Source organism: Bos taurus, chromosome 15 (genome assembly GCF_002263795.3).
Source record: "Bos taurus isolate L1 Dominette 01449 registration number 42190680 breed Hereford chromosome 15, ARS-UCD2.0, whole genome shotgun sequence".
Taxonomy (NCBI): Eukaryota; Metazoa; Chordata; class Mammalia; order Artiodactyla; family Bovidae; genus Bos; species Bos taurus.
The window spans coordinates 79007520-79079608 of NC_037342.1; the positions used below are offsets into that span (position 1 = coordinate 79007520).

The 72089-nt window shown below is 37.0% G+C and overlaps 3 protein-coding genes and 3 pseudogenes across 3 annotated transcripts; 5 read left to right on the forward strand and 1 right to left on the reverse strand.

The window, feature by feature from the left end:
• Positions 1-5791: 5791 nt before the first annotated feature.
• On the forward strand, positions 5792-6730 carry OR5BE5 (olfactory receptor family 5 subfamily BE member 5). Its single transcript, XM_002693734.2, has one exon. The coding sequence runs from the start codon at positions 5792-5794 to the stop codon at positions 6728-6730; it is 939 nt and encodes a 312-aa protein (XP_002693780.2).
• Positions 6731-16688: 9958 nt separating this feature from the next.
• On the forward strand, positions 16689-17618 carry OR8I2 (olfactory receptor family 8 subfamily I member 2). Its single transcript, NM_001390686.1, has one exon. It carries the CDS (start codon positions 16689-16691, stop codon positions 17616-17618), a length of 930 nt encoding a protein of 309 aa, NP_001377615.1.
• Positions 23609-24542, forward strand: OR8H17P (olfactory receptor family 8 subfamily H member 17, pseudogene; annotated as a pseudogene).
• OR8H4P (olfactory receptor family 8 subfamily H member 4, pseudogene) lies at positions 35574-36521 on the forward strand (annotated as a pseudogene).
• Positions 49117-50368, forward strand: OR8H13 (olfactory receptor family 8 subfamily H member 13). Its single transcript, XM_010812898.3, has 2 exons — positions 49117-50043; positions 50348-50368. The coding sequence occupies exons 1-2, from the start codon at positions 49117-49119 to the stop codon at positions 50366-50368; spliced, it is 948 nt and encodes a 315-aa protein (XP_010811200.1).
• Positions 59840-60765, reverse strand: OR5T22P (olfactory receptor family 5 subfamily T member 22, pseudogene; annotated as a pseudogene).

Sequence of the window (72089 nt, forward strand, 5' to 3'; positions counted from 1 at the left end):
GACCTGACATTCCAGGTTCCTATGCCATATTGCTCTTTACAGCATCAGACCTTGCTTCTATCACCAGTCACATCCACAACTTGGTATTGTTTTTGCTTTGGCTCCAGCCCTTCATTCTTTCTGGAGTTATTTCTCCACTGATCTCCAGTAGCATATTGGGCACCTACTGACCTGGGGAGTTCCTCTTTCAGTGTCCTATCTTTTTACCTTTTCATACTGTTCGTGGGGTTCTCAAAGCAAGAATATTGAAGTGGTTTGTCATTCCCTTCTCCAGTGAAGAGCTACTATATTATACTATAAAAAGAAACTGGCTGCTTAAGGGAGGAAAATAAATCTCTGTCTTAGAATTCTCAGACAAATGGCGAGTCTGTCGCAGATTTGTAGTTCATATTATTAGATTGAAAAATTAGGAACATAACAAAAATTAGTAACAAACTAAATATATATATATATATATATATATATTAGTGTATATCCTGAAAGTAAATAAACCGAGTTAAGCACATTCTAAATGTCTTTAAATGACAAATACAATTAGTCAATGAGAAATCAATGAGCACTTCACCAATGAAATATCTGTTAGTACTCTATCAATTGTCATGTAAAATATCAGGAAAAAAATTGAGAATGAGCACTTGTAGCTCTAAACCCTGCACTTCATACATAAAACTGATTACTGTTTAATATCCATATTGAAAGAAATCACAGCTCAGATGATGTTTATATCACATAATTCCCTCTCAGCACTCAGAGAACCTCTATCAAATATGTGCTAATTTTATTTCATATGTGTAAACATAGAGTCTGCAATTTGGAAATGGTCCAAATCATTACAAAAATAAGTTCCTGGCAGCATCTGGACTAGCCATGGCAAACTGGCATTGTGGTCATCTTTGATAGTAGGAGACCCTCAAGTCAGTGCAATCAATTTGTGTTCCTAAGATTTGAGGTTTCTTTGGCCTTCCCAGGTGGTGGTAGTGTGAAGAACTTGCCTGCCAATGCAGGAGATGTAAGAGACATGGGTTCAATTCCTGGGTCATGAAGATCCCGTGGAAGAGGGCATGGCAACCCACTCTCATATTCTTGCTTGGTTTATCCCATGAACAGAGGGGGCTGGAGGGATACAATCAATAGGGTTGCAAAGAGTTGGACACAACTGAAGTGACTTGGCATGCACACAAGCATAGTACCACTATGGCTCTTTTTCTGGTGGCTCAGAGGTCAAGAATCCACCTGCAATGCAGGAGACATGTGTTCACTGGATCAGGAAGATCCCTCAGAAAAGTAAATGACAATCCACTCCAGTATTCTTGCCTAGGAAATCCCATGGAGGGCTACAGTCCATGGGGCCACAAAGAGTCGCACATGGCTAGTGGCTGAACAACAACTACCACAACAGAAACACGTGGTCATCAAAAAACGGAACTTAGCATGCTTTAAAACACACACACACACACACACACACACACATATAATTAGGCCATGTAAATCATAATTATAAACACCATGGAGTTCATTTTTAATAATTTGGTTTTCCCTCCTTGTTGTTGTTTAGTTATTAAGTCATGTCCAACTCTTTTGTGACCCCATGGACTGTAGCCCACCAGGCTCCTCTGTCTGTGAGATTTCTCAGGCAAGAATACTGGAGTGGGCTGCCATTTCCTTCCCCAGAAGATCTTCCTGACCCAAGGATCGAACCCACTTCTCCTGTATTGCAGGCAGATTTTTTTTCCACTGAATCACCAGGGAAGCACTTTCCCATGTAGAGCCTCCTATTAGTTAGAACATATACATATATGTTCTATATATATGTATATAGAACATATACAACATATACAACATATACAAGAACATATACAACAATTTTCCCTTAGAAAAAAGCCAAATCCATGAACTGCTGTAATTTGGAAACATAGTGCTGAGACCTTACTTCTCCCATGCCTCTTGTTAGCCGTTTTGATGAAACTCAGTATTGACAGAATCCCCGGTGATCACATCCTCCAAAGGCCCAGAGCCAAATATAAACACAGGTCAGGAAACTAAGAGAGAGGAACAGACTTCCTTTTGGCACCAGGTAGGTGTTGCATTTATGTGTTCTAACAAAGGAATTATAAATGCCTTTCCACGTATCAAAAACACCAACTCTCAGTACATGCTGTGAATGGAAGGGGAAGAAAAATCACCTGCCTCAAATCTATTCTCATCATTGGAAATAGAACTGTCTCAATACAAGTCAACTAACTCTCTTGAAAGAATCAGTGGGCTTAGTCCATATTTCCTCAAGTAGCTGTGCTTAAAATTTCACATAACTATATAAATTAAAACAAATAATATATTCAAAGAAATTCTTTAAGAACTAAAACGAATTCTTGCAAACTGTTGAATTTTGTTAAATCTGAGGGAAAGAACAGTCATTTATTACCAAAGCTAATCTTGAAACTCAAAGATTAATTTATTTTATATACCTGAATTTATAGCAAAAGAAAAGTGCTGTTATGAGGCAGTATAGAGGAAAATTGCTATTTGTTAAGTGATCCTTGGTGACTCAGACAGTAAAGAACTTGCCTGTAATGTGGGAGACTTGTGTTTGATCTGTGGGTCAGAAAGATTGCCTGCAGAAGGGGATTCCACTCCAGTACTGTTGTCTGGAGAATTTCATGGACAGAAGAACCTGGCGGTCTATAGTCCATGGGGTTGGAAAGAGTCAGACATGACTGAGAAATTGACACTCAAGCAAAAAAGAAATATGAAATCAATGAAATAAGAAACTCATCATTAAAGAAAGTTAGTCAATGCAAAGTTAACAAAACGAAACCCAAAACAGCAAAGATCCAAAAAGTGACTTTAGCCAAAAGCTGTTTGTCCTGTGTATCAACAGATAGTCTTATCTCTATTTTCCCTATTAGTTTTACTTTGAATATAAAGCAACCTTTAAGAGGTACCTATGGTATACAACATGGCTTTCACATGTTTTCTTATTTAATTCCCATAACTACATCTGAGGAAGGGCTTTATGTGAAGCTAAGAGACATGAAACCACAGCTTAAGGTGGTAAAAAGTGTCTAGTCATTCTTTTTTACATCTTGTGCTTTGGTAACATGGACATAATCAAAGGTATTTTGTAACATGGTTTGCAGTATTTGAATTGTTATTAATAGCTTACATCAGATCAGATCAGATCAGATCAGTCACTCAGTCATGTCCGACTCTTTGGACCCCATGAATCGCAGCATACCAGGCCTCCCTGTCCATCCCCAACTCCCAGAGTTCACTCAGACTCACATCCATCGAGTCAGTGATGCCATCCAGCCATCTCATCCTCCATTGTCCCCTTCTCCTCCTGCCCCCAATCCCTCCCAGCATCAGAGTCTTTTCCAATGAGTCAACTCTTCGCATGAGGTGGCCAAAGTACTGGAGTTTCAGCTTTAGCATCATTCCTTCCAAAGAAATGCCAGGGCTGATCTCCTTCAGAATGGACTGGTTGGAATCTCAATAATTTTATTAAATAGCTTACTTTACACCACATTGATAATAAGGCATAGAGATCCAAACTCATTCATTCTTCATTCAATACCAGGAAGTATTATTTCCAAAGCATGGATTTTTGGAACATAATATTCATTAATTTTTAGTGAAAATATATTCAACTGTTAATTGGATGTGAAACACGTTCAACATGTTCTATATTTATTTATTTTTTGGCACTCACAAAACATAGTCATATACTATGCACTACTAAAAGTTCTGCAGTAAAGAAAACCTTCCTTAAAAATTGTTTAATCAAGTATTTCCCCAATATATTAAATATCAAAACCTTGATTTTTAAAATTTATTTATTTTTAATTAAAGGATAATTGCTTTACAAGAACCTTGACTTTTATGTACTTTGAGTTATATGATAAAAACCTAAAAGAACATAATGATCTAACTATTCCTGGATAATTATACCTGAGTGAAAATTCACTCCAGTGTTCTTGCCTGGAGAATCCCAGGGACTGCAGAGCCTGGTGGGCTGCCATCTATGGGGTCACACAGAGTCGGACATGACTGAAGTGACTTAGCAGCAGCAGCAAAAATTCAGATATGGGATGAAATATGACAAAAGCATATGCATTATACTTGAAATTAGATTTGAGACTTTTTGACTGCCAGGATTAAAAAATATTGAAAGTTTTCTATCTTAATTTAAAAATCTGATATGGACTAATTCAAGCCATTGGATAATAAAATGGGAAATCAGGATGAAATAATAAATATCTATTGAAGGAGCAAAGAATGACTTCCTGCAGTGAGTGAGTTTTAACAATTAAGGTATGTTAGGATAGACAGTTTTTATATTTGTTACTTTCTATATTCTAGATGCCCATAATTGTCATTTTCCATTTTTATGGATAATCATTAATTTTATTAGGTGATATTATATACATGCATATATATATATGCATATATATTCTATTCATTTGTTATTTTTATTGCTCAACATATGTTTTTTGTCTAAGTGGAAAAGTTGTTATAGAGAATAATTTTGCTAGATGTCCCAATAATTTATCTGTTAAATACTGATTTTTTTTTTTTTTTTTGCTCTTTGTTAACAAATGTACTTTCTTTAAATATGAGATTCTTGTCTATGTCTGGAATTTGGACTATACTGTTATCCAGGATCTATCTCCTGAATTTTCTTTTTTAAATATAGGTCTCTTCATGAGGAATTTAATTTCTCTAGCGGTTCTTGTATGGTGGATAATGCCAGGTTACATGCACTGGTGACACACTGTACCAAATAAAGTTTTATATCTGGTAAACTTTTCATACTAAAAAGAATTAGATTATTATACATTCAGATCAGATCAGATCAGTTGCTCAGTCGTGTCCGACTCTTTGGACCCCATGAATTGCAGCATGCCAGGCCTCCCTGTCGATCACCAACTCCTGGAGTTCACTCAGACTCATGTCCATCGAGTCAGTGATGCTATCCAGCCATCTCATCCTCTGTTGTCCCCTTCTCCTCCTGCCCCCAATCCCTCCCAGCATCAGAGTCTTTTCCAATGAGTCAACTCTTCGCATAGGTGGCCAAAGTACTGGAGTTTCAGCTTTAGCATTATTCCTTCCAAAGAAATCCCAGGGCTGATCTTTAGAATGGACTGGTTGGCTCTCCTTGCAGTCCAAGGGACTCTCAAGAGTCTTCTCCAACACCACAGTTCAAAAGCATCAATTCTTCGGCACTCAGCCTTCTTCACAGTCCAACTCTCACATCCATGCATGACCACAGGAAAAACCATAGCCTTGACTAGACGAACCTTTGTTGGCAAAGTAACGCCTCTGCTTTTGAATATGCTATCTAGGTTGGTCATAACTTTCCTTCCAAGGAGTAAGCGTCTTTTAATTTCATGGCTGCAGTCAACATCTGCAGTTATACATTACTATTATTATTATTAAGGCTTCCCTGGTTGCTCAGGCAGTAAATAATCTGCCTACAATGCAGGAGACCCAGGTCCCATCCCTGGGTCAGGAGGATCCTCTGGAGAAAGCAGTGTCAACACAGTCCAGTATTGCTGCTTGCAGAACTCCCTGAACAGAGGAGCCTGGCAGGTTTACAGTTCATGGGTCCACAAAGAGCTGAACAAGACTGACTACCTAGCACTTCACTTTCACTTTCAGCTTATTATTATTAACTAAAACCATGCAGTTTTCTAAAGCTACTAGCAGATGGAATTCATATATTCAAGTTATTCTTTGCTTATTTTCTTTCTTCTCTTACCCTCTGCAGATCCGTCTTAGAGGAGTCACATACATGGCTGACAGCAATGTCAGTGGGATAACTGAATTCATCCTCCTGGGGCTGACTGATAACCCGGAACTGAATACAGTCCTATTTGTGGTGTTTCTCTTAATCTATCTCATTACTGTCCTGGGCAATGTCTGGATCATCACCATCACCCTGGTTAGTGATCAGCTCCACTCTCCCAAGTACTTTTTCCTTATCCAGTTGGCTTTCCTGGATTTCTGCTATTCCTCAGTCTTCATTCCTAAGCTGTTGGTGAACTACGTAGTAGGACAGAAAGTTATCTCCTACAGTGGTTGCCTCCTGCAATACTCCTTTGTCAGCTTGTTCCTGACCACGGAATGCTTCCTCTTGGCTGCCATGGCCTATGATCGGTACCTTGCCATCTGCCGCCCTCTTCACTATAAAGGTCTCATGACACCCACCTTCTGCATCCACCTGGTCACTGCCTCCTATCTACTTGGCTGTGCCAACTCACTCACCCACCTGTCTGGTTTGCTCAGTCTGTCCTTCTGTGGACACAATGTCATTAACCACTATTTCTGTGATATCCCACTGCTTTTCCAACTTGCCTGTTCTGACACCCATTACAGTGAGGCTTTATTTACCATCCTCTCTGGAGCCACATCAGTGGCTACCTTTCTGATGGTGGTTAGTTCTTATCTGGGAATCCTTCTCACAGTCCTGAAGACACGGTCTTTGAGAAGCAGATACAAAGCCTTCTCCACATGTGCCTCCCACCTAACGATAGTGAGTGTCTTCTATGGAACAATGATTTTTACTTATTTGGGGACCAGCTCTAGCTACCCAGACGAGAAAGCCAAAATCTTGTCTGTGTTCTATACCCTTTTGCTGCCAATACTAAATCTTCTGATATACAGCATAAGGAACACAGAAGCCAAAGAAGCAATGAAAAGAATTATCATGAGAAAAATATTTGCTCAGTGACTATGATTTTCAAGCAGCAACTTTTAACAATAGTAGTTGATGCTACATATGGATACATTATTAAATATGTGAGAGAATTTTGGAGAAAAGAAGGATGATATTTTAAATTTAGCATATGCACAAAGATACTTTTCATTGGCGTTTGGAAATAGATGCCCAAACATTATATCACATTTTATGTGTGTGCATATACATTCATACATATGCAATACTTTCTGTCACGAAGGAAGAAACCTTTTCTTTTACTTTCTTAGGTTTATTAATTAAAGGACTGTGGATTAAATTGACAAAAGGTAGATTAATGGGAGAATAGATGAAGTTTATTCATATGAACATCAGGAAGTTCATGGTTCACATATTGCTGAAGCCTGGCTTGAAGAATTTTGAGCATTACTTTACTAGCGTGTGAGATGAGTGCAATTGTGCGGTAGTTTGAGCATTCTTTAGCATTGCCTTTCTTTGGGGTTGGAATGAAAACTGACCTTTTCCAGTCCTGTGGCCACTGCTGAATTTTCCAAATTTGCTGGCATTTGAGTGCAGCACTTTCACAGCATCAATAATTCAATAATGTGACAATATAGGAAAGGAAGAGTGAGAAATGGCTTCTGTGAGAAAAACAAATGGGCTTATAAGGGAAGAGATGGGAGATAAGAAATCTTGGGGCATCATTTATTTAAGATAGAGGCAGGTGGCCTTCTCTGTCTTTTCCTGGAAGACAAAGAAGCCCCAAAGAGAGGTGGTTTATGGCAGCCTCACTCTCAGAAGTTCTGCCTTCAGTCAGATAAAGGAATCTCTGAGAAGTCTCTCTACATTGAATCCAAAGTATCTCCAGTATACAATAATTTTATACCACTGTACACTTTGGATTCCTTCAATTCCAAAATTATTATTTTGAATCTCTTCTAACTTCTTATGTAAGAAACTGACACCATCTTCTACAGGTTGTTTAGTTATAAAATATGATTTTCAGTTTTGATTGAATAATAATGAACCAGATGATAATAACACAAACACCCACACATACATGCTTCTATACAAAGCACTTCCCCCCCAAAATCAGTTACAGACAGTGGTCTCAATTTTCCTTCTTTTTTAAACTCTATAGGAACTAATCCATTTTGTAGTTGAGGAAACAAAGGATCAATGGAGTTAAAAGCTTGATAAATAGAGAACACAGGTATACCTGTGGCGGATTCATTTCGATATTTGGCAAAACTAATACAATATTATAAAGTTTAAAAATAAAATAAAATTTAAAAAAAAATGAACTATCATCTGAGGATCCAAATGTTAAAACCCCTAGTTACTGTTTCTAAGTTAACTGGAACAAATAAACAAGAAGGAAAGATTAAAAAAAAAAAAGCTTGATCAAGATCAAAAAAATCAAGATTTCAGAAGTAGAATTCAAGCACGCATATGTTCATATATTAGAATATAGTCCTCCTACCATTTTACATAAACAAATAGAATTCCCTATATGTATTTTGTAATTCCATATCAACCTACAGAAGACACCAACACAACATTGTACATCAATTATACTCCAATAAAATTTTTTTAAAATGTATAAAAATAAACAACAAAAAATCGTGATTAGTGTGAAAGTCAAACCGTAGAGAAAACAGTTCAATAAATGTGGATGTGTGGTTGTAATAGATTATTACAAAGCATTTATATTAAGGACATGAGATACTGACTGAATGTGTGCTTAGTCATTCAGTCATGTCTGACTCTTTGCAACCCAATGGACTGTAGACCACCATACTCCTCTGTCCTTGGGGATTCTCCAGGCAAGAATACTGGAGTAGGCTTGCTCCATGCAAGATCCAGGGGATCTTCCCAACCCAGGGATGAAACTCAAGTCGTCCACATTGCAGGCAGATTCTTTACCATCTGAGCCACCAGGGAACTGATTGAATATATCAAAATCCACTAAGGTATCTATTGAATACCTGGTAAAATCTTAATACCATGTAGCATATTTTATAATTTAATTTAATTTTCACAAACGTGTAAGGTGGGTACTACTGTCACTTTGCAGACAAGGACACTGTGAATCAACGTGATAAGAAATGCTTACATGGCCATAAAGCTAGCAAATGGTTTTTCTGAACACAAACTCAGAATTATGTTTCCCAGTTCTAAACATCTTCAACTAAAGCATAGAGTCTTCATTTATAAAATTATGATTAGAAAGACTTGAAACTTAAAAACATTAAAAATGTTAAAAACTTTTATATATTCTTAAGGGAAAAATATAAATGCACGCACGAAAATGAAATGCAAGTGAAAATAAAATATCCTGGATTCCAAACACCCTACTCTCATAAAAGATAATGCGTCCTTGGAAAAGCGGTTGTTTCCCCAGGAAAATTTAAAATAAACCTGGAGTACCTTGCGCTTCCAGGGTGTAGGAAGTAAAAATAAAACAAAGAGAAATGACAAGCATGTACAAACAACAGTGCACAGAGGAACAGTGATGTCCCCACTAACAAAGCTAGAACAATTTGAACAACAAAGTAAGTGATGACAGTGTTGGATAATAACCTCAAAGGACAAAGCACTTATAAACAAGTACGTACTGGTATAAATAAATGCATAAGAACCACTCTCCCTTAGAGGACATTTTCAATTAAAATACATTGAAAGAATATGGGAAATGGAAATTTACTATGAAAGCACCACTGTGATATTCATTAGATGTAGCTTATTGATGGATTCCAAAAAGTATCAATGAAATAACCTTACATAGTCTGTTTTCTTACATATATATGAAATTGTATAAAAGACATAGTAAATGATATCAATTTAAGTAAGAATGTTCATACTGCATATATATGTAATTATATATTCATATTAATTTATGTAAATTACATAATAAGGAATCATATTTTTACAGTAAAGAATTCAGGCAGACACTACCTTAACTAAGTGACCAAGTTTAATATTACTAGAAATATTGATCAATGTAATGTATCCTCTGATAATATGAAAAAGGCATATATATGGGCCTTTGGTACTTTTTCCCATAATGAATAATTTCAAGTTAGTCATGAGAAAAAACCAGGCTAACTTAAATTGAGAGACATTTTTCAAAATACTTGACCAATTTCTTTAAAATACATCAAGATCATGAAGGAAAAGGAAAGGAAAAGAGGCAATCACTGATAACAGAAAACTAAAGAGATAAGACATTAACTGTGTTGCCAAAAAAATGACCTCTCTTTGCTAATATTGAAAAGAAATATGGAGACAGAGTTTTGGAGGTGTAGAAAGGAGTAGCTATATTACTTTGCCAGTCAAAGGGGAACCACAGCAAACTAATACTTCCAAGACTGCACCCCCTTCCTCAGAAGTTGGAAGAAGTCTTATAGTCTCAGGATGGAAAGTGGGGCTGAAGACAAAGATCAGGGTTGATGTGGTCTTGTATTCTTCTCCTCCTGGAGGCATTGAGATCTTTAGGGTGATTCCAGGACCTCAGGTGATTCTAGGACAGGTTCTGATGTTTCTTGAGATCATCATCCTGTAATACTCTTTCTGGAATGAAGAATGCCCTCAGAGGAAAGGACTGTTAAGAGAGTGTTGTCTTGGAGGGGTGTAGCTAGAGGGTAAACATTTTCAGAGTGCAATTAAGCAAGAAAGAGAGGAAGAACAAACATCTGTAGGTTAAATGGGTGGAGAAAACAAGAGCTGAAGAAAGGCTAACATAATGGGGTGCCTCAACAGTGTCTGCGAGAGCAACTGCTGCATGCTATGCTGACTCAGATCTTGGAACAGGAAAAAAGAAATTAGTGTAAACACTGGTAAAATTAAGTAAACTCTTTAATTTATTTCTTCTTTATGCTAATAATTATGCTATAATCATGTAAGCTGTTAGCGTTCCTGAGCAAGGTAAGGTGCATCTGTAAGTCTGAAAATATCTAATAAAAAGTAAAAATATAGCTGATTAACAGCCAGAACCCAAAGTGGGTTTATTTTCTTGTTATTGTTGTTTACTGGCTAAATCACATCTGACTCTTTGCAACCCCATGGCCTGCAGCATACCAAGCTCCTGTCATTCACTATTGCTCAAATTCACGTCCGTTGAGTCAGTAATGCTCTCAACCATCTCATCCTCTGCCACTCACTTCTGTTGCCTTCAATCTTTCCCAGCATCAGGGTCTTTTCTTCACATCAGGTCTTCTTGTCTTCACATCAGGTGGCCAAAGTTTGGAGCTTCAGCATTAGTCCTTCCAATGAATATTCAGGGTTGATTTCCTTTAGAATTGACTGGTTGGATCTCCTTGCAGTCCAAGGCACTCTTAAGAGTCTTCTCCAGCATCACAATTCGAAAGCATCAGTTCTTTAGCACTCAGCCTTCTTTGTGGTCTAAGTCTCACATGGTGTAACTCACGGTCTAACTCAGTCCCTACATGGCTAATGGAAAAGCCACAGCTCTGATTTTATGGATCTTTGTCAGCAAAGTGACATCTCTGCTTTCTAATACACTGTCTAGGTTTGTCACAGCTTTTCTTCCAAGGAGCAAGAATTTTTCAGTTTCATAGCTGCAGTCACTTCCTGCAGTGATTTTGGAGCCCAAGAAAATAAAATCTGTCAATAAAATCTTCCACTATTTCCCCTTCTATTTTCCATGAAGTGATGGGACTAGATGTCATGATCTTCATTTGTTTGTTTGTTTTAATGTTGAGTTTCAAGGCAGTTTTTTTCACTCTCTTATAAATGGGTTTATAAGATATATGAACTGAATTGAGCAAGCATTTATTACATAGTAAAGAACCCTCCTGCTAAGGCAGCAGACATGAGCCGTGGGTTCCATCCTGGGTTGGGAAGATCCCCTGGAGGAGGGCCCAGGAACCCACTCCAGTATTCTTGCCTGGAGAATCCCCATGGACAGAGGAGCCTGGTGAGCTGCAGTCCATGGGTTGCAAAGGGCTGGACATGACTGAAGTGACTTAGCATGCACGCACACACTTACTCTATAGCACAGCCAAACAAAGTCCCTAAACCAATTAAGCAATGGCAGCCACGATAACTTTAGCTTATCAAACATCAGAATTTTGAAGAACTGAGACAAATTATGAAACTTGAAGGAGGCAACCGACTCTAAGGGATGCAAAAGTAGAGATGATTTTATTCTCATCTTTGTTTTCCCACATAAAGCACAGTTGCTGCTAAGTCACGTCGGTCGTGTCCAACTCTGTGCGGCCCCATAGATGGCAGCCCAACAGGCTCCTCTGTCCCTGGGATTCTCCAGGCAAGAATACTGGAGTGGGTTGCCATTTCCTTCTCCAATAAACCGCAATGAACCTTAAACATATCGAACAAGATTAAATGATTAAAAGTTTAAATGTTCTTCGTAGTTTCCAGACCATCCCTAATCCTGCTACACCATAAACTGCAGGTACTGAACGAATGTTCAAAACCACGGGTATATGTGGCAGATCCATGTTGATGTATGGCAAAACCAATACAATATTGTAAAGTAATTAACCTCCAATTAAAATAAATTTATATTAAAAAAACATACTCCATAAGCTCTGCTGTCAAAAGGAGGAGTTTATCTTGTCTCATAATTTCACAATGATACAGGAAAACAGGTTTCCCACTAGGCTGTTAATAAACTGCGAAATGGCAGTAAAGTACAGATCGGGGAAATGGCACGTAACAACGGGTCTACCTAGCCAACTACGTCTATGCAACTCTCCCGGTGAGAAAGGTAAAGAGACAAGCCGCTCACAGTCCGAGAGATGCGGAGACAACATTTCTAACCCAGCACAGTTAGAAAGCACCGTATCTGTTATTTAATAGTTGCTCGATAAAAGTATGTTGAAAGAAGTAAGATAATGGATGGAAATTTGATATTTACAGCCCAATGTTTTAAAAGTCTAAGTTTTTCAAGATACATACTAGAGGGGGGGAAATGTAGTACAATTTCTTGCTTCCTAATGTCTTAATTTGCTGTCCACCTTTAACTGATATGGCCCATGCATAATAGATTTTATTTCTCTTTTTAAATCTATAGTGCAACAAGTAGAATTAGAGATGTGTTTTTTTTCTTCCCCAATGAAAAATCTGTCATGTTTCATCATTGTAATAGTAAATCCCTTCTAAAGGTAAGTAAAATAATAAAATATAATGATACCAATTGAAAAGTAACTTAATTAGATAAATCTGTGAGATTCTTCTAAGTTAGTATTTGGAAAGAGTCCATGGACCTGAGACACTTTAAAAATTTCACCTTTGTGGGTCAGTCACAGATTTACTAACCTAGAATCTTTATAGAGTGTGTCCTACCAAGCTGATTAGAAAATAAAGAAACAATAATAATATAATTAAATTGTTTCAAATTTCTGACCATTCCACTGAGCATGAAACTCAGAGCACAAACTTTAAGATTTTTTGTTTATTTTTCTAGATGGCGTACTTATTCTCAATTAGTTATTTTGTGTACATACAATGGAGCAAGTCGATTAAAAATCACTGAATGCCTGCAATAAAAAAAAAAAAGCATACATGATTTATCAACCTGGGTGGTAACATGATTTCAATGTTAAATCAGTAGATAGGAAGATGCACTTCTCTTTTGGGAGAGTTACCTGGGAAGCTTAGAAAGGGGCAGTAGTTATCTGATATTTTCTAATACCATGAATCTCATATACATTTCATATTTTAGAAAAGCTGTTATATATATTTATATATAATATGAATAATATATATATATAACACTTTAATAACAAAATCTTAAATGTATAAAATAAAAACAAATATAATAAATATAATGTTAATAATTTAAATGTATAATAAAAATAAATATAATTTTGAAAACCATATTAAATTGCACTTTTCAGTATGCCTATGGACATTTAAACAAATACACACAATAAGGGCTATTTATTTCCAAACTTTTTCACTGTGGATGTATCCCATGCAAATTAAAAATAAACCTTGGGGTACAATTAAAATATAAATCTCAAGAGATGAAAGGTGCTAATTGACCAGTTTCTTTATGATATATATTTGTGAGTTTAAACAGAGATTTTGATACAAAAAGACAGTTTAAGACTAGATTTCTGAAGATAATTCTTTGTCATAAGAATGCTTTATAAAAACACTGAGAACAAAAATAATTCTGAATGTAAATCTAAATTTGAACTAAAAAATAGATTTGAATTCTTGAGAAGGTACATACAGATAAACAATCACTTTGCTATTTTGGCTCATATTTTATCCCATCATTGGAAGGTGATATATGTATTTTCCATAATTGTCATCAAAACCACCACCATTTTCCCCATCAACTTCCTGATATCATTAGGGGTCCATTATGCTAGAAATAGAGCTCTGTGATAAGCCCAGTGGCAGCAAAAACAGCAACAGATCCAAGTCATCTTACTGGGAATTCACAGAGTTCAGAATTATAGGTGAGAAAAATATAGTTATGTGCCAAAAATTATGATGAATTTTGCAAGTATTAAGCAATGTTTTCTCTTTCTATTGTCTGATCATAAACCTGAAAAAAGGTAGAAGAGTCCTGAATGAAAAGAGAGTTTCCTTTTGATGACTAAATCCCAGGTAAGTCTCATTTTATCATCCTCTTCTTTTAATTATTGTGTAGTTATGTGCGTTTCTCACATTGACACAGTTTTTATTTTTATACACCTGCAGCTTCCAGTATGCTTTAAGAAAAGTGCCTTTAATGACAACCAAGACAAAATGTCTTCATTGACTAAATGCTAAATAAAGGAATGAGTGCATAAGTAAATAGGAACACTGTGAACATGAGAGATACTAAGGGATTAAGTATACTTTATATAACATAAGATTCCTTTGGGCTACTCAAGCAGAGTGCCACATGTCTGAAATAAACTTATCACATGCTTATGTCAATGTAACTAGGAAAATAAGTTATTTAATTTTTAGTGAAATCACTTTATATTTAAATTTTCTGTTTTAAATATAACAAATCATTCATTTTACCATTTGTAGGCTTCTTCACATCATATTATTGAGTTGAATCCTGTTATTGGCAACGAATTAGTTATTGCCTGATGTTGTAGATAACCAAATGTTTCATTCTGTCAATAAACCTGATTCTAACCACAGAGGCAAAACAATTTGGCTGCATCATAGACTATGTTCCCCATTTAGAAATGTTCACCAATAGAAACAAAGGGTATGTGATAGAAAAAAAAAAAAAAAGTAGAGAGGATTTTAGCATTAACATATAAAATAAACAAGATGTTTCTTTCCTTTTATAATAACATATAAGTCCCCTACATATGAATGAGTTCTGTTCCTAGAGCACATTGGGAAGTCCAGTTTGTTCATTAAGTCCAACAAAGTTAAGTTAGGTACCTAGCTAACACAATCAGCTATATAGTTTTGTCCTGTAGTAGGTTTATAATAATTTTTGCACAAATAATGCATAAAAAACAAACACAAAAGAGAAAGAAAACATTTTTAGTCTTACAGAACAGTACCTTGAAAAGCACAGTACTACAGAACAACAGCTGGCATACAGGGGCTGGCACTGAGTGAGGAGGCAAGAAAAATAACCGACTGAAGGGAAGAGAGGAGCTGAGAGATGGCAGAGCTGAAGATCGTCAGTGATAGTAACAGGGAAAGCTGGGGTGTCACTCAGGCCTGACGCTGATGCACAGGTTCTTGCTTCTTGCTGGATTCAGTTCTATCGATGAATACCCTCTTGAAAAATCGATGCAACGATGTCTGAGTAGTAGCTCTTTTATTCTTGTCATAGATGACAGGCTAGCAATGGATTGCATTCTAAACGGCTGCTGCAGCTTTCATGCACCATTCTACATTTGGGTCCTGTGCCTCAAAAAACTGCAGTGTCTCCTCAAATAAATAAAATCCCTTTACCATTTCCTGAGTCTCTTCTGAGCAGTGCCAGCTACATCACTGCTGCTTTTATGCTTGCTTCCCCCCAACCTGCACTTGAAATAAAGATCCTGCACGACTGCACTCCACATAGCAATGTACAGTAAAATACACAGAAGCACAACCAATTGTAGAGGACGGACAACACACGCCAGACATGTAAACTGACATGCAATTGAACATGTGAACTCACATTTGCATCTTTGAAAGCTCACAACTTGGGGGTTCGTATTAGGGGACTTACATGTATATATATAAAGTGTGTGTGTGTTAGTCACTCAGTTGTGTCCAAATCTTTGTGACCCCATGGACTCTAGCTCACCAGGGTCCTCTGTCCATGGGATTCTCCAGGCAAGAATGCTGGAGTGGGTTGCCATCCCCTTCTCCATTTTATATATGTAATATCTCACTTACTCTATGTAAATATATGCATATGTTTATATATAACATTTTGTAAAATATACATTTTATATATTTAAATGCATATATATATTTGCAAAATGTAGCAAGCTTTATTGAGTCCAAGGAACTATTAGATATGTGCACTGAAGATCTCATTAAGCACCTAAAACAAGCCTGTAAAGTAGTTATTGGCTGCTGAAATCTTATGACTGCCACACAAGGTATCATTGCATACCAAAATTTAAATTTCCAGTTGAGCTCCATGTTTTCTAAGAATAATACATAATCAATCACAGTATGTAAGTTTCTAAGTATATGAATTGAGTCCCAGTGATAGATAAGGGAAGAGGATGGTTTATCTCTAGAGAAATTTCTTTAAAAAGCAATCCAGATAGATTTGGTTTTTTAGAGTGCACCCAATTCCAGTGAATGTGCACTTGGAATTTTTGATTAGTGTTTGTTAGTTCTATTGTTTTTAAATTAAAATCATGTATAAATTCTCAATTAACTTGAAGTCATTTTATATTTGTTTTCCATCTGTTACTCTCTCATTATGGGAGTCTAGGTCAGGGCTGGTTATCATGCCTTTGGACTTGAATTTCCTCTAACTTTTCTTATCATTTTTCAGTAGAGAAGTCAAGGGTCTGAGTTGACAGAAATGGCTGGGAACAATTTCACGGAGGTGACATTCTTCATTCTCTCTGGATTTGCAAATCACCCTGAACTACACGTCAGCCTCTTCATGATGTTCCTCTTTATTTATCTCATCACTGTTTTAGGGAACCTTGGACTAATTCTGATAATCAGAATTGACTCTCAGCTCCACACACCTATGTACTTTTTCCTTAGCAATTTAGCATTCATTGATATATTTTATTCTTCTACTGTAACACCCAAGGCACTGGTAAATCTCCAGTCAATTCAGAAAACCATCTCCTTCGTTGCTTGCTTTGTTCAAATGTACTTTTTTGTGGGTTTAGTGTGTAGTGAGTGTTTTCTTCTGGGGTCCATGGCCTATGACCGCTATGTAGCTATCTGCAATCCCTTACTGTATCCCGTGGTCATGTCACAGAAGGTGTGCAGGTGGTTGGGAGTCATGCCTTATATGATGGGCTTCACCAATTCTCTGGTCTCCATCTGTGTGATCAGCAGGTTGGCATTCTGTGAGGCCAGCATCAATCACTTTTTCTGCGACACCACAGCTCTTCTGGCTCTGTCTTGTGTGGATGCATTCAGCACAGAAATGGTGATCTTTGTTTTAGCTGGCTTCACCCTGCTTAGCTCTCTCTTCATCATCACAGTCACCTACATTGCCATCATCTCAGCCATCCTGCAGATCCGGTCTGCAGCAGGCAGAGAGAAAGCCTTTTCCACCTGTGTGTCCCACATCGTGGGGGTGACCGTCTTCTATGGGTCCCTGATTTTCACGTATTTGCAGCCTGATAACACATCTTCCTTGACCCAGGCACAGGTGGCATCTGTATTCTATACCATTGTCATTCCCATGCTGAATCCACTTATCTATAGTTTGAGGAACAAAGATGTAAAAAATGCTCTCCTGAAAGCATTTCAAAAACTGTTTCCATGACAAATCCGTGCGTACTGCAACTAAAGCAAACCTGGAGTGCTTCAGGCATTCAATGGCTCAAAAATTTGGGAGCTAGTAGAGTAACCCCCAAAAGAATAAAACAAAGTAAATGATAACAGAGTCATGAAACGCAGGAGCTGATTTATCATTTTATTTGTTGATATGGATACTGGATCACCATGGAAGGTGTTCATTTCAGTACTAAAATTATTCAGACATAGACATGCACAGATATGTAAAGCATCTGGATAGTGGCTAAACCCTACCTATGATTATGCCATCACACTGCAAAATGTTGAACTACTATTAAATTGATTTTTTATACGTTTTGACATGGTGTTTTCTCCACTGTCAACAAATTGAGAGTAGAAAATTGGTAGATTAAGAAATGGTGACTCAAATACTATTAACAAGAAATGATTGCTGATTAGCTGAGAGGAAGTGAAAGCATGCTGCTGCTGCTGCTGCTAAGTTGCTTCAGCCATAGAGACATAATAAAAGCGATTATAAATCTGTGGCCGGGAGGGAGTGGTGAGGGTTAGAGTTATTAATTTTCATGAGGTGTAAACACAAGTGATAAGAGGACATTGGGTGATACAGAGAGATCTCTTGGTAATGCACATTCATTTTGCCGGGAGGGTTAAAACCCTTACCATTTATCTATGAAACCTCATTTTATGAAGTAGAGAATATTTCAAAAACCACAGAGTTCCATTTCTTAACAAATACAACGTGCCTCTCTAAGTTCAAAGACTGAATAAACTGTGTGTGTGTGTAGATTAATAGAGCACTGGCTATAGCACAATTCCTGAGGCATTTTGGAGGCATCTATAGAGGTGGTGGCTCAGATGCTAAAGAGTCTGCCTGCAATGCAGGGGACCGGGTTTGATCCCTAGGTCGGGAAGATCCCCTGGAAAATGGAATGGCCATCCACTCCAGTATTCTTGTGGGAGAATTCCATGGACAGAGGAGCCTGGCAGGCTACAGTCTGTGGTATACCAGAGAATTGGACATGACTTAGCAACTGAGTACAGATGTACATTAGCACTCAAAAACTATTAGTTTTGTTGAAAATTCTATTTAAGAAATCATTTCAAAGACATCTGTCAGGGTCTGGGCATGGGTTGGATACAAATTTCTAGACATGAGACAGAATGAGAGGGAAATAAAGTTTATTAGAGTGGGAGATGCTTTTTGAACAGCAGATCAGCTCAAGGGAGAACTGATGTTGAACAGGGATCCTTAGTCCACTTTTATTCCCAGGGTACAAGGAGTGGGATATGGGACTTGTGGGTCATTTGCTGATTGGATGAGGCAACTATACTGAGCAGGGGGCAGAGTAAGGCAAATGCTATGTCTATGGAGTAGGAGGGGGGACAGGTTATACTGTTCAGGAGGACCTGAAATCCATTAATAGTTACAACACAGGGGAGGGAAGGACGATAAGGGTCTGGTGTTTCTGTTCCTGCATTCCAGGACCCTTCTTGGTTTTATCTGCTCTTTTGTCCTTGGTTCACCACAATATCTTTTATTTATAAATATCTTTTCAAATCACGTTTTCCTTAGTGGTTAGGACATTGAAATGAATGTATACAGAATTCTACATTGCATAGGTGATTGTAAGTAACTGAATTCAACTGGTAGGTATTGTTGAGAAATGTTGCTATTTGGAGCAAAGAAAGCTTTATTCCAAGGCTAAGCAAGAAGGATGTGGTGTTCATTTTCAAAGGGCTTCCCAGGTGGCTAGTGGTAAAGGACTCGCCTGCCAATGCAGGAAACATAAGCGATGAGAATTCAATCTCTAGGTGAGGAAGCTCCCCTAAAGGAGGGAATGGCAACCCACTGCAGCATTCTTGTCTGGAGAATCCGATGGACAGAGGAGCCGGCAGACTACATTTCGTTGCATTGCACAGAGTCGGACATGACTGAAGTGAGTTAGCACACATGCACATATGTTCAAAGGACCCAAACTCCCAGGTGATTTTCAAGGAAAAGTTTTATAGGCAAAATTTGCAAGAGTTCTACAGGATACGTGACCTTCCTCTGATTGGTTGGTGGTGAGGTCACAAGGTAGTATTCCAGAGATCTACCTTATGGTACCAATCAGTCTGGGGTCCCCGTTCTTGTGCTCAGCCTGAAGTTACCATGCTCCACCTGGGTGGGGCCTTAGTTCCTATAGAAGATCGCAGTGACATGCACTGTTACGTGCCTCCCTTGTGGAAGAAGCAGGACACTGGCCCATTACTACACTATTGTTGCTTTCCATGTGTGCTAACTGACCTAGTTATTGTTTGAATATGTCCTTCGGAACTCAAGAAAGGTCAAGGAGGATGAAAACCTTCTTTCTACAAACAGGAAACTGGGGACTAGAAATGGCCTTTGTACCTGGGAAGGCCCCAAAACGTCCTTCTGGGTTTCAATCCCTCTTTGATAATTCTCAACTTTGTGGGGAACAGGTGTTGGACAAGGAAGGGAATAATTTTTGGATAAAGATGTTAATGATAAACTCAGCAGAGGAGCTCAATTTTATGAGGACTTCATATCAACATGACAAAATAAATGGTCATGGTCAAATAAATAAATATTCTGAAAGCATAATCCTAAACTTCAACAGAATGAGTTTCAACATTGGGATATTACTGAGCAAGAACTTGCTTCTGATAATTTTGCAATCACTATGGTTATTGATGTGACTTTAGACTGAAAATAACTGAGAGTTTCTCAGTTGGTTTAACTCCCAAAGTTGTCTGTTGTCAAATAAGTTTACACTGGCATTTTTATTTCTAAAGATTCCTGTTTTAGCAGCACTATCATTTGATGAATAGAATTGCCCTGTGTCAAATGTCTGGAGAAGGCAATGGCACCCCACTCCAGTACTCTTGCCTGGAAAATCCCATGGACAGAGGAGCCTGGTAGGCTGGAGTCCATGGGGTCGCTAAGAGTCAGGCACGACTGAATGACTTCATTTTCACTTTTCGCTTTCATGCATTGGAGAAGGAAATGGCAACCCACTCCAGTGTTCTTGCCTGGAGAATCCCAGGGATGGGAAGCCTGGTGGGCTGCTGTCTATGGGATCGCACGGAGTCAGACACAACTGAAGTGACTTAGCAGCAGCAGCAGCAGTATCAAATGTATAACACATAAAAATGTAGCTTCTTTATCAACACCAATAAATTATTACCTGTAATTCTGGATGTATAGGAAAACTTTCTTGTAAGATTCACTTTTAAATCTACATAAACATTGATTTCATTATCATGAATCAGCAGAAAATTTATAATAATATTGTAATATGATATTTAGTCTACCCCCTTTTAGAATCTTCTTCTTGGGCAAATAATCCTCAATGAAATATTTAATATTTGATGAACTTTTCTGGAGGGGCAGAAATTACTTTGTTGACAAAGGATTGTATAGTCAAAGCTATGGTTTTTCCAGTGGTCATGTATGAATGTGAGAGCTGGACCATAGAGAAGGCTGAAAACCAAATAATCGATGCTTTTGAACTAGGTGTTGAAGAAGACTCTTAAGAGTCCCTTGGACTGCAAGGAAATCAAACCAGTCAATCCTAAAGGAAATAATTCCTAAATATTCTTGGAAGGACTGATGCTGAAGCTGAAGCTCCAATAGTTTGACCACCTAATGTGAAGAGCCTACTCATTAGAAAAGACCCTGATGCTGGGAAACATTGAAGGCAGGAGGAGAAGGGGATGACAGAGGATGAGATGGTTGGATGGCATCATCGACTCAGTGGACATGAGTTTGAGCAAACTCCAAATGATGGTGAAGGACAGGGAAGCCTGGAATGTTACAGCCCTTGGGGTCACAAAGAGTCGATACAACTCAGTGACTGAACTGAACTCTGGAGGAAAGTTGTTCAAGGGGTATCAGTCAATGCATAAGGCATTTAATTATGTGATTTATGAAAGGCTAGTATAAAACTGATCACACTATATTGTGAAATTTTAGTTATAAAATGCAGATGGATACTGACTATATAATATGATAAGTATGCAAATATAGAAGAATACAATTAAGCATTCAATGAACAAAAATAGCTTAGACATTCACCAAAATTTGAGTTTGATTATTTTCATATCATTTTTGAATTTTGTTATATATTCATTTTATTTTTGTACATGCTATATTTTAGTATGTGGTGGTGATCTTTAGAAATCATTTTTTACAACAAAACACACACATGCATAGAAGAACACAAGGGGATTTTTGGAGATGATGGCTAGGTTTAGAACCTTAAATGTGGTGATGGCATTTGGATATATGCAGATGTCTAAATTCATTAATAAGTATATAGTAAATGTGTATAAATCTTCCTGTATCAGTGATGCTTCAGTAAAGCTAAAAAAATCAGTTTTCATCACCCCTAGAAGAATTATCCTATTCATACTTGGAGATTTCATTTTGTATCTAATGGACATATTTACTCTTAGCATAGTGTCACACATATATATAAACATAAAATATAAATATAAAATTTTATTGTAAAAAATTTATCTTTCCATCCCTGATGGTTACAGTCATAGATTAATCCTTTCTCTAGAAATAATTACTCTACCACCACAGGAATAAATTTAGAATATCCCAAAGGAAAACTAAAGCATTGGGCTCTTCATTGTTTGGCTCCTAAGGTAAAATGCAACCAACTTTTCAAAGCTTAGCACAGCTGCATTTAGTCCTTGAATTCTTGTCCTTGGAGACATGCAAGGCAATCTTTGATGGAAATTGGTCCATAGGGATGACCAGATGTTGCATAATCACCAAACCCCAGTATATGAAGTTCCCTTGAGTTACCAGGATGAGAGGCAAGGCATATTCTACTCTGCATTCTTGCACAGTTAGATCCCTGGTATTTTAGACACAACTTCCTGAAAAATTTTACATTTGAACAGCAGTTGAACAAAATTTCTACATTGATTTACTTTTCCCACAGAATAAAACAAAATAACTAAAATTTAATAAGAACATATCAAAAATATTATGTTATGGAAATTTTCAGCTGAAATGGGTCTTTATATTTTATTTGTGAGGGAAACTTTGTCATACTGCTAGTCAGATAATATTGGAAATAGTTGTTTTCCCACCAACTCTGGCTGCTGGTAAGTATTATTCTGAAAATCAGAAAGTTTTAGTTAGGTTCAAATAAAACAAGGACATTAGAGAAGCATACATGCAGATATCATCTAACCTTACCCTAGGTACTCCCAGGACTTGTGAAAGATAACATTGACATAATCAGGGACTGCAATGAATGTGTGTATTTTAGAAATATAATTTTTTTTGTAGAAATTTGATTTTGAATATCAAGTTATTTTTTGGAAATTAATGCTAATATGTGGTTGATCATTTTAATACACCCTAATGAATTCCAAAGGTTGAATTTATATTGTATTAGTATTAAATAATATTGGAAAAAAAGAATTGTGCATGATGTGTTGAAACAATTCTTTCATCATTATTTTATATCCAGTATCTGTTTTTCAGGGTTGCTGAAATTAATTATGAATAGGAATTAGTATTATGGGCATGCACTCTGTGATCAATCTATCTTCATAGAATTACCGAGACAACATGTACTAGCTCTGACTCTGGATAAATTATCTAAATTCTCTACGTACTTCTTTTCATCTAAAAAATGTGACTAATATTAACATCTATGGTATAATTTTCTCAGTGGAATTAAACGCTATAATAAAGTGAAACATTTAAAACACTACAAGGCTATTTCTAATTTTCCAATACAGTAGCTTTTAATACATTACATCTAAATGTCAATTTATACACATTTCTATATTTAGAAATCAAGTAAAAGATTTTTCTCTTTATACTTGAGACACCCCTTGATATTATCCTTTTTCAGAAAAAGCTAATATAAATATGCTATGTTGTTCATAGAAACATAAATATTTTTTGCAGTGATTCCTGCTAAGAATCAACTTTGATTTCTCAACAGTTTGGAGCATTTTAAAACTATGGGCAGAAGGAATATCACTCATGTGTCTGACTTCATCCTCATGGGACTGACAGATTCTGAAGAGATCCGGCTGGCCCTCTTCACCCTATTTCTCCTGATGTACCTGATTACTGTGCTGGGCAATGCAGGAATGATGTTGATAATCTGCCTGGATCTCCAGCTTTACACACCCATGTATTTTTTCCTCATTCACCTGTCATTTCTTGACCTCAGTTTCTCAACCGCCATCACCCCTAAAGCTTTAAACAACTTACTGACTTCCAACAGGTATATTTCATACTTGAACTGCTTCATCCAGATGAATTGTTTTGTCTTTGTGGGGGCCACTGAATGTGTTCTTCTCTCCTCCATGGCCTATGATCCCTATGTAGCCATCTGCAAGCCTCTGCATTACCCAGCTCTTATGTCCACTAGATGCTGCTGCTCTCTTGTCTTTAGATCCTTCTTGATTGGCTTCATGGACACCTTTGTCAATGTGCTTTGCTTGAGCAAATTGCATTTCTGTGACTCTAATGTAATCTATCACTTTTTCTGTGATGCACCCCCAGTTTTAGCCCTGTCCTGCACTGACACACATGATATTGAAATCACAATATCCATTTTTGCTGGCTCCACCCTAGTGGCGTCTCTTATCACAATATCAGTGTCCTACGTGTCCATCCTGTCCACCATCCTGAAAATCACTTCCACTTCAGGGAAGTGGAAAGCCTTCTCTACCTGTGCCCCCATCTCCTGTCAGTCACCATCTTCTATGGCACTACGATTTTTACTTACATAAAACCAAATAAGTCCTACTCTTTGGAAAGGATCAAGTGGTTTCTGTTTTTTATAGTATTGTCATCCCCATGCTGAATCCACTTATATACAGTCTTCAAAATAAAGACGTAAAAAATGCTCTCAGCAGAGTCTTACAGAAGAGAATGAGCTCCAAACAATTAAAGTAACACTGATCCTGAACTTTTAAGCTCTTCTGTTTGTCTGTGTATGTTTTTATTTTTGTCCCTATAGTCTATTTCCTTGCTCTTTCTCCAAAACACATAGAACTATTTATTTATTTATTCTATTCATCCATCCTTTGCTTGAATAAATACAATCTCAGGCCTTTCTAAGAATATGACTTTAGAAATCTACACTGTAATTAGAAACCATGAAACACATTTAAACCATGGTCACAATATGTATGTTTTTAAGGGCAACTGAATTTCAAAATGAGAAGTATAGTTGTCAGTTTTTAAAGTGTGCTGTACAAATCCCCATGCATAATCAAACTTTAGAGAATTTTATGACTGAAAAGAGTCCCATTTTGGAAAAAAATGATACCGGTTTCAGAAATCATTTCCTTTACTTGATGGAGAAGCAGGAGAGCAGAGTGATTATGAGTACTTGGTTGAGAACCATAAGTTCTAGGATTTAGATTCCAAACCTTCTACTCAATTACCTATAGAATGCTTTAAAAAAAAAAATCACTGAAACTTTAAGTTTCAAGTTCCTAAACTGCACAGATAAATAACAATTCCAGGTCCAAAGAGTTACTGTAAAGATTAAATCACTTAATTGATGTTAACTTTTTAAGGCTGGATCATGGAAGAAGCAAGAGAGTTCCAGAAAAACATCTATTTCTGCTTTATTGACTATGCCAAAGCCTCTGACTGTGTGGATCACAATAAACTGTGGAAAATTATGAAAGAGATGGGAATACCAGACCACCTGACCTGCCTCTTGAGAAACATGTATGCAGATCAGGAAGCAACAGTTAGAACTGGACATGGAACAACTGGTTCCAAATAGCAAAAGGGGTATGTTAAGGCTGTGTAGTGTCATCCTGCTTATTTAACTTATATGAAGAGTACACCATGAGAAACGCTGGGCTGGAGGAAGCACGAGCTGGAATGTGGGGAGAAATATCAATAGCCTCAGATATGCAGATGACACCACCCTTATGGCAGAAAGTGAAGAAGAACTAAAGAGCCTCTTGATGAAAGAGACAGAGTCTCTAGAGTGAAAAAGTTGGCTTAAAGCTCAACATTCAGGAAACTAAGATCATGGCATCTGGTCCCATCACTTCATGGGAAATAGATGGAGAAACAGTGGAAACAGTGACTGACTTTATTTTTCTTGGCTCCAAAATCACTGTAGATGGTGATTGCAGCCACGAAATTAAAAGAAGCTTACTCCTTGAAAGGAAAGTTATGACCAACCTAGATAGCATATTAAAAAGAAGAGACATTACTTTGTCAACAAAGGTCCATCTAGTCAAGGTTATGGTTTTTCCAGTGGTCATGTATAGATGTGAGAGTTGTACTATGAAGAAAGCTGAGCACTGAAGAATTGATGGTTTTGAACCGTGGTGTTGGAGAAGACTCTCGAGAGTCCCTTGAACTGCAAGGAGAGCCAACCAGTCCATCCTAAAGGCAGGACTGATGCCAAAGCCGAATCTGCAATACTTTGGCCACCTCATGCGAAGAGTTGACTCATTGAAAAAGACTCTGATGTTGGGAGGGATTGGGGGCAGGAGGAGAAGGGGATGACAGAGGATGAGATGGTTGGATGGGATCACCTACTTGATGGACATGAGTTTGGGTATACTCCAGGAGTTGGTGATGGACAAGGAGGCCTGGTGTGCTGTGATTCATGGGGTTGCAAAAAGTTGTACATGACTGAGCAACTGAACTGAATAAATATTGGCCATTATCATCAGAACACTCACCTCCCAGTATTTTGAATGCCCAATGCCTTTTTCTTAACAAATATTCATGTGTAGTTTTACGAATTAGCTTTGGTTGATTCAAAGGACAAACACACAAAAAAACTAAAGGAAAACCTAGCATTTCACAGTTTTGCTTTTAGAATGGAATGTGTTAATATTGGAGATATTTGAAAATTTTAAGGAAATAGAAATGCCTAAGAAGTTTTTCAGGGTTTTGTATGTGTTCTTCTAGATTGATAGTTTTTTATTTATTTATTTTAATTTGAGGCTAATTACTTTACAATATTTTGGTGGTGTTTGCCCTAATGTGAAATGAATCAGCCATGGATGTACATGTGTCCCCAATCTAATCCCCCATCTAAACCCCCCTCCCACCCTGGTCCCTATCCCATCCTTCAGGGTTGTCCCAGTGCCCCGGCTTTGAGTGTCCTGTCTCATGCACAGAATTTGGACTGGTGCTCTGTTTCACATGTGGTAATATACATGTTTCAATGCTAGTCTCTCAAATCATCCCACTCTCACCTTCTCCCTCAGAGTCCAAAAGTCTGTTCTTTATATCTGTGTCTCTTTTGCTGTCTCGCATATAGGGTCATTGTTACTATCTTCCTAAATTCCATATATATGCATTAGTATACTGTATTGGTGCTTTTCTTTCTGACTTACTTCACTCTGTATAATAAGCTCATTAGAATTGAGGTAAAAAAATGCATAAAAAGTGCATTATTTTTCATAGCTGAGTAATATTTCATTTATATATGTGCCACAGCTTTCTTATCCAGTCATCTGCCAATGGACATCTAGGTTGCTTTCAAGTCCTAGCTATTGTAAACAGATGGATAGTTTTAAATGGATATACAGGGGTGTGTGTGTTTGTGTGTGTGTATTAGGTATATGAACAATATTCTTATCATTTCCTGTGTCCTTTTTTGAGGTTTTCTGTGTATACTTACAAGTTTAATCTTCGATTATTCCTTTATCATTGAAATCTAAAAGGACTGTGTTTGGTTAGAAGATCTAGATTCTCATTTTGCAGTGTTTTGGACATGAAATATTTGTAAATTTATTAAGTTAAAATTCTGCATGCAGTGTTATCACTTTTATGGCTCCTGGAATATATCAATTCTATTTTATTAATATTTATTTAGTTTTTTACTGATGTATAATTGTTTTGCAATGCTGTGTTAGTTTCTGCTGTACAACAAAGTGAATCAGTTATAAGTATACACATATTCCTTCACTCTTCGATTGGCGTCCCGTTCCCAACTGAAAATATTTAATAAGGCTATCTTTCTGTTACATGTCAATAAGCTTCAGTAAATGCATCTTTGATGAAATTCTGTGTATTTTAAAACATTACTGCCTTTCTGCTAATTTCTATAGGTTTAATATGACTATTAAAAATAAATTCTTAATCTAAATGCTTGGTTCATCTAATCATTTTTTTTTAACAGAGAAAAGTTATAAAGCTGCCAATTTGCAATGAATTCAGAAGCTCTGGTAACCTATAATCTTTAATCACTAGGATGCTAAAATTTCTTATATTTTAAAGCTTTTCTTGTACATAACCTTGAATTGCAATTTTAATTTTCTCTATTGAAAGCTTATTTTAGAAAGTGTTTTTTATTTTCCAGGTATTTCATATATCTTGTTTAAACTTTTGAAACTACATAGATCATTTTATTCAAACATCAGTGGTTATATAAAATTTGTTACTTGAAATTTAGATTGCTTTCTATGTAAAACAATCTTTGATTTTTGTAAATATTTTTAAATGTTAAAAATAAAATGCATAAGCATAAACTCTCTATTAGGAGATAATGTAAATTATTTGTATTAATTCAAAACTCTCAACAAATTCAAATGTTTTAAAAGTGTATTGTTTCACCTACATAATTTATTTTAATTATTTTCCATTTTTACAAATTCCACTTAAGATTATTATGACTTATTTTTGCTCTGATATCCATGTTTTCTAGACTCTATACTTAAAGCAATTGCTATTTATTTTTGCTTGCATTTGTTCAATAATATACTTTTTAACCCCTCTCTCATCTTTCAGAAGCATAATGCTTTTTCTTATATTTCTGGGTATTTTTCATTTTTCTAGTCTTTTGACAAGTTATGTTTATACCTTGTTTTCAAGATAAAGGTGATGCATTTATGCAGTGGAGTACAAACTCATAAAAAAAGAGCTGGGTTTAATTTTTATTCACTATAATGTGCTTCCCTAAGATCAAAGAGTCAATAATTTTTTAATGTTTATGTGTGTGTGTCTATGCGTGTGTGGAGAGACATGAAGTACTTTAGCACAGCATAATTCCTAAGCCATTTTGGAGGTATATTTAGAGATTCTCACTTCTCCAAATCAGGCAGAAAAACTTCATTAAGTCCATAATATTAAAAATAAAACTGGGTTTTGCTTTTATTTTTCCTTGAAAAGAGACTTGAACATCAACCCAGTTTAATGTACTCTTCTCAGCATTGTTACAAAATGACCTCTGGAAAAGATGAAATCCCCGCTGCTGCCTTCACTGTGCATGAATCTTGAGAAGGAATGAAACAAGTTGAGCAGTCAAAACATTTATTGAAAGGAACCAAAGATTAATTTCATGAAGTTCTTTTAGGAGAAAATATATGTATTTAAAATATTTGTCTTTCTCTTCAACAAGATTGTAAGCTCTTTGAGAAAAATGTATTTAGTCATAGTTTTGCTCTCCACAGCATGGAACAAATGTGTCACATATGCAGTATATAAGTAAATGCTTTATTTGCTTTTTTGGCTTGTGGAAACATAGTGATGAATTCGTTAAGGTTAAGAATTCTATTTTATTCGTGTTTATATCTTTCCTGGTATTTAGACAATCCTGTGCATATCAGCACTCAAAAAACATTAGGGAAGTGAGAGTGGGGCTCAGGATTGGGAACATGTGTACACCCATGGCGGATTCATGCTGATGTATGGCAAAACCAATACAATATTGTAAAGTAAAAAAAAATAATAATAATAATAAAAGGGGGAAAAATAAATACACATGGTATCAAAAAAATAAATAAATAAAATAAGAAGAGACATTACTTTGCAAACAAAGGTCCATCTAGTCAAGGCTATGGTTTGTCCAGTGGTCATGTATGGATGTGAGAGTTGGACTGTGAAGAAGGCTGAGTGCCAAAGAATTGATGCTTTTGAATTATGGTGTTGGAAAAGACTCTTGAGAGTCCCTTGGACTGCAAGGAGATCCAACCAGTCCATTCTAAAGAAGATCAGTCCTGGGTGTTCTTTAGAAGTACTGATGCTAAAGCTGAAATCCAGTACTTTGGCCACCTCATGCAAAGAGTTGACTCATTGGAAAAGAGCCTGATGCTGGGAGGGATTGGAGGCAGGAGGAGAAAGGGACGACAGAGGATGAGATGGCTGGATGGCATCACCGACTCGATGGACGTGAGTTTGGGTGAACTCCAGGAGTTGGTGATGGACATGAAGGCCTGGAGCACTGCGATTTATGGGGTCGCAAAGAGCTGGACACTACTGAATGACTGAACTGAACTGAACTGAACTGATCTGAAGGCTGTCTTAGCAACTCATCACTCATTCCCTTTCTTAAACCTACATACATTTTTCATTCTAAGCACAATATCTGATTCAGATGATTGCTTTCATTATATTTCACCATCATCATGGAAAATTATTAAACTGATATTTCCTTTTTCCCCCCTCTATCAAAGCTTTTCATTTATGCACTGTAACTATAATGCTTAAATCTTTATAATTGTGTGAAAAATGTCAGCTGTTGAAATTCATTTATATTTACCTATATTTTCCTCGGTTCTAATTATGTGTATTATTTGCACTTGCACTGTGTATGTGTTCTGTAGATCATTTCAGGCCTTTATCTTTATTTAGTATTAATAAAATTATATATCAAATTGTTATTTTTTACGTTTTAATGTTTCCTAGTTAATCTCTCTCTAAGAGCAGAAACATACCACACTTTTCCAGTTAATCATAAAATGTAGAAATATATTTTACTTGTCGAGTTATGATTAAATGTCCATATGTATACATATTTTGATATACACCTCAAACTTATCCTTCATGACCTCTCATCATTCTGTCTTTGAACTGCTCTATCTGTACCATCCCTCAAAACCTCTAGTTCATATGTTTCCATAGTGGGTTAAGCAGGTATTACTAGGTCTTAGGGAAAATACAGTAAATTCAACCTGAAAGGGAACAGAATTTTCAATGCCAATAGATGCTTTCTATGCTCAAGGATTATCTAGTTATTTAAAAATAAAATAGTAGACACAGAAGATGTTCTGGAAACTGAAGTTATCCTTTTGTAGGAGGCATTTACATTTAAAAGGGAAATGTCCATGTAGCTCAGATGGTAAAGAATCTGCCTGAAATGCAGGAGACCTGGGTTCAATCCCTGGGTGGGGAAGATCCCTTGGGGAAAGAAATGGCAACCCACTCCAGTATTCTTGCCTGGAGAATCCCCACGAACAGAGGAACTTGGTGGACTACAGTCCAATCCATGGAGTTGCAAAGAGTTGGGTACAACTGAGTGACTAACACTGCTACTATCCATTTGGAAGGATGTCTCCCTCTCTGTGGTCTTCCCTGCTGGCTCAGTGAGCAAAGAGTCTGCCTGTAATGCAGGAGACCTGGTTTGATCCCTAGGTTGGGAAGATCCCCTGGAGAAGGGAATGGCTACCCACTCCAGTATTCTTGCCTGCAGAACTCCAAGGACAGAGGAGCCTGGAGGGCTACAGTCCATGAGGCCACAAAGATTCACAAAGAGTCCGACATGACTGAGTGACTATCACTTTCACTTTGCTTCCCTTTCTATGCCAGGAGAAAGATGGCTAAATCTCTATCCAATGAAAAAGAATGAATTTGAGTCTGCATTAACAACTGCACTCTTGGTTACTATTCTTTCCTGACTCCCACCCTCCCACATCTTCTTTTACCTTTAGCTGGAGATGGTATTTAAGGTCGTGGCTTGGACCCTTTTTGGAGAATTACTCAGTTTTATTGGATGTCTCCCATGTATAAAGGGGATATATATATTACTAAATTTCTATTTGTTTTTATCCTGGTCGCCTGCCTTTCATTACAAGAAGGTGGGTTTCAGCCAAAAATCCGAAAGGACAGAGTGAAAATTATTTTTTGTTCCCCACAAATCTCATAATGTAGGTGAAAAGTGATACAAATTAGATAACAATTAATGAATTAGAAAACAAAGAAAGATAATTTAATAGCATTTATGAAAAAAGACAGAGGAGCCTGGTGAACTATGGTCCATAGAGTTGCAAAGAGTTCTACATGAATAAAGTGACTAAGCAGCAGCAACAGCAGCATCCAAAGAAAATAAAAGAAACATTCTTTCATTCATTAAAGAAGAAAAAAAAAATTAACCGTAGAGTCCAAGAGAGAAAGGAATGTGAAAGGAATGTTTGTGGATGGCATAGTTAAAACTAACAAATTAAAGGATAAAGCTATATCATATTAAATCAAGAGAGATTTAAAAAAAAAAAATCTCTGAGGAGACTTTGGTTTCTTCTATGGTACAATAAAAGGTGCAATAATAACCCCAAATCATAAAAAAAAATATTGAAGATAATCAAGATAAATTTCAAGGATGGGAAAATATTAAGCAAGTGATTTGCTCCTGGTCATTTTGCAGTCACCAAATTATAGTCACAAATATAGAGTCAAAATTATAGTCACCCAAAGCTTCAAGGAAACTCCTGTAGCTCAGATGGTAAAGAATCTGCCTGAAATCCCCAAGACCTTAGTTTAATCCCCAGGTCGGGAAGATTCCCTGGAGAAGGGAATGACTACCCACTCCAGTATTCTCACCTAAAGCATTACAAGGACATAGAACCTGGTAGGCTATAGTCCAGGGGGTTGCAAAGAGCTGGACACAATTAAGTGACTAATGTTAATATTATGGTTGTTGAGGTGGTTTTTACATTGAAAATTACTATTAGCCTATTTTACTTAACTCCCAAAGTTACCTATCATCAAATAAGTTTACTCTGGCTTTCTAATCCCTAAATAAGACTGGATTCCCTGGTGGCTCACAGTGTAAAGAGTCTGCCTGCAATGCAGGAGCCCTGAGTTTGATCCCTGGGTTGGGAAGATCCCCGGAGAAGAAAATGGCAACCACTCCAGGATTCTTGCCTAAAAAAGTCACACGGATGGAGGTGCCTGGTGAGCTATAGTCCATAGGGTTGCAAAGAGTCAGACTTTCAGTGAAAAATTAACTGGTCACTCGAAGAAAGAAATGGAAACTTTTATTCAAGTCAAATTGAGGATTGTAACCTGAGGACAGCTCAGAAATCCACAGGAACTTTCTGCCCCTTAGAAGTCAAAGGACAGTTACATAAGTTTTTGAGACAGAGACCTGTACATTAAATGATCTATATTTGACAGTAGATACAATCTAGATCTAAGCAAGTACTAGGTTATCGTTCATGTGAAAGTGTTAGTTTCTCAGTTGGGTCTGACTCTTTATGACCCCATCCCACCAGGCTCCTCTGTCCATGGGGTTTCCCAGGCAAGAACACTGGAGTGGGTTGCCATTTCCTTCTCCAGGGAATCTTCCTGACCCAGGGATCAAACCCAGATCTCTCACATTGCAGGCAGATTCTTTACCATCTGAGCCACCAGGGAAGTCAGGGGTCATAGTGGTATCATATGAGATTAAGAAGGAATATCTTAAGGAGTTGCTTTGTTGACGCTAGAAGATTGTCGCTTTTTATGGCTGAGCAGGTTTCTGTTGACAGTGGAGGTTTGGCCAAAGTATAATGCAGATACACAATGCACGGTAGAGGGGAGAGAGGAGGTGAAAGGACAGAAGGACATTTTTGTTTATAATTTCTCTTACCTTTATCATAAAATATGAATTTTATTTCACACCTATTCTAGCAGAACAAAGTTTGGGTGAGTATAAATGCCCTTCCAAAATTCATTAAAAGTACAATAAATGCACAATTTTTTTCTTTTTTCCAAACAACAAAGTATCTCCTGAAGTTCGGGAGGATGACCAGAGTTTCCTGTAAGAGTTACTTTTAAATCTATATGAAAATTGGTTTAATTCTCATGAATTAATGAAAGATTCATAAGAGTATTTTAACCTGATTCTCAGTGTACCCCTTTTTATAGCCTTTCCTTGTTATTTCACCTTGGATAAACAATATTCAATAACATTCTTAACATCTGAAGAAGACTTCACTAGAATAAAGTTGGTTATAGGGTGTCAGTCAATAAATAAAACGTGAAGTTATTGGTTTTATGAGAGACTAGAATAACATGGTTATAGTATGTTATGAAATTTAAATTATAAAATGAGGATGGATACTCAACATCCAGTATGATAATAATTATGAAGTTCTATAGGTATGCAAATAAGCATTATATTAAAAAATCATCTGGAGAAATTTACCAAAATGTTACAAAATTTATCAAAATGTTATATAATGTTGAAATTTTTCATATCATTCTTTCAATTTTGTTAAATTCTCAATTTGTTTCTAATGCAAATGTCTACTCCCATAACAGTGTCACACAATTAAATATAAAAGACTCATTATGAAAAATGAGTCTTTCCTCAGGAATGAAGGAATGAAAAAATCATTCTTTCCCTGACAGTTTCAGGCATAGAGTAAGTATTGCTCTAGAAATAGTTTCTCTACCACCCAGGCAAAAATTTAGAGCATCACACAGGAAGACCAAGCCTTTAGGCCCCTCACTGTGGGTCCTGGAAAGGAAGACATCTAGTTTCTCATGGCCTAGCATACCTGCATCTAGTCCCTGAAGACATGCCAAGTACCTTTTGTCCTTGGAGATATGCCAAGAATTCTTCCATGGAAATTGGTCCACAGGGATGACCAAGTGTTGCAATCATCAATCCCTAGTATGTGAGGTGCCCTGGAATTACTAGGATAAGAGGCAAGGCACACTCTGCTCTGCTGATATTCATTTTAGACATACATTCCTGGCAGATATTACATTTGATCAGGAACTGAACAAACTTTCTAGGTTGATTAATTTTTCCTTCAGAATAAAAAAAAATGACTGCACTAAAATTTAAAAAGAATTTATCTCAAAGAAACAAATATTATATTAAAGAAAGATAGATAATATTAGAGGAAGCTGTTTTTCAGTCAATCTTGCTTCCCAGTAAGTATTGTTCTCAAAAATTGAAGATTTTAGTTGAAATCAAATAAAGCATGAATAATATCAGAAGAGTATGCATGCAGATATCATTTTAGATATCTTTGCCTTCAGTAGTGCCAGGACTGGTGGACCCAGAAATATAGAGTTGTTATGATCATGGTCTTTTAGCCATTTAGAAATATAATTTTGGAAGAAATTTGATTTTGAATGGCCAGATTATGATAAGTTTGTATCTTTTGGAAATTAATACTAAGTATGTGGTTAGTCTACTAAAGTCCAAAGATTGATAGTTATTTTTCATTAGTATTAAATAATATTGGGGAAAATAGCAGAGCATAGTATATTAAAAATATTCTACTATGATTGTTTATGATACATATAGCATTTTAGTAGACATATTTGAAATTAACTATGACAGGAATATATAATGGACATGCTCTCTGGAGTCAATCTATCTTGGTAGAAGTACAGAGCCAACATTTAATAGTTCTAACTATGGACACGTTACTCAAATTCCGTTCCCTTTTTCTCATATGAAAAATGTGGGTAATAATACTATGGTATAATAAACTCGTGGGCATTAAATGCATTAAAAATGTGAAGCATTTAGGAGGCTTCTGTGGTGTCTCAGAGGTTAGAGCCTCTGCCTCCAGTGCGGGAGACGTGGGTTCAATCCCTGGGTTGGGAAGATCCCCTGGAGAAGGAAATGGCAACCCACTCCAGTACTCTTGCCTGGAGAATCCCATGGATGGAGGAGCCTGGTAAGCTACAGTCTGCGGGGTCACAAAGATTCAGACACAACTGTGTGACTTCGGTTTCTTTCACTTTCAGGCTTATGCAATTTATTCAATATACTTTTTGTTGTATTTAAATGTTAATTTACATCTATTTATATATTTGGGAATCAAATTTTTTTCTTCATATGCAGTCCATACCTCATTATCATCAGTTCTTAGAAACACTGAACAAATATAAATATGTCAGGTCATATATAGCAACACAAACCTTTTTGAAGTAATTTCTGATAAGTTTCAACTTTGATTTCTCAACAGTTTGGAGCATTTGAACACCATGGGCAGAAGGAATATCACACAGGTGTCTGACTTCATCCTCATGGGACTGACAGATTCTAAAGAGATCCGGCTGGTCCTCTTCACCCTCTTTCTCCTGATATACCTGATCACTGTGCTGGGGAATGTGGGGATGATCCTGATAATCTCCCTGGATTCGCAGCTTCACACACCCATGTATTTTTTCCTCAGTCACTTGTCATGTCTTGACCTCAGTTACTCAAGTGTCATCACCCCTAAAACCTTAGACAACTTACTGACTTCCATCAAAACTATTTCATACGTGAACTGCTTCACTCAGATGTCTTTCTTTGTCTTCTTGGGCGCCACTGAATGTGTCCTTCTCTCCTCCATGGCCTATGGTCGCTATGCAGCCCTCTGCAGCCCTCTGCGTTACCCCGTTGTTATGTCCACCAGACGCTGCTAGTCTCTTATCTTTGGATCCTATTTGATTGGCTTTACAGATTCCTTTGTCAATGTGCTTTGCATGAACAGATTGCATTTCTGTGACTCCAATGTAATCTACCACTTTTTCTGTGACACATCCCCAATTCTATCCCTGTCCTGCACTGACACGCATGACGTTGAAATCATGATATTCGTTGTCGCTGGCTGTGCCCTAGTGGTGTCTCTTGTCACAATATCCGTGTCCTATGTGTTCATACTGTGCACCGTCCTGAAAATCACTTCCACTGCAGGGAAGCAGAAAGCCTTCTCTACCTGTGCCTCCCATCTCCTGGGAGTAACCATCTTTTATAGCACTATGATTTTCACTTACTTAAAACCAAGTAAGTCCTACTCCTTGGGAAAGGATCAAGTGGCTTCTGTTTTTTATACTATTGTCATCCCCATGCTGAACCCCCTTATATACAGTCTTAGAAACAAAGAAGTGAAGAATGCTGTCGGTAGAGTCATTCAGAAAAGAAAGGTTTCGAAGCAATTAAAATAACAGTGATGCTGAAATTTTAAGCTATTTTTTTTCCTTCTTCCCTTTATGGTATTTCCTTCCTCTTTCTCCAGAAATGACTTGAAGACTTTACTTGTTCTTTATTTATTCATTTATTCAGTAGAATTATCCTTTGATTTACCAAATATTTTCTTGGACATTTATTAGAATATGCCTTTAGAAATCCACATTGTAATTGGAAACACCGACACATGTTAAATCCATGGTACAAATCTATCTGTTTTTAAGGCTAACTGATTAGCAAAATAAAAATTTTATTTACCACCTTTTAAAGTATTTCATGCATATTCAGAGAATTTTATGATGGAAAAGAGTTTCATTTTGGGAACAATGCTAACACTTTTAGAAATTATTTCATTTACATTGTGGAAAAACAGTATAGCAGAATGCTCTTGTTATTGAACCAAACACTCCAGACTTTTGATTCTAGATCTGCAACTCTTTCAGCTGTGTAACTCTTAAATAAAACACTTTCTCAATAGAATATAATAAATTATGATTCCAGGTCCATAGAGTTTTTCTAAAGATTAAATCATATAACTGATATAAGTGTTTAAGGTAGTACTATTAAAGGCAGACCATTATCATTAGAAGAAGAAGGCAGAAGGCAATGGCACCCCACTCCAGTACTCTTACCTGGAAAATCCCATGGACGGAAGAGTCTGGTAGGCTGCAGTCCATGGGGTCGCTAGGAGTCAGACACGACTGAGTTACTTCACTTTCACTTTTCACTTTCATGCATTGGAGAAGGAAATGGCAACCCACTCCAGTGTTCGTGCCTGGAGAATCCCAGCCTGGCGGACTGCCGTCTAAGGGGTCACACAGAGTTGGACATGACCAAAGCGACTTAGCAGCAGCAGCATTATCATTAGGACACTCTTATTTGTTCAGTATTTTTAATGCACAGTGTCTTATTCTTACAGAATATTCTCTTGTTTGTATAAAATTACTTTTGGTAGATTTAAAAGACAAATAGCTAAGAAAAAACTCAGCACCTCACAGGTTTGGATTTAAACTGGTACATGTCAATATTGCAGAAAACTTGAAAAGTGTTGAAAATTTAAGGAAATAGAAATGCCCTAAAAATTAATAACTTTGTATGTTTTCTTCCAGATTGATAGTTATGTGTGTGTGTGTGTGTGTGTGTGTATATAATGTGCTAGAACAATACTTCTGTCATTTCATATGCACCTTTTTGCAGTTTACTGTGTACATTAACAAGATTAACCTTTAACTATTTGTCAATGAATTCTAAGATGAATGTGTTTTTGACACATGGGAAAGATTGACTTTCATTTTGCAATTCTTTGAATGCAAAGTGTTTGTAAATTCATCAAGTTAAAAATCTGCAGATAGTTATATCTCTTTGGTTACTATCTGAAAATATATTAAAAAAAATCCCTCCTTTCTATGATGTGTCAACAAACTTCAGTAAATTGCTTTTTAATTGAAATTCTTATAACTGATATTTTATAGTGTAATTGTATTTTATAGTGTATTTTACAGTGTAATTGCCTGTCTCTCAATTTCTAGAGATTTGTAAAATAAAATTAATAAATTAAATGCTTTAAAAAATTTTTTTATTTTATTTTATTTTTTAACTTTACAATATTGTAAATGCTTAACTCATTTGTTTTAAATTACTTAACAGAGATAAGTAGTTCAGTTCAGTTCAGTCGCTCAGTCGTGTCCGACTCCTTGTGACCCCATGAACTGCAGCACGCCAGGACTCCCTGTCCACCACCAAACCCCAGAGTTTACCCAAATCCATGTCCATTGAGTCAGTGATGCCATCCAACCATCTCATAACCTCTGTCATCCCCTTCTCCTCCTGCCCTCAATGTTTCCCAGTATCAGAGTCTTTTCCAATGAGACAGCTCTTCACATCAGGTGGCCAAAGTACTGGAGTTTCAGCTTCAACATCAGTCCTTCCAAAAAACACCTAAGACTGATCTCCTTTAGGATGGAATGGTTGGATCTCCTTGCAGTCCAAGGGACTCTCAAGAGTCTTCTCCAGCACCACAGTTCAAAGGCATCAATTCTTTGGCACTCAACCTTCTTTATATTCTCACATCCATACATGACCACAGCAAAAATCATAGTCTTGACTAGATGGACCTTTGCTGGCAAAGTAATGTCTCTGCTTTTCAATATGCTATCTAGGTTGGTCATAACTTTCCTTCCAAGGAGTAAGCGTCTTTTAATTTCATGGCTGCAGTCACCACCTGCAGTGATTTTGGAGCCCCCAAAAATAAAATCTGACACTGTTTCCACTGTTTCTCCATCTATTTGTCATGAAGTGATGGGACCAGATGCCATGATCTTCATTTTCTGAATGTTGAGCTTTAAGCCAACTTTTTCACTCTTGAGACTCTGTCTCTTTCATCAAGAGGCTTTTGAGTTCCTCTTCACTTTCTGCCATAAGGGTGGTGTCATCTGCATGTCTGAGGTTATTGATATTTCTCCCAGAAATCTTGATTCCAGCTTGTGCCTCATCCATCTCAGGATTTCTCACTGACTATGCCAAAGCCTTTGACTGTGTGGATCACAGTAAACTGGAAAATTCTGAAGGAGATGTGAATACCAGACCATCTGACCTGCCTCTTGAGAAACCTGTATGCAGGTCAGGAAGCAACAGTTAGAGATAAGAAGTAAAACTAAAAATTTACAATGAATTCAGTTTTTGTGTTAGCTTATTAATTTTAGTCTGGTAGAGCACTAAAAATTTCCCTTATTTTAAAGTTTTCCTTGTACATAATATTGAATTTCAATTTTAATCTATTCTGCTATTTAAAGGTTAAGATCATATTTTTAATTTACCAAGCATTTAATATTTTTTGTTTAAATTTTTGTAACTAGATAATTTTATTCACACTATAATAATTTTAAACTTTCATTTTTTTAAATTAATTTTTTTATCTACAAAACTATATTTGATTATTTTAATAATAATAAGATGCAAAAGTGCAATTTTCTTTTAGGAGTTAAAAGTTTACATTGTTTTACTAGTTCAAAACTGCTAATAAATTTAAGTGTTTTAAATATGAATTATTTTCTGGTAATTTGTTTAAAAAGTTACTTATCATTTATCAGGGCCATTTGAAGTTATCATGACTGCTTTTCTCTGATTTCAGTATTTTCTAGATTCTATACTTAGAGCAATTGCTACTTGTTTTTGCTTCCATTAGCTTAACAGTATACTTTTTGTCTCCTTTGTTATCATTCATAAACATAATGTAGTTTCATATATTTATGGGCCCTTTTCAGTTTTCTAGCCTCTTTTATAAATTATGCTTTTACTATGCTTTCATTTCTATTTCTATGATTAGGAAATGTATCCTCTTATTTTCTGCAAACAAATATTATGAACAGATTCTATGATGTGGACAATTCTTAAATTAGGTAAATTTTAAAACAACTTAAACTCTATAAATTGACTATACTATTCTTATAATAATGTAGTTTAGAATACATTTATATGATAATAGAAACATAAGTAATATTATTACACATGTGCATTGTATTATATCATCTATAGGCCATATGAAATATTTCAAATATTTTTATTTTCCTAAATGTTCTTTGTTATATTAGTGCATACCACATTTTATGTAAAATGGAGTCTGAAGTAATTTAAAATATAATATGCTTTTTTATGGTGCCATGCCAAAATGCTATTTAATAAAAGTATGATACGGAGAAAGACGCAAAAACATAAACAGCTGCATTTACTGTCATAAATTGATAAATAGAATGATCATAATACATTTTTGCTAAGTATTTTCCATTTACCAGCCAATATTTAAAGGGCTTTAGATATAGAGTGAAAAGAGTTTATCTTCACAAGAGAACTTACAGGTAAGTACCAGCAACATCTACATGTTAATTTCAGGTGATGGAAGGCCATCCTCCTACTTATTCAGTCAATGACTTAAAAAGACTCCTGAAATTTTCTCTTTATCTCACACACCTCACATCCAATCTATCAAGATAGGGTATAGATTCAAAATACATGGTATATTTGAAGTCTGGCTACTTCTCAACATCTTTTCTGCTACCCACACTGGTTCAAAGACCATCATAGTCTTAGAATCGTTGCTGCAGTCTCTGGACTTGTCTCTGCTTGGCCTTGTCCCTCTTAAATTTAAATGTCAATGTGAGAGCCAGAGCGATCATACTGTTAAAGAGTATGTTGGAATATATTACTTTATTCAATAATCCTACAGATCTCATCTCACTAAGAGTAAAAATGAAAATCTTCATAAGATCCCACTGGTCCATAATAACCTTGCATCCACTACTAACCTCGGTGAACTCATTCCTTACTATTGTATCAATTATATTCACTTTGATTTAACCACATGACATCCTAACTCTTTTGTGTATACTAGTCCTGATACTACCTGAGATTTTTCCATTTTTCCTTCATTCAGAAATTCCTGTTTATAGACAACTACATTTTTTTTTTTGGTCTTATTCTATTGAATAATAACATCCTTGCCACTTTATTTAAAATTGTACCTGTTCTCTATTCTTTTTCATGTTTCATTTGTTTCCCATACCAAGTATCTACATCCGACCATTAATAATATTTTGCTAGTGCATTTTTGCATTATTTTTCTTTTCTGCTCCTCTCCCCCCTGCACACACACATTATCATATAAACGTAATAAGTTCAGGATTCTTGCTTAATTTGTTCAACATTGTATCCCCAGCACTAGATCTATGCCTCAAAATATATCTGAAGGTTGCAATTTACAGATGAGGAAACTGCAAGAGCAGAAAGAGTAAATAGTGGTCCATGGTCACTCCACTAGTTAAAGAACAAGCTAGCTCACATTTGAACCCAGATATCCTAACTCTAGTGTTCATAAAGACAACTTGTGTCTTTATCACCACTCTCTGATTGGATATTTTTTCAACGTAAGTGTACTACAATTATCAGAGTTGAAAAAGTAGAATTCAAAGCTATATTAAAGAAAACATTAAAGAAAATACCAGGGGCTGTCGAAAGGTGTATGTAGCTGGCAGACATTCTCTGGAAATGCTGATTGAAGACAGTATAGTTTTGGCATTACTAGATAGGCCTTGGCAAACATACAGTCACAGTCCTATTCACAGAAGGAAAATTAAAGAACAGTTTATCCCTCAATAGTATTAGTCTAAAAAATAAATCTGTGATATTCAGGGAACAGGCTATGTTGGTGTAATAGTGGGATTCAGAAATAGAGTGGCTCAATAAAGAAAACAATATCCTCAGTTGCAAATTCCTAGATGTTAACTGTTTAGGGTGTGTGGATGACTCTTTTTCACAGAACAATCCTGGAAATTATGTTTCTTTTATGTTTTTGATTGGTTAGCCCCCAAATGTTGTCCTTTTCTGCACTGTTGAAAGTGAAGAGGAACTAAAAAGCCTCTTGATGAAAGTGAAAGTGGAGAGTGAAAACATTAGCTTAAAGCTCAACATTCAGAAAACGAAGATCATGGCATCCGGTCCCATCACTTCATGGGAAATAGATGAGGAAACAGTGGAAACAGTGTCAGACTTTATTTTTGGGGGCTCCAAAATCACTGCAGATGGTGACCACAGCCATGAAATTAAAAGAGGCTTACTCCTTGGAAGGAAAGTTATGACCAACCTAGATAGCATATTCAAAGGCAGAGACTACTTTGCCAACAAGGGTTCATCTAGTCAAGGCTATGGTTTTTCCTGTGGTCATGTATGGATGTGAGAGTTGAACTGTGAAGACGGCTGAGCACCGAAGAATTGATGCTTTTGAACTATGGTGTTGGAGAAGACTCTTGAGATTCCCTTGGACTGCAAGGAGATCCAACCAGTCCATTCTGCAGAAGATCAGCCCTGGGATTTCTTTGGAAGGAATGATGCTAAAGTTGAAACTCCAGTACTGTGGCCACCTCATTGAAGAGTTGACTCATTGGAAAAGACACTGATTCTGGGAGGGATTGGGAGCAGGAGGAGAAGGGGAGGACAGAGGATGAGATGGCTGGATGGCATCACTGACTCGATGGACGTGAGTCTGGGTAAACTCCAGGAGTTGGTGATGGACAGGGAGACCTGGCGTGCTGCGATTGATGGGGTCGCAAAGAGTTGGACACGACTGAGCGACTGAACTGACTGACTGACTGACTGATGAATGGATATAATGTATTCTGTGTAAGTCAGTAAAGAATGATCAGATTAAAGTATTGGTTAAAGTCAAAATGTCTTTATTATGTTAAACTTTTTTATACAATTTAAAGCAAAAATTAAAAATTTCTGTTTAGTTTTATCTTATCTTGCCATAAACCTGATTTTTATTTCACACTAGTTTTAGTAGAACTAACTTTTGGTGACTAAATTGCCCTTCTAAAGTTCAAAAATGTTACAATAAATGCAAAAGTAACTCCTTTATCTGAACCAAGAAATTGTCTCCTGAAATTCTGGAATATGAGCAGAGTTTCCTGTAAGAGTCACTTTTAAATCTATATAAAATAGGTTTAATTATCATGAGTTGATAAAAGATTCACAAGAATATTTTAATCTGATACGTCTATATATATCTAATATGTCCATATATATATGTCCTGAGAAAACCATAATTGAAAAAGACACATACATTTACACCAGTGTTCATCATTGACTATGTTTTTATGAGATGTATTCACTTTGAAATTATTTGTCAGGACTTGTTTTCCATTATCTAACATAAATAATATTTAGAGAAACTTCTTAAAGTTGTATACCATAAATTTCACCTAAAACACCAAAGCCTTTTACTATGTGAATAACAATAAACTGTGGAAAATTCTTAAAGAGATGGGAATATCAGACCACCTGACCTACCTTCTGTGAAATCTGTATGCAGGTGAAGAAGAAACAGTTAGAACCGGACATGGAAAAATAGACTGGTTTCAAATTGGGAAAGGAGAATGTCAGGGCTGTATACTGTCACCCTGCTTATTTAACTTAAATGAAGAGTACATCATGAGAAATGCTGAGCTGGATGAGGCACAAAGTGGAATCAAGATCTCTGGGAGAAATATCAATAACCTCAGATATGAAGATGACACCACCCTTATGGCAGAAAGTGAAGAAAAACTAAAGAGCCTCTTAATGAAAGTGAAAGAAGAGAGTGTAAAAGTTAGCTTAAAGGTCAACATTCAGAAAACTAAGATCATGGCATCTGGTCCCATTGGCAGATAGATGGGGAAATGGTGGAAACAGTGGCTGACTTTTTTTTTTCTGGATATATATATACATATATATATATATATATAGAATGGAGAAGGCAATGGCACCCCACTCCAGTACTCTTGCCTGGAAAATCCCATGGATGGAGGAGCCTGGTAGGCTGCAGTCCATGGGGTCGCTAAGAGTCGGACATGACTGAGCGACTTCACTTTCACTTTTCACTTTCATGCACTGGAGGAGGAAATGGCAACCCACTCCAGTGTTCTTGTCTGGAGAATCCCAGAGATGGGGGAGCCTGGTGGGCTGCCATCTATGGGGTCGCACAGAGTTGAACATGACTGAAGCGACTTAGCAGCAGCAGCAGCATATATACAGAATCTAAAAAGATGGTAATAAGGAACCTATCGGCAGGGCTGCAATGGAGACACAGACACAGGGAACAGACTTGTGGACACAACAGGGGATGGAGAGGGGGTACAAATTGAGAGAGTAGTGTGGAAACCTATACATTATCATATGTAACATTAGATAGCCAGTGGAAATTCGCTATATGACACAAAGAGCTCAAATTTTGTACTCTGTGACAACCTAGAGGGGTGGGATGGAGTGGGAGGTGGGAAAAGGGTTCAAGAAGGGGAGGACATATGTATACCTATGGTTGATTCGTGTGTATGTATGACAGAAGCCAACACAACTTGTAAAGCAATTATCCTCTAATTATAAATAAATAAATTAGAAAGAATATAGTGAGGAAGATAGTAGGACAACATAGATCAAGAACCCAGAATATGCATATACTTTGATCCTCCAAAAATGAAAACTAAGTCAAAGAAAGAGAAGAGATATCACAAAATATCACAAGATTTATCTTTCCCCAAATATAAAAAGATTAAAAATTACCTATTGAATACATATAATGTGTTATGAGTAAGTCAACAAAGAATAACCAGTATTAAAGTATGTATTAAATGTGAAAGTCGCTTAGTCCTGTCTGATTTTTTGCTACCCCATGGACTAACCTGCCAGGCTTCTCTGTCCATGGAATTCTCCAGGCCAGAATATGGAGTGAGTAGCCTTGCCCTTCTGCAGGGGATCTTCCTAACCCAGGGATTGAATCCACGTTTCCTGCATTTCAACCAAATACTTTACTGGTTGAGTTATCAGGGAAGCCCAAGAAGACTAGAGTGAACTGGGGTCTCCTGCATTGTAGGGAGATTCTTTACTAGCTGAGCTACAAGGGAATATCTTTATAAAGTTGAAGTTTCTTTATGCAATTAAAAAAATTAAATTTATCTTAATTTTTTCTCATCTAGCCATAAGAATGAATTTTGTTTCACAATTGCTTTAACAGCACTAATTTATGATGAGTAGATTTGCCAGTCCAAGGTTCATCAAAGATACAATAAGCACAAAAGTACCTCTTTTATCCAAACTAACAAACTATCTCCTGAAATTCTGGAGTATGAGCAGACATTCCTTTAACAGCCACTTTTAAATCTACAGGAAAATTGGTTTAATTATTCTGAGTTAATGACAGAGTCACAGGAATATTTTAATTTGAGTCTCAGTATAATGACAATTATGCAAATCTCAGTTCAGTTCATCGCTCAGTCGTCTCTGACTCTTTGCGACCCCATGAACCGCAGCACGCCAACTCCTGGAACTCACTCAAACTTGTGTCCATCGAGTCGGTGATGCCATCCAGACAGCTCATCCTCTGTCGTCCCCTTCTCCTCCTGCCCCCAAAGTTTCCCAGCATCAGAGTCTTTTCCAATGAGTCAGTGTTTCCCATCAGGTGGCCAAAGTATTGGAGTTTCAGCTTCAACATCAGTCCGTCCAATGAACACCCAGGACTGATCTCCTTTAGGATGTACTGGTTGGATCTCCTTGCAGTCCAAGGGACTCTCAAGAGTCTTCTCCAACACCACAGTTCAAAAGCATCAATTCTTTGGTGCTCAGCTTTCTTTATAGTCCCATTCTCACATCCATACATGACCACTGGAAAAACCAGCCCTGACTAGACAGATCTTTGTTGACAAAGTACTGTCTCTGCTTTTTAATATGCTGTTTAGGTTGGTCTTAACTGTCCTTCCAAGGAATAAGTGTCTTTTAATTTCATGGCTGCAATTACCATCTGCAGTGATTTTGGAGCCCAGAAAAATAAAGTAAGCCACTGTTTCCCCATTTATTTTCTATGAAGTGATGGGACCAGATGCCACGATCTTCGTTTTCTGAATGTTGAGCTTTAAGCCAACTTTTTCACTCTCCTCTTTCACTTTCATCAAGAGGCTCTTTAGTTCCTCTTCACTTTCTGCCATAAGGGTGGTGTCATTTGCATATCTGAGGTTATTGGTATTTCTCCCAGCAATCTTGATTCCAGCTTGTGCTTCCTCCAGCCCAGCATTTCTCATGATATACTCTGCATATAAGTTAAATAAGCAGGGTGACAATATACAGCCTTCACATACTCCTTTTCCTATTTGGAACCAGTCTGTTGTTCCATGTCCAGTTCTAACTGTTGCTTCCTGACCTGCATACAGATTTCTCAAGAGGCAGGTCAGGTGGTCTGGTAGTCCCATCTCTTTCAGAATTTTCCACCGTTTATTGTGATCCACACAGTCAGAGGCTTTGGCATAGTCAATAAAGCAGAAATAGATGTTTTTCTGGAACTCTCTTGCTTTTTTGATGATCCAGCAGATGTTGGAAATTTGATCTCTGATTCCTCTGCCTTTTCTAAAACCAGCTTGAATATCTGAAAGTTCATAGTTCACATATTGCTGAAGCCTGGCTTGGAAAAGTTTGAGCATTACTTTACTAGCGTGTGAGATGAGTGCAATTGTGCAGTAGTTTGAACATTCTCTAGCATTGCCTTTGTTTGTGGTTGGAATCAAGCGGACCTTTTCCATTCCTGTGGCAACTGCTGAGCTTTCCAGATTTGCTGGCGTATTGAGTGCAGCACTTTCACAGCATTATATTCAGGGATTTGAAATAGGTCAACTGGAATTCTATCACCTCCACCAGCTTTGTTTGTAGTGATGCTTCCTAAGGCCTACTTGACCCACATTCCAGGATGTCTGGCTCTAGGTGAGTGATCACACCATCATGATTATATGGGTCATGAAGATCTTTTTGTACAGTTCTTCTGTGTATTCTTGCCACCTCTTCTTAATCTCTTCTGCTTCTGTTAGGTCCATACCATTTTTGTCCTTTATTGCAAATCTAGAGGTCTACAAATAAGCATTTTATGAAGAAAAAGATAATTGGGAAACTTTAATCAAAATGTTAAATTAGTTTGGATTATTTCATATTGTTCTTTGAATTTTATTATATTGACATTTTTTTCCAACATACATATTTACTACTATAATGCATGTGTGCTAAGTCGCTTCTTTTGTGTCCAGCTCTTTTCAACACTAAGGACTATAGCCCACCAGGCTCTTCTGTCCATGGTATCAATAGGCCAGAATACTAGAGTGGGTTGTCATTTCCTCCTCCAGGGCATCTTCCCAGGCCAGGAATTGAACCCATGTCTCATGTCTCCTGCATTGGCAAGCAGATTCTTTACCACTAGTGTCACCTGGGAAGTCCACTCCTATAATATTGGCACAATTTAAACAAAAGTTTCATTGTGAAAAATGCATCATTCCATCCCTGATAGTTTCAGTCACAGAATAAGAAAGTATTTCTCTAAAAATAGTTTCTCTACCAAAGCAGGCATAGATTTAGAGCATCACTTTGGAAGGCCACAGTATTAAGCTCTTCATTGTGCGGCTTCTAAGGGAAAAAAATTAGTTAGAACTTAGGATAGCAGGGTTTAGTACTTGAACTTTTGTCCTTGGAGACATGCCAAGTAATTTTGCTTGGAAACTGGTCCACAGAGATGACCAAAGTTTGCATTATCATCAGTCTCCAGAATATGAGGTAGTCTGGAGTCATCAGGATAAGAGGCAAGAGATATGGTGCTCCACTTACATATATGCACACAGTTGATCCCTGATACTCATTCTAGACATAACTTCCTGGCAAATTTTATGTATAATCAGGAGTTGAACAAAACTTCATTTGATTTATTTTTGCCTCAGAATAAAACAAAATGAATGCACTAAAATTAAAAAGAACTTATCTCAAAGAAAACAAATATTGCATCATAGAAATTTTCAACTGAAATGGTCTTATGTGTTATTTGTGAGAAAAATTGGAGTTTGACATACTTCTAGAGAGAAAATATTGGAAGAAAGTATTTTTTCACCAACTTGGCTGAAAGTAAGTATCATTCTCAAATTTGGAAGGTTTTAGGTAGGATCCAATAAAACGGGAAATTTATCAGCAGAATATGCATGCAGATATCTTTCAGACCTTATTAAAAAGTGTCAGGATGTGTGGAAGGAGAAGTACAGAGTTGATATGATCAGGGTCTACAAGTCATTTGCATTTTTAGAAATATAATTTTGGAAGAAATTTGATTTTCAGTGGTCAATTTAGAAAAATATCATATATTTTGGAAATTAGTACTAACATATGGTTTATCATTTTAATACACCCTATTAAAGTCCACTAAGTTTGGATACTTGTCATTAACATTAAACAGTATTTGAAATGAAAGAACAGAACATGGTACATTAAAACTTTTCTTTTATCATTCTTTATCATATAGCTAGCAGTTTACTCTTGGTTTTGTTGAAATTAATTATAAATAGGAGTATGGTATTATAGTGTGGTGTAGTGGTAAAGAATCTGCCTGCTATGCAGGAGACATAGGTTTGATCTCTGAGTGGGGAAGATATACTGCAGGAGGATACGGCAACCCACTCCAGTATTCTTGCCTGGAAATTCCATGGACAGAAGAGCCTGGAGGGCTACAGTGCATGGGATTTGCAAAGAGTTGGACATGCCTGAGCACACACACACATGGCCTTATGGACATGCTCTCTGAAGTCAATCTATGGAGGTGGAATTGCAGGTTCAAAATTTAGTAGTTCTATATCTGGACAAGTTAATTAAATTATCTGTGCACTTTGTCTCATCAGAAAAATATGGCTAAAAGAGTACTAATTATGATATAAAAATCTCATGACATGCATTAATTAAATAACAGGAGCATTTAGGACCATATCAGGCCTATTATAAGTCTTCAATGAATTAGTTTTTGTTATAATATATCCAAATGTCAACTCACACCTATTTTTATATTTGGAAATCAAAATAAGTTTTTGTCTCTGCATACCCTATACACACCTCCTTATCATCATTTCATGGAAACACTAAATTAATATAAATAAGTGATGTCATTCATACATACACAAAGTAATTTTTTTTTTAATTTTTGAAGTAATTCCTGCTGAATATCAACTTTGGTTTCTCAACAGTTAGGAGCACTTGAACACCATGGGCAGAAGGAATATCACACAGGTGTCTGACTTCATCCTCATGGGACTGACAGACTCTGAAGAGATCCGGCTGGTCCTCTTCACCCTCTTTCTCCTGATATACCTGATCACTGTGCTGGGGAATGTGGGGATGATCCTGATAATCTCCCTGGATTCCCGGCTTCACACTCCCATGTATTTTTTCCTCAGTCACTTGTCATTTCTTGACCTCAGTTACTCAAGTGTTATCACCCCTAAAACCTTAGACAATTTACTGAATTCCACCAAGAACATTTCGTACCCGAACTGCTTCATCCAGATGAGCTGCTTTATATTCTTGGGTGCCACTGAATGTTTCCTTCTCTCCTCCATGGCCTATGATCGCTATGCAGCTATCTGCAACCCTCTGCATTACCCGATTGTCATGTACACCAGACGCTGCTGGTCCCTAGTCTTTGGATGTTATCTGATTGGCTTTATGGACTCTTTTGTTAATGGACTTTGCATGAGCAGATTGCATTTCTGCAAATCCAATATAATCTTTCACTTTTTCTGTGATCTATCCCCAATTTTAGCCTTGTCCTGCACTGACACACATGACATAGAAATCATCATATCCACTTTTGCTGGCTCTAGCCTAGTGCTGTCTCTTCTTACAATAGCAGTGTCCTATGTCTCCATCCTGTCTACTATCCTCAAAATTACTTCCACTTCTAGTAAGCAAAAAGTTTTCTCTACCTGTGCATCACATCTTCTGGGGGTCACCGTCTTTTATGGCACTATGATTTTTACTTACTTAAAACCAAGTAAATCCTACTCCTTGGGAAAGGATCAGATAGCTTCTGTTTTTTATACTATTGTCATCCCCATGCTGAATCCACTCATATACAGTCTTCGAAACAAGGAAGTAAAAAATGCTCTCAGTAGAGTCATGCAGAAGATGAAAGTCGCTCCGTCGTGTCCAATTCTTTGTGACCCCATGGACTCTATAGTCCATGGAATTCTCCAAGCCTGAAGTGGGGAGCCTTTCCCATCTCCAGGGAATCTTCCTAATCCAGAGATTGAATTTGGGTCTCCTGCATTTCAGGCAGATTCTTTACCAGCTAAGCCACAAGGGAAGCCCAAGAATACTGGAGTGGGTAACCTGTCCCTTCTCCAGGGGATCTTCCAGACCCCAGAATCAAACCAGGGTCTTCTGCATTGCAGCCTGATTCTTTACCAACTGAGCTATGAGGGAAGCCCAGGTAAAGTGTTCTGAACAATTAAAATAGCATTGAAGGTAAGTGTTCATACTCACCAGTTTATTTTTTTTTCCTTATCTGTATTTTATTCCCCTTTTTTCTCTTTCCAGAAACAAACTGAATTATTTATTTATTTGCTTTCTTTTTGAATGATTATTTGCTTGATCTAATATGATCTTGGGCATTTCCTGGCACTTTGGTCATGCTCAGTCGTGTTTGACTCTTTGTGACCCCAGGGACCATAGCACACCAGGCTCCTCTGTCCACAGAATATTCCAGGCAAGAATATGGAAATGGGTTGTCATTTCCTGCTCCAAGGGATCTTCCCAACCCAAGGATTGAACCATGCATCCTCTACATCTCTTGCATTGGCAACAAATTTTAACCTTGAGCCATGGGAAGTCCTTTTCCTGGAATATGCCTTAAGAAAATAATTTGAAATGTTGAAACATGCTAAATTCATGGTGTTCTTTTAAGGACAGCTGATTTGCAGAATTATGACTTATGGTTATTACCTTTTAAACAGTATCATACAAATTTAGAGAATTTTATTATGAAAAAAGGTCCATTTTAGGAACAGTAATAACACTTTTAGAAATTATTTCATGTACTTTGTGGAGAAGCAATATAGCAGAGTGATTAGTAGCACTTGCTTTGGAACTGTCCATTACAGGATTTCCGTTCTTGATTGCAACCCTTGTAGCTCTGTAACATGTGAAAAAATCACTGAAACTTTTGGACTCGTTTCCTCAACCTCACCAAGTAAGTAATAATTCCAGATCTATAGTGTTATTGTAGGTATTATACCACACAATTGATGTAGAGCATTTAAGGCCTTACAAAGAAATGCTATTATCATTAGAATGTTCACATCCTTGCTTATTTTTAACTTATAATGTTTTATTTTTTCCTTAAAGAATATTATTCTAATTTATGGGAACACATGTATACCTGTGGCGGATTCATTTTGATATTTGGCAAAACTAATACAATTATGTAAAGTTTAAAAATAAAATAAAATTAGAAAAAAAATTAAAGCAAAAAGCCATTAGAGAAAAATATAATAAAGTACTAGGAAACAAAAAAAAAATTACCTTTAGTTTATTTAAAAGACAAATACATGAACAACTAAGTAAATGCTCAACGCTTCAATATTTCTTCAAGAAACTTGTAAAATATAAAATTGGAAGGAAAAAAAGAAGTTTTTTATATATATTCTTCTGGGCATTCCTGTTGGCTTAGTGGTAAAAAAATTGGCCTGCCAATGAAGGAGATACAGGCTCAATCCCTGATTTAGGACGAACCTCCAGAGAAGGAAATGGCAACCCACTCCAGTATTCTTGCCTGGCAATCCCCACAGACAGAGGAGGCTGATGGGCAATAGTCCATGTGGTCACACAGAGTCAGACACAACAGAGCAACTGAACAGCAGCAATAATATATTCTTCTAGGGGCTTACCTGGTGGCCCAGTGGAAAAGAATCCACCTGTCAATACAGGAGTTACCAGTTTGAGCCCTGGTCCCAGAAGATTCCCTGGAGAAGGAAATCAAACTCACTCCATGGACATGCCATGAACACGCACTCCATGAAAATGCCCATGGACAGAAGAACCCAGTGGGCTAGAGTCCATGCAGTCACAACGAGTTGGACACCATTTAGGGACTAACAACTACGACATATGCTCTAGATTGATAGTTATGTATGTGCATGGTATTACATTATATATGTCATATTTCTCTCATTTCCTATGAAGTTTTCAGCAGCTTTCTTTGTACTCTTACAAGTTTACCATTAGTTATTCTTCTGTCATTGAAATCCAGAGTGAATGTGTTTTTGGCAAATGGGAAAAATCCAGACTCATTTTGCAATGCTTTGGACATGAAATGTGTGCAAATTCATCAAGTTAAAAATCTGCATGCAGTGATATTTCTTCAGTAGCTATCTGAAAACATTTAAAACACATAAATGTGTGTGATGTGTCAAAAGCTTCAGAAAACTGCTTTTTTTGTTGTTGTTGTTGAAATTCTGTGCATTTTACAATAGCATTGCCTTTCTCCTAATTCCTATGTTTGTTATGATTATTAAAGATAAATTCTTGAATTAAAAGTTTCACTCTGTTAATGGACATATAGCTTGCTTCTATGTTCTGGCCTCTGTAAATAGTGTTGCAATGAACATTTGGGTGTACTCACTTTTTGAATTATAGTTTTTTCTAAGTGTATGCCTAGGAGTGGGGTTTCTTTGTCATGCGGTTGTTCTTTTTGTGTTATAATCTTCATAATAGCCCACTGCTCCACAGTGACCTGTCCCCACTCCTTACCTCCATTAACTCATTCTTTATTATTCTATCAATCATACTCACTTTGATTTGACGACTGACACCCTAACTGTTCTGTCCACACTAATGCTGATAGTTCTTGGAATTTTTCCATTTTCCCTTTCATTCAGAAATTTCCTATTTGCAGAGAAATGCATGCTTTCCTTCCTATTTTATTCTTAATAAAAACATTCAAAAGTGTACCTATTCCCTTCCCCCTTGCGTGTTTCATTTATTTTCCATAGCAGTTATCTACATTTCACCTTTTATAATATTTTACTAGTGTATTTTGCTTCTTGTCTGCCGCACCTCACACACTATCATGTAAGTTTAATGAATGAGGATTCTTGTTTAGTTTGTTCAACATCATCTCCCCAGCACCTAGATCTAAACCTCAATGAATGTATCTGAAGGTTGCAATTTATAGAGGATGAAACTAAAGAACACAGTAAACAACTGGCCCATGATCACTCACTAGTGAAAGAACAAGCTCACGTTTGAACACTGATAGTCTGACTCCACTGTTAACTTTTCTCATCACCACTGATTGGGCATTTTCAACAAAATTGTACTATGATTACCAGAACTGAGAAAATAAAATTCACTACTATATTAAAGAAAGTATTATATAAAATACCAGGGGCTGTTGAAAGGCTTATATGGCTGGCAGACATTCTCTAAAACATGCTAATACCAGCCAACGTGATTTGGACAATACTAGCTAAGTCTTTTCAAACATCCAGGTCCAGTCCTATTCACAGAAGGAAAATTCCGTTAAGCAAAGAACAGTTTGCCCAAAGATGATATTGTTCTAGGAAGAGAATCTGTAATAGTCAGGGTACAGGCTAGCTTGATGTAAAAATGGAATTCAGAAAGACTGGCTCAGCAAAGAAAAAAGTATCCTTGGTTATAAACTACCAGATTTTAGCTGACTAGGGTATGCAGATGAGTCTTTTTCAGAACATAATTCTGGAAACTGGGCTTCCTTGGTGAATCAGTGCTAAAGAATACTGCTGCCAATGCAGGAGCAACAGATACGGGCCCTGGTCAGTAAGATCCCCTGGAGAAGGCCCAGGCTAGCATTCTTGCCTGGAAAAGCCCATGGACAGAGGAACCTGGTGGGCTACAGTACATGTGACCAAAAAGAGTCTGACATGATTTAGTGAATAAATGACACCAATCCTGCAAACTAAGTTTCTTTTATGTTGCTGATCATTAACCTCCAGAATGCTGTCCTCTTCTGCACTGTTGAATGATTGAATTTTTAAAAAAATAATATTTGGTACATTTCATTACAAAGCCATCTGGTTTTGGTCTAATCTTCAGTAACTAAAGTTAACTGAAAGCATAAATTCACTTAAATGCACGCATGAAAATGTTCATGAGCACTATGAATGAAAGCCAAAGGACAGAAACAACTCAAATGACCATCAAGTGATTCGTTGGAAGGACAGATGTTGAAGTGTTGCAGCTGAAGCTCTATTACTTTGGCCACCAAATGGGAAGAGCTGACACACTGGAAAAGACTCTGATGCTGGGTAAGAGTGAAGGCAGGAGGAGAAGGGGACGACAGAGGATGAGATGGTTGGATGGCATCACGGACTCAATGGACATGAGTTTGAGCAAACTCCAGAAGTTAATGGAGGACAGAAAAGCCTGGCATGCTGCAGTCCATGGTGTCACAAAGAGTTGAGCATGACTGTGTGACTGAGGAACAACAAAATATTAGTTACATGAGATGAAGGAAAAGAGATCATGGGACTTTTTTAATATAAATTTATTTATTTTAATTGGAAGCTAATTACTTTACAATATTGTATTGGTTTTGCCATATATCAACATGAATCCACCACGGGTATACATGTGTCCCCCATCCTGAACCTCCTTCCCACTTCCTTCCCCATACCATCCCTCTGGGTCATCCCAGTGCACCAGCCCCGAGCATCCTGTATCATGCATCAAACCTGGACTGGCGATTCATTTCACATATGATATTATACATATTTCAGTGCCATTCTCCAAAATCATCCCACCCTCTCCCTCTCCCACAGAGTCCAGAAGACTGTTCTATATATTTGTGTCTCTTTTGCTGTCTCGCATACAGGGTTATCATTACCATCTTTCTACATTTCATATATATGCGTTAGTATACTGTATTGGTGTTTTTCTTTCTGGCTTACTTCACTCTGTATAATAGGCTCCAGTTTCATCCACCTCATTAGAACTGATTCAAATGTATTCTTTTTAATGGCTGAGTAATACTCCATTGTGTATATGTACCACAGCTTTCTTATCCATTCATCTGCTGATGGACATCTAGGTTGCTTCCATGTCCTGGCTATTATAAACAGTGCTGCGATGAACATTGGGGTACATGTGTCTCTTTCACTTCTGGTTTCCTCAGTGTGTATGCCAGTAGGGGATTGCTGGGTCATATGACAGTTCTATTTCCAGTTTTTTAAGGAAAAAATGAATAAATTTTATTAAATTAAAGTCTGGAAAATAGAACAAAGGAAAAATATATAGACAAAGAAAGCAAGACATGCTTCAAAGATGTTCAAAGATGAACACCAAGCCAAATTAACAGAACATATCACAAGGTACAAATAAGGTTTTTTTCCCCCTGAAAAGAAAAATATATATATATATATATTCTAAACTTCCTAGTGAATGGATATAATGTATTCTAAGTCAATGAAAAATGATCAGTACTAAAATATTTATTAAAGTCATTTTTGTTATTTATTAAATTAATTTTATACAATTAAAAAAATAAATTCCTTTAAAATTTCTTTACATTTTTCTTATCTAGCCCTAACTATGATTTTTATTTCACACTTGTTTTAGTAGGACAAACATTTCATGATTGCACTCATCTCACATGCTAGTAAGGTAATGCTCAAAATTCTCCAAGCCAGGCTTCAACAAGAAGCCTCTGAACTTCCAGATGTTCAAGCTTGTTTTAGAAAAGGCAGAGGAACCAGAGATCAAGTTGCCAACATCTGCTGGATTGTCAAAAAAGCAAGAGATTTCCAGAAATACATGTATTTCTGATTTATTGACTGTTCCAAAGGCTTTGATTGTATGGATCACCACAAACTCTGGAAACTTCTGTAAGAGATGGGAATACTAGACCACCTGACCTGCCTTTTGAGAAACCTGTATGCAGGTGAGGAAGAAACAGAACTGGACATGGAACAACAGACTGGTTCCAAATAGGAAAAGGAGTATGTCATGGCTGTGTATTGTCACCCTGCTTATTTGACTTATATGCAGAGTACATCATGAGAAATTCTGGACTGGATGAAGCACAAGCTGGACTCAAGATTGCCAGGAGAAATATCAATAACCTCAGATATGCAGATGATACCACCCTTATGGCAGAAAGTGAAGAAGAACTAAAGAACCTCTTAATGAAAGTGAGAGAGGAAAGTGAAAAAGTTGGCTTAAATCTTAACATTCAGAAAACAAAAATCATGGCATCTGATCCCATCACTTCATGGCCAACAGATGGGGAAACAATGAAAAGAGTGTCAGACTTTCTTTTACTGGTCTCCAAAATCACTGAAAAATTGTGACTGGAGCCATGAAATTAAAAGATGCTTGCTCTTTGGAAGAAAAGTTATGACCAACCTAGACAGCATATTAAAAAGCTGAGACATTACTTTGTCAACAAAGGTCAGTCTAGTCAAAGCTATGGATTTTCCAGTAGTCTTGTATGGATGTGAGAGTTGGACTATAAAGAAAGCTGGGCACCAAAGAACTGAAGCTTTTGAACTGTGGTGTTGGAGAAGACTCTTGAGAGCCCCTTGGACAGCATGGAGATCCAACCAGTCCATCCTAAAGGAGATCAGTCCTGAATGTTCACTGGAAGGACTGATGTTGAAGTTGAAACTCCAATTCTTTGGCCACTGATGGGAAGAGCTGATTCACTGGAAAAGACCCTGATGCTGGGAAAAATTGAGGGCAGGAGGAGAAGGGGACGACAGGATGAGATGGTTGGATGGCATAACTGACTCAATGGACATGGGTTTGGGTAAACTCCGGGAGTTGTTGATGGATAGGGAGGCCTGGCATGCTGCGGTTCATGGGGTCACAAAGAGTCGGATATGACTGAGCGACTGAACTAAACTGACTTAATCTTAAGCATATTCTCAATAAATATTACCATCTACCTTCAGTATAATTTTTGGAGTTTCAAAATGGACCTAATCTGTTTCTATGATTTGACAGTAATCAGAAAACACCTTAATAATGGAATAAAGATATATGATGTTGAGCCAAACTGGAAAAGTCATGCCCATATACCTGGATGGAACATACTGTGTGAGCTCACATGGAGGTTCTTCACAGCGGCTACAGAATGGAGAAGTAATTTCATGATGTGTGCTGAAGACTTCCTATAATTAATGTGAGCTAATATCAATCACAGAGAAGGCAATGGCACCCCACTCCAGTACTCTTGCCTGGAAAATCCCATGGACGGAGGAGTCTGGTAGGCTGCAGTCCATGGAGTCGCTAAGAGTCAGACACGACTGAGTGACTTCACTTTCACTTTTCTCTTTCATGCATTGGAGAAGGAAATGGCAACCCACTCCAGTGTTCTTGCCTGGAGAATCCCAGGGAGGTGGAGCCTGGTGGACTGCCATCTGTGGGGTCTCACAGAGTCAGACACGACTGAAGCGACTTAGCTTAATATCAATCTACTGAATCCCAAGATTATAGCTATAACAATAGAATGTGAAACAAATCACAGAATGAATGACAACTGCAGTACTTACATCAGTGAATACTTAATATGGATCAGTTTAAATGTAATAATCAGCATATAAATGATATGAAATATATTTGTAAAATGTTACATTGATGGACTCAGTTCAGTTCAGTTCAGTTGCTCAGTTGTGTCTGACTCTTTGCAACCCCATGAACTGCAGCACGCCAGGCCTCCCTGTCCATCACCAACTAGTGGAGTTTACTCAAATCCATGTCCACTGAATTGGTTATGCCATCAAACCATCTCATCCTCTGTCGTCCCCTTCTTCTCCTGCCCTCAATCTTTCCCAGCATCAGGGTCTTTCCAAATGACTCAGCTTTTCCCATCATATGGCCAAAGTATTGGAATTTCAGCTTCAGCATCAGTCCTTCCAATGAATATTCAAGGTTGATTTCCTTTAGGATGGACTGGTTGGATCTCCTTGCAGTCCAAGGGACTCTCAAGAGTCTTCTCCAACACCACAGTTCAAAAGCATCAACTCTTTAGCGCTCAGCTTTCTTAATAGTACAACTCTCACATACATGCATGACTACTGGAAAAACCATAGCCTTGACTAGACAGACCTTTGTTGACAAAGTAATGTCTCTGCTTTTTAATATGCTGTCTAGGCTGGTCATAACTTTCCTTCCAAGGAGTAAGTGTCTTTTAATTTCATGCTGCAATCACCATCTGCAGTGATTTTGGAGACCAGAAAAATAAAGTCAGCCACTGATTCCATTGTTTCCCCATCTATTTGCCATGAAGTGATGATGGGACCTTTTACCATGATCTTTGTTTTCTGAATGTTGAGATTTAAGGCAACTTTTTCACTCTCCTCTTTCACTTTCATCAAGAGGCTGTTTAGTTCTTCTTCACTTTCTGCCATAAGGGTGCTGTCATCTGCATATCTGAGGTTATTGATATTTCTCCCGGCAATCTTGGTGTCAGCTTGTGCTTCTTCCAGCCAGCGATTCTCATGATATACTCTGCATATAAGTTAAATAAGCAGGGTGACAATACACAGCCTTGATGTACTCCTTTTCTTATTTGGAACCAGTCTGTTCCATGTTCTGTTCTAACTGTTGCTTCCTGATCTGCATACAGGTTTCTCAAGAGGCAGGTCAGTTGGTCTGCTATTCCCATCTCTTTCAGAATTTTCCACAGTTTATTGTGATCCACACAGTCAAAGGCTTTGGCATAGTCAGTAAAGCAGAAATAGATGTTTTTCTGGAACTCTCTTACTTTTCGCAAGATCCAGAAGATGTCGGCAATTTGATCTCTGGTTCCTCTGCCTTTTCTAGCACCAGCTTAAACATCTGGAAGTTCACTGTTCACGTATTTTTGACTCCTGGCTTTGAGAATTTGGGGCATTACTTTACTAGCGTCTGAGACGAGTGCAATTGTGTGGTAGTTTGAGCATTTTTTGGCATTGCCTTTCTTTGGGATTGAAATGAAAACTGACCTTTTCCACTCCTGTGGCCACTGTTGAGGTTTCCAAATTTGCTGGCATATTTAGTGCAGCACTTTCACAGCATCATCTTTCAGGATTTGAAATAGCTTAACTGGAATTCCATCACCTCCACTAGCTTTGTTCGTAGTGATGCTTTCTAAGACCCACTTGACTTCACATTCCAGGATGTCTGGCTCTAGGTGAGTGATCACACCATTATGATTATCTGGCTCATGAAGATCTTTTTTGTACAATTCTTCTGTGTATTCTTGCTCCTTTTTCTTAATATCTTCTGCTTCTGTTAGGTCCATACAATTTCTGTCCTTTATTGAGCCCATCTTTGCATGAAATGTTCCCTTGGTATCTGTAATTTTCTTGAAGAGATCTCTAGTCTTTCCGTTTCTATTGTTTTCCTCTATCTCTTTGCACTGATGGCTGAGGAAGGCTTTGTTATCTCTCTTGCTATTATTTGGAACTCTGCATTCAAATGGGTATATCTTTCTTTTTCTCCTTTGCTTTTCATTTCTCTCTTTTCACAGCTATTTGTAAGGCCTCCTCTGACAGCCATTTTGCTTTTTTGCATTTCTTTTTCTTTGGGATCCTCTTAATCCCTGTCTCCTGTATGATGTCATGAACTTCTTTTCATAGTTCATCAGGCCCTCTGTCTATCAGATCTCGTCCCTTAAATCTATTTGTTACTTCCACTGTATAGTCATAAGGGATTTGATTTAGGTCATACCTGAATGGTCTAGTGGTTTTCCCACTTTCTTCAATTTAAGTCTGAATTTGGCAATAAGGAGTTTATGATCTGAGCCACAGTCAGCTCCCAGTCTTATTTTTGTTGGACTAGTAATGTTTTATTCTAGGTTACACAAACGTTAGTAACTGAAATGGAGCATTTTCTTCTCTAGTTGCTTAGCATCAAGATAGCAACATTTAAGTTTTTTGCAGCTTTATCCAGTACTAAAAATACACTATGGTTATAAACCAACTTCTCTGAACAATTTTTTTATTGCCTCTTTTACATCTTTATTCCTTAAACTGTAGATGATAGGATTCAGCATGGGAATGATAATGGTGTAAAATGTTGACACGATCATGTCATGGTTTGAGTCACAGCTGGAAGTTGGTCTCATATATGTGAAGAGGATGGTTCCATGATAAATAGTCACTCCAGTTAGATGAGACCACAAGTAGAAAAGACTTTCCTTCTCCCTTCAGCAGAATGCATCCTCAGAATGGCCAACAGAATGAAGCTATAGGAGATCAGGACAATCAGGACAGTGACTATCTCAATGGAGCCCACAAGGTAGAAGAGCAGAAGCTGGTTTGTGTGAGTGTCAGAGCAAGAAATAGCGAGGAGGGGAGGGATGTCACAGAAGACATGTCTGATTTCATTGGAGGCACAGAAGGAGAGGCTGAAAGTAGCCACTGTGTGTACAGTAGCATGCACGATGCCACCAACATAGGAAGCAATGATGAGTGGCACGTAGAGTCTGGGAGCCATGCTGGCTGAATACAGGAGGGTGTCGTAGATGGCCACGTAGCGATCATATGCCATTGAAGCCAGAAGAAAGCATTCTGTGGTCCCAAAAGTAACAAAGAGAAGCATTTGTGCTGCACATCCAAGATATGATATGGTTTTATTCTCTGACAGGAAATTAATCTACATTTTTGGAGTGACCACTGAAGAATAGCAGGCATCCAGGAATGACAAGACACTCAGAAAAGAGTACATTGGGTTTTGGATCCAATAATCCACAATGACCAACATAACCAGTCCCAAATTTCCTACCAGTATAAAAAGATAGGTTGCCAGAAAAAGTAAAAATAGGTAGACTTGCACCTCTAAATCATCCATAAAACCCATCAGTATAAACATGTTTACTTCAGTCACATTTTTCATCTGGATCTGGTATGGATCTAAATCTGATGAGAGCTGTACCCTTTTAGTTTATCTCTATAGATAAGGCAGTATTTTGTGAAAATAGAATCCACCCAACTATATCTTCCTATTTGTTTCTTATCAGGATCTAATGATTTCCTTTTTAGTCATGGAATGGTCAGTGATGAAGATGTTGGATTCAAATGAATGCATTTTGCTGTTAATAAAAGAAGTTATTACATTCAATTGTTGACTAGATTCATCATGTTAAAATACCATGTCAATTTAAGTGATTTATTTTCCAGTTTATTTTTTGTTATATTCTTTACCATCTGTTTTCATACTACATAGCTTTAAAATCAACAAATATGAATAACCATAGGACTATTACAACTATGAAATATTATAGTGGAAAGTACACAATTAATACTAGCTTTGCTATAAGGTGCATGAAGTATCTTTTTATGTTCACAACTGTAAAAATGGAAGTAATCAAACATTACAAGATTGAGTTTGATTTAAATAAGAAAACAATATAAAATTATGTAATATGAAATGTTTCCAGATAAGTAAGAAATGGCATAAATGAAACCTATATTTCAACTTTTTGTGCAGAGCTGTTTGTTTAAACAAAATCATTGTATATCCATTTATCTGGCAGTTATATTGTCCCATTAATTTCCATTCAAGAACAATGATACACTGAACAGCAGACAGTATTTTGGAGAATATGTACCCATTTTGCAAAGAATAAGAATATGAATATTAATTTTTTTCTAAAAATAGGTGTCATTAAGGTGATCATGTTGGCCTCTGCAGCTTATCATACTGTTTTAGTTCAGTCATTCAGTCATGTCCGACTCTTTGCGACCCCATGAATCACAGCACGCCAGGCCTCCCTGTCCATCACCAACTCCCGGAGTCCACTCAGACTCACGTCCATCGAGTCAGTGATGCCATCCAGCCATCTCATCCTCTGTCGTCCCTTTCTCCTCCTGCCCCCAATCCCTGCAAGCATCAGAGTCTTTTTCAATGAGTCAACTCTTCGCATGAGGTGGCCAAAGTACTGGAGTTTCAGCTTTAGCATCATTCCTTCCAAAGAAATCTCAGGGCTGATCTCCTTCAGAATGGACTGGTTGGCTCTCCTTGCAGTCCAAGGGACTCTCAAGAGTCTTCTCCAACACCACAGTTCAAAACCATCAATTCTTCGGCGCTCAGCCTTCTTCACAGTCCAACTCTCACATCCATACATGACCACAGGAAAAACCATAGCCTTGACTAGATGGACCTTTGTTGGCAAAGTAATGTCTCTGCTTTTGGAATATGCTATCTAGGTTGCTCATCTAGGTTTCTTCCAAGGAGTAAGCGTCTTTTAATTTCATGGCCCCCAAAATAAAATCTGACAGTTTACACTGTTTCCCCATCTATTTCTCATGAAGTGATGTGACCGAATGCTATGATTTTCCTTTTCTGAATGTTGAGCTTTAAGCCAACTTTTTCAGTCTCCACTTTCACTTTCATCAAGAGGCTTTTTAGTTCTTCTTCACTTTTTGCCATAAGGGTGGTGTCATCTGCATATCTGAGGTTATTGATATTTCTCCTGGCAATCTTGATTCCAGCTTGTGTTTCTTCCAGTCCAGCATTTCTCATGATGTACTCTGCATATAAGTTAAATAAGCCAGGTGACAATATACAGCCTTGATGTACTCTTTTTCCTATTTGGAACCAGTCTGTTGTTCCATGTCCAGTTCTAACTTGCTTCCTGACCTGCATACACATTTCTCAAGAGGCAGTTCAGGTGGTCTGGTATTCCCATCTCTTTCAGAATTTTCCACAGTTTATTGTGATCCACACAGTCAAAGGCTTTGGCACAGTCAATAAAGCAGAAATAGATGTATTTTTGGAACTCTCTTGCTTTTTCCGTGATCCAGTGGATTTTGGCAATTTCATCTCTGGTTCCTCTGTCTTTTCTAAAACCAGGTTGAACATCAGGAAGTTCATGGTTCACATATTGCTGAAGCCTGGCTTGGAGAATTTTGAGCATTACTTTACTAGCATGTGAGATGAGTGCAATTGTGTGGTAGTTTGAGCATTCTTTGGGATTGGAATGAAAACTGACCTTTTCCAGTCCTGTGGCCACTGCTGAGTTTTCCAAATTTGCTGGCATATTGAGTGCAGCACTTTCACAGCATCATCCTTCAGGATTTGGAATAGCTCAACTGGAATTCTATCACCCCCACTAGCTTTGTTCATAGTGATGCTTTATAAGGCCCACTTGACTTCACACTCCAGGATGTCTGGCTCTAGGTCAGTGATCACACCATCGTGATTATCTGGGTTGTGAAGATCTTTTTTGTACAGTTCTGTGTATTCTTGCCATCTCTTCTTAATATCTTCTGCTTTTCTTATGTCCATACCATTTCTGTCCTTTATCAAGCCCATCTTTGCATGAAATGTTCCTTTGGTATCTCTGATTTTCTTGAAGAGATCCCTAGTCTTTCCCATTCTGTTGTTTTCCTCTATTTCTTTGCATTGATTGCTGAAGAAGGCTTTCTTATCTCTTCACACACATATAAATGCTTGTATGTAAAAGGCATGTTGATTGATACAACACAAACACACACAGGCATATGTGTATGTAACTTTTCTTTAGCATATTATGTATTCTTTTCTTCTTTCATCTTGATATAACTAGAATGTATAGTCCCCAACATTCACAACGTTATTAACATTATATCTGACTAGCTTAATTAAATTCCAGCTAATCAATACCAAAACCGTAGTTCATATGGTTCCATATCATGGAGTCATTGGTATCTGAATTCATTTCAAAGCATTCTGATCTACCCTTACATTTATTCATTGGCAGCTATCTAATCCCAGTCTGTGGTTTGGGGACCACAGATAACATGTTCAAATTCCTGGTGTTAACTACCGTGCTGATTTGTAAGGATGCATTTCTTCCATTTTTGTTATTTCATTCAGAGCTTGAGTGCTAAGCAATACTTTAATTTCTCACAGAAAATAAAGTCCAGGCATTGACATCTATCAAGATCACACATTAAAAAAAGACAAACACAATTCAGAGACTAGTGTATAACTGGCCTGTGTATTCGGTTCTTTCCACAGCTGAGCCCCAATCCACCTTTATGGATTTGATTACAGGTCTGGTGCTGACCCAGATTTTAGCTCTCTGTTCCTTGGACCCTTTCAACTCTGATATGCCCCTGCAGAAACCCCCACTCCTCATGCTCAAGCCCAAGAACCTCATTACAGAAGGGTCCCTCCTACATGCATGTTTAAGCCTTGTTTCCAATAGACCTCATTTCATTGCAAAGACATGTGTCCTTCAGAGATAACTTGAAGATGTACTGTTCCCTTTCCTGCTTTCGCCCATTTGTATTTATTAACTTTTAATTACAATTTGCAAAAACTCATTTTCTTCTTAAAGGAACATCCTTATTTTTAAATCCAAGACAATTTTCTAAGATTCAGGGTCCAACCTAATGATACTTTTGTGAATTGGAATTAAGTTTAAATTATAATTCAACAGTTCTTGTGCAGAACTCTCTCACCTATATTACCTGTTTCAAAGTGCTGGTAGCTCTGTTGTCTCCATATCTTTGCAACACCGTGGACTAGAGTCCACCAGGCTCCTCTGTCCAAGAATTCTCCAAGCAAGAATACTGGAGTGGGTTGCCACTTCCTACTTTAGGGCGTCTTCCTGACCCAGGGATCGAGCCTGGGTCTCCTGCATTGCAGGAAGGTTCTTCTTCACTGCTTAAGCCATCAGGGAAGCCCTTATTGTATTTATTCCTATGCAATATCTCTGCTCTTATTTCTCCTGTTTGGGACACTCTCCTCACTGCTATTCATTCGGTTTCTTCTACTAAATATCAAAACTAAACCATGTTCACTGATATTAGTTATAGCTGCAAATCCAAACTATGCAAGTGTGTTGTTGAATAGTGTGTGTATATGCATGTGTGTGTGTGTGTGTGTGTGTATCATTCGGCATTGAAGAGATTCTTAAACATAATTCAATATTACAAGATTAAATTTTATGCTTTAAAGAAAAATAAACACATATATATTGAAAAAACTAGCTATAAATAAGAGAAAATAGGTACAGTTATGCATCCGTTAAATTTATAAATCATAGAATACATACAGAAGTATGTACATAGTATGTACGTACAGAAGAAGTACCTAGAATTATGGTTTCTCAGATGGTGCTTTGGTAAAGAATTAGCCTGCCAACGCAGGAGACACTACAGATGTGGGTTCAATCCCTGGGTCAAGAAGATTCCCTGGAGAAGGAAAAGGCAACACACTCCAGTATTCTTGTCTGGGAAAGCCCATGGACAGAGAAGTCTGGTGGGCTACAGTCAATGGGGTCCATCAAGCTCCTCTGTTCATGGGGTTGCAACAGAGTCAGATGTGATTTAGTGATTTTAGCAAGATCAGCTAAAGTGATTTAGTGATTTAGCAACAATAACTAAAGACTTGAAGTTAATTATCTCCATGAAAATCCTATTGGTATAATAGTTACATTCTGAAGTACAGAAAGTTAGGATTTCAATTTATGTACATTGGTATATATTCTACGTATATTTACACACACACAGTCCCATAGGCATGAAATCTTTACCTTAAAATATGTAGTGTCAACTTTCTTTTCATATAATCCAAAATACCTATGTTACTGTAGTTGCAATTACTAGTAATTTGATACTTATATATCTGACTAGTGTGCTTGCCTGGAGAATCCCAGGGGCAGGGGAGCCTGGTGGGCTGCCGTCTCTGGGGTCAAACAGAGTCGGACACGACTGAAGTGACTTAGCAGCAGCAGCAGCTTAAGCAAACATAATCTAATCAATAGGAAAACCACAGCTCACCTACTCCCATATCATATTCCATGGGATCATTGGTTTGGACTCCAGTTCTAATCACTCTGCTCCAACCTCAGATCTCTGCATTGGCAGCAGTCTATTCCCAGTCTGTGGTTCACACATGTGTGTTCAAATGCCTGTTGCTATTTTTATGCTCTTTGTGTCAGCGCATTTCTCTCCCTCTTATCATTTCATCCAGAGTATGGGAGGAGAAGGGGATGACAGAGAATGAGATGGTTGGATGGCATCATTGTCTCAATGGACATGAGTTTGGGTAAACGCTGGGATTGGTGATGGACAGGGAAGCCTGGTGTGCTGCAGTCCAGGGGTTCTCAAAGAGTCGGACATGACTGAGTGACTGAATGAACTTAACTTATGGATAGTAAATTCATTCAATAATTCATCACAGAATACAGAGACTAGGCATTAGAATTTACCAAGATCACACTCAATTCTCAAGGATGACAAAAGACAAGCACAATTCAGAGAGTTAGGTAGGACTGACTGGCATATGGAGCTTGTCCCAAGCTAAGCTCCACCACATCTTCCTGGCTTTCCCTGCAGGCCTGGTCCTGACTCAGCTTTGCCTGTTTTCTTTTGACTCTTTCCACTCTGTGAGCCCTGGTAGAGGCCACCATTCCTTGGTGTCGGGGACAATGAACAAGGTACAAAAACATCCCTACTGTGCTCATATTAAACCCTGCTTCCAACAGACTTCCTTTTCATTGCAAGGGCATGTCTTTCAAAGTAATTGTATCAGTATTATATGTATTTTTCCTTCCTTCTATCAATCCTTCCATTATCATTAATATTTTGGGGGTGTAAAATCATTTTAGTTTTAATAGGGCTACCTCCTAAATAAAGACTCTAAGCTGAAAATGTTTCCCTAAAATGGGATTACATTACAAGTTATTACATTTAGTTGTTGGCTAAATTAATCATGTTAAAATACCATGTCAATTAAAGTAGTTTATTTTACAGCTTATTTTTTGTTACATTCTTTATCATGTTTTCATAGTTTAAAGTCCACAGATATGAATAAATGTAGTTCTTTCAATATTGAAATGTTATTGTGGAAAGTATACAACTACATACTAGCTTTGCTATGAGGTGCCTGAAGTGCCTTTTTACATCCACAATTGTAAAAATGGAAGTAAGTAAGCACACATAGCAAGATTTTGATTTGCTTAAAATAAGAAAATAATATAAAAATTATTTAAGTGCTTCCAGATAACTAGAAAATGGCATAAATGAAACTTATTTCAACTTATTGTGCAGAGCTGCCTGTTTAAGTAAAATCATTTAATATCATTATCCTATTCCATTAGCTTCCAGTGTTGAATTGAAGAGCATACAGTATTTTGGAGATGTACTCTTTTTGCAAAAAATAACGATATGATTTTATTTTTTTTCTTATTTTCTAAGAATACATGTTACTAAGTTGTTCATTTTGACCTCTGCAGCTTATCTTATGGGTACTGATTTTCAAATTTTTTCTCAGTAACATGTGAGGTGCTTCTCAATTCATGGTCTTATTATCTCTGCAAAGTCCTTGGAAATATTTTTGAAATATATTTCAGTCAAAAACAAATTGTGGATGTTCTTTTATTATATTATAGTTGCTAATGGAGTTTCTATTTTTCTCCAATGTCATTACACTATTACTTAATTGGTGGTATAGGAACAAAGGGAAGTGTATGACTTTTTTTTAAGTTAAAGACATTTTTGCATCTGAAATGAAATCTTAGTTATTGAAACAAAATTAATTACTGGATTCATCACATTAAGGGGCAGATTTTTGGCATGTTAACTTTTGTTTTTCCTTCAGCTTGCCATAATTAAAAAAGTATTTAAGTAGTGAGAAATCTGCCATATACAGGGTCAGGCTGAATTTAATAGTTTATGATGTTAAACATGCTACATTTTTATTGAATTTAATTGTCCATACCTCAGGAAGAATAAAGCTTCAGCTTGCTGTTAGAAGAAAGTCACATCTTTATTTTCCCAGAAATGTTTCCATAAGTCCATGTAGAAGACATTTTTAATGCACAAAATAAATTGATAAGTATGAGTTTAAGGGCTTCCCTGGTTGGTCAGTGGTAAAGAATCTGCCTGCCAATGCAGGAGACCTGGGTTCAATTCCTGGCTTAAGAAGATCCCCTGAATAAGGAAATGGCAATTCACTCCAGTAATCTTGCCTGGGAAATCCCAAGGACAGAGGAGCCTGGCAGGCTACAGTCCATGGGGTAACAGAGTCAGATACGGCTTAGGGATTAAAAACCAACAATACAGGCAAGAGTTTACCACACCAAAAAATGTTCATTTAATTCTCACAAAAGTCTAGTGTAAAAAAAATACAATTAAATTTTATTTCTGTATAAATTCATACAACTTACATAATAATCATGAGAACACAGAGACAAAAACAATAAGGTATCATTAGGTTTGAATTGTTATATTAATAAAATAGTCTATAAAGCATCAATTAATAGTACAAATATGTATTAATAAATTTGGAGCATCATAAAAATTACCTTAATCTTTAAAAATTCTATTTTCTTTTTCTCTCCAAACCTCTCTCCTACTTTCCTTCTCTTCCTGTTGCTTTCTCTTTCTCTCTCAAATCCATGGAACATATACAAAGATGTTTACTATAGAGAGTAAGATGAAAAACAAGAATTAGGTACAGAAAATAAATACAAATATGCAAATGAATTTTGAAAAATGGACCAGTAGGTAGTCTAGCAAGGAATCCATCACAAAATATAAATTAACTGATAGATACAGGAGACATTTCAGTGACATTACAATTCTAACCTTTCCTTAACTAATGTGCTTGAAATAAAATAACAGTGAGAAATTAAGAACTTTATTTGGAGTTAAAAAAAAAAAAAACCTGCATTGAAATCTCAGATTTAGCACTTAGTGACAGCATTAACTCAGAAAAGTTATTTCTGAACCACACACACACAGAAAAAAAAACTAATTGACCAAAATTTTCAGGTATATTTTGTTCATTTACATGGATATGGTATAATTTCAGAGCACTTTTTAGCAGCTGATTAAAATATGTTTCATAAGTTAAAATATTAAGCATCTGTGAAGGTTGCCTATATATGAACTATAACTTCTAAATTTTACTTAAATCAATGAAATTAATAGAGAATTTAAAATCAAAGTGTAAAAATAAAAGCACTGGGCAATTAATGGGTCCCAAAAGGAAACAAGGAATTTCTTTTTTAAGCTATGTATACATTTGCATGAGATAAAATATATAATAAACTCTATTTTATTGATAATAAACTGGGTCAGTCCCAATATTCTATGCTATAAGAAACTTTAAAAAGCCTTTCTGTCCCTGCATTATGCCTTTCCCCAAATTAGAATGGTAAATCATCTTTTCTGAAAATTAGCCCGATCATGAACATCCTTTCAAAAAAAATAATCAAAATTAAAAGTGTCTTTAAAATTAGAATTTATAAGTTGTATTCTGTGATTCAGTACACCAAAACCAAAAACTTTGGAGAACCTTTTAAGCTTAACAAAGGAAAATTTAAAGAATTAGCACCAATTTCTTAAATAAAAATATAGAATGGTAAATAAAAATTTGTGGACACATCAATAAAATAAAATACTAGTATATTTATTTAAGTTCTCCTGATACTCTGGTAGGTATAAATTTCTAGTAAACTTTTATGTCTCTGTTCTTGCCTGTAGAGCAAGAAGAAGAGTTCCTGAATAAAAGTGTGTTTTATTCCAATTTATGTCCCATTAGAAAATTTATCTATTTCACTATAGGGCACTGGGTTCATGATAGAGAAAAGTATGAGTTTAGCTACTGTGCAGCCCCATTGACTGTAGCCAACAAGGCTTCTCTGTCCATGGAACTCTCCAGGCAAAAATACCAGAGTGAGTAACCATTCCCTTCTCCAGGGGATCTTCCTGACCCAAGGATACTAACCTGCATATCCTACATTGCAGGCAGATTCATTACCACTGAGCCCCCAGGGAAGCCTACCACTGAGGTATAACATATGTAAACTTATATGCATATTTAATGCACTCCTCTTGAAGATTTGGGGGAAGAGTGGTCATGAAAGCATGACCACTATCAAGGCCATAAAGATATCCTTATTTCTCAAAGTTTCCTCTGCCTCTTTTATTTTTATTATAATTTTATAATAAAAACACAACATAACATCTACCTTATTAGCAGCTTTGAGTATACAAAACAGAATTATTAACTATAGGGACTACACTGTATAGAAGATCTCCTGAACTTAATTTAACTTGAATAACTGAAACTTTGTATGTTCTGATGATCACTTTTCCATTTCTCCCTTCCCCAGTCCCTAGAAACCACCATTCTTCTCTCTTTGCTTCCATGAGTTTGACTGTTATACATAACTCATATAAGATCATCCAGTATTTACCTTTCTGTGTCTGAATTATTTCACTTAAAAAATGGCCTCCAAATCCTTCTATATTATTGCAATGTCAAGATTTCCTCCTTTATTAAAGTTGAGTAATGTTTTCACTGTTTGTATATGTCAGTTTTTTTAATCCATATATCCATAAATAGACATTTAAGTGGTTTTTATATCTTAGTTATTGTGAATAATGCTGCAGTGAACATGGGAATGCAATATCTCTCCAAGATTCTAATTTCATTTTTTATATAAATATCCAGAAATGACTGGCAAATGACATAGTAGATTTAATTTTTTGACAAACCTCTATAACATTTTACACAGTGGCTGTACCAATTTCCTTTATATCATTAATGCCCAAGGGGTTCTTTCTCCATATCTTTGCCAGCACTTGCTGATTTTTTCTTCTTCAATAATAGCTCTCCTAACAGCTCTGAGGTTATATGCAATTGTACTGTTGATTTGAATTTGATAAAATATCCATACTACCCAGGTCAATGAAAGATTCAATGCAGTGCTTATCAAAACAACATTGGAGTCATCATGCATCCTGGTTTCAAAATATGTTACAAAGCTACATTATTTGAACAATATAGTATTGGTATAAAGACAGATACATAGACCAACAGAACAGAACAAAAAGCTTGCATATTAATTTACATATATTTAGTCAATTGATCGGAGAAGGCGATGGCACCCCACTCCAGTACTCTTGCCTGGAAAATTCCATGGATGGAGAAGCCTGGTAGGCTGTAGTCCGTGGGGTCGCTAAGAGTTGGACACGACTGAGCGACTTCACTTTCACTTTTCACTTTCATGCATTGGAGGAGGAAATGGCAACCCACCCCAGTGTTCTTGCCTGGAGAATCCCAGGGACGGGGGAGCCTAGTGGGCTGCTGTCTATGGGGTCGCACAGAGTCAGACACAACTGAAGCGACTTAGCAGCAGCAGCAGCAATTGATATTTGACAAGAGTGTCAACAATATACCAAGGGAAAAGGATAGTCCCTTTAGCAAATTGTGTGGGGAAAACTGGGTATTCACATGGAAAAGAATGAAGGTCAACCCTCAGCTTTCACCATGAATGAAAATCAAAAGACTTAAACCTAAGACCTGAACTTAAAAAACTAGCAGAATATATAAGGGTAAAACTTCATGACTCTGTACTTATTAATGATTTCATGGATATGACATGATAAACACAGGCAACAAAAACAAAATTAGATAACTGAGACTACATCAAACTAAAAATATATACAGAAAAGGAAAGAGTCAAACAGAGTAAGAAGGCAACTTTCAGAATGGGAGAAAATACTTGCAAGCCCCTTGAACAGATGTTTTCTTCAAAGTAGATACACAGACAACAGGTTAGTATGAAAAAATAATTAATATCAATAATTATCGTGGAAATGTAAATCTAAAATTTTGTTATAAATCAGGGACCAAAGGACTCTATTTATTCAACAAATATTAGCATGCATTCAATCATTTCAGGACTGTTTTCTTTTTTATTGAGTAAATTGTCATGTTGCTATTTTGATCCAGGAGATAATTAGGACATATTCCCCTTGGAGAATCTCCTGTGGTTTCATCAATAGTTGAGTAAGTGGATATAAGCATTTTGAGCTACTTTTATTCACACTGTACCTAAACCTGCCTTTGCTGATCCACAGGTAAGAGGAAACTTCAGGTCATTTGCAGAATAATAATAAAACATAGTATCAGATATGACATGCAATCCTGTTAGTTGTTGCCTATCCCATAGGTGAATAAATACAACAGAGAAGATAGAAGGCATTATATGGTTTTAGTTAAATGAGGATGTGTGTATTTGTGCTCAGTTGTGTCCAACTCTTTGCAACCCCATGGACTGTAATCCACCAAGCTCCTCTGTCCACGGAATTTCCTAGGCAAGAGTACTGGAGTGGGTTGCCATTTCCTCCTCCAAGGGATCTTCCCAACGAGGGATCGAACATGCACCTCTGGCAACTTCTGCACTGGCAGTCAGGTTTTTTACTGCTGCA

Coding starts and splice junctions, on each gene's coding strand:
- OR5BE5 (XM_002693734.2), top strand. CDS start 5,792: ATGGCTGACAGCAATGTCAGTGGGATAACTGAATTCATCCTCCTGGGG.
- OR8H13 (XM_010812898.3), top strand. CDS start 49,117: ATGGGCAGAAGGAATATCACACAGGTGTCTGACTTCATCCTCATGGGA. Junction 50,044..50,347: donor GAGTCATGCAGAAGATGAAA/GTCGCTCCGTCG, acceptor GCCCAGGTAAAG/TGTTCTGAACAATTAAAATA.
- OR8I2 (NM_001390686.1), top strand. CDS start 16,689: ATGGCTGGGAACAATTTCACGGAGGTGACATTCTTCATTCTCTCTGGA.